This window comes from Bufo gargarizans, chromosome 3 (assembly GCF_014858855.1).
Source record: "Bufo gargarizans isolate SCDJY-AF-19 chromosome 3, ASM1485885v1, whole genome shotgun sequence".
Lineage (NCBI taxonomy): Eukaryota > Metazoa > Chordata > Amphibia > Anura > Bufonidae > Bufo > Bufo gargarizans.
In genome coordinates this window covers 347,140,752-347,212,840 of record NC_058082.1, presented here as the reverse complement: position 1 = coordinate 347,212,840, position 72,089 = coordinate 347,140,752, and the positions used below count along the sequence as shown (strand labels likewise).

The window sequence follows — 72,089 nt, the reverse complement described above, 5'->3', positions numbered from 1 at the left end:
ATCTCTAGTAGCTATAACCTGTAATATTATTACACTCCAGAAATACATCCAGGCCCCTCTTGAACTCCTCGTTTGTGTACAAACCTTCTTTCCTCCAGATGCAGAGGATGTCTCCTCAGCACAGTCACGGTCCTGTGGATTAATAGATGATGGGAGAGATCTCTCTACTGACCCTTGATATATTTATACAAAATTATTAGCTTGCCCCTTAGTCTTTTTCTAAAGTGAATAACCCTAAGGGTCCATTCACACGTCCGTTTTTTCTTTCCTGATCTGTTCTGTTTTTTGCAGAACAGATCAGGACCAGATCTGGACCCATTCATTTTCAATGGGTCCTGGAAAAAATCGGACAGCACAATGTGTGCTGTCCGTTTCCGTTGTTCCGTTCCGCATGTCCGTTTAAATATAAAACATGTCCTATTCTTTTCCGCAAAATTCGGATCCTGGTACAATACAAAGTCAATGGATCCGCAAAAAACGGAAGACATTCGGATGTCATTCCGTATGTCTTCCGTTTTTTGCGGAATCCGTTCCTGGAAACACATAGCAAATATATATATATTATTTTTTTTCTATTTTTTTTCAAAGAAATCCAAACAACTTTATTTGATTATTGAATGTATACATGTTTCCGTTTTTTGCGGATCCGCCAAAAACGGATGACATACGGATGACATACGGAAACATTTTCAGGAACAACGGATCCGCAAAAAACGGACCGAAATTCGGATTATAGAAAAATACTGACGTGTGAATGTAGCCTAATTTTGATAATCTTTCAGGGTGCTGTAGTCCACCCACTCCAGTTATTACTTTAGTTGCCCTCCTCTGGACCCTCTCCAGCTCTGCTCTGTCTGCCTTGTTTACAGGAACCCAGAACTGTACACAGTACTCCATGTGTGGTCTGACCAGTGATTTGTAAAGTGTCAGGACTATGTTCTCATCACGGCATCTATGCCCCTTTTGATGCAAACCATTTTCTTATTGGCCTTGGCAGCAGCTGCCTGACACTGGTTTCTACAGATTAGTTTGCTGTCCACTAAAATTTCTACATCCTTTTCCATGTCGGTGTTACCGAGTGTTTTACCATTTAGTATGTACTGGTGACTTGCATTATTCCTACCCCTGTGCATCACCTTACATTTGTCAGTGTTAAATCTTATCTGCCCAAGACTCCAATCTATCCAGATCCCTCTGTAGCAGTATACTGTCCTCTTCTGTGTTAATTACATTATACAGTTTAGTGTAATCCAAAATTATATTGTACCGTGCAAGCCTTCTACAAGATCATTAATAAATATATTGGAGAATAGGGCCCAATACTGACCCCTGAGGTACCCCACTAGTGACAGTGACCCAATCTGAGTATGTACCATTAATAACCACCCTCTGTTTTCTATCACTGAGCCAGTTACTTACCCACATACAGACATTTTCTCCCAGTCCAAGCCTTCTCATTTTATATACTAACCTTTTATGCAGTACAGTGTCAAATGCTTTGGAGAAGTCCAGATATACGACATCCATTGATTCACCACTGTCAAGTCTTGAACTTACCTCCTCATAGAAATTGATTAAATTAGTCTGACATGACCGATCCTCCATGAAGCCATGCCGATATGATGTTATTTGCTTGTTTTCATTGAGGTACTCCAAGATAGCAGCTCTTAGAAAACCTTCAGTTTACCCACAAAAGATGTTAATTGTACTGGCCTATAGTTTCCAGCCTCTTTTTTATCCTTCTTTGAATAGTGGCACCACATTTGCTATGTGCCAATCCTGTGGAACACTCCTCGTCAATATAGAGTCCTTAAATATCAGAAAAAAGGGTCTGGCTATGACATTACTTAATTCTCTTTGGATACGGGTGTGTATGCCATCTAATCCTGGCGATTTGTCTATTTTAATCTTTTTAAGATGCCGCTGTACTTCTTCCTGGGTCAGACAGGGCACTTTTAATGGGGAATTTAATTTTACATTCTGCATTTCATCAGAATTTATTTTCCTTAGTAAATACAGTGAAGAAAAAAAAAAAAATGTTTAATAGCTTGGCTTTAGCTTTCTCCTCAGCGCTCTCTGCAACTCCCCCCTCATCACTCTGTAAAGGGCCGACACCTTCAGATTTATACTTTTTGCCATTTATATTATTGAAGAGCATTTTATGGTTAGTTTTACTCTCTTTGGCAATTAATCTCTGTCACTAGCTTGGCTGCTTTTCTGTGTCTTTTACATAGTCTATTTTTTTCTTTTAGTTTTTCAATGCTTCATCCTTACCCTCCTGGTTTAGCGATTTAAATCCTTTCGTTTGGTCATTTATAGCTTTTATTTTACAATTTAATTTATCCATTTTTTTTTCTTGTTCCTTACCCTTTTATTTCCATAAGGTATTTACATCTCACAATTAGAGTTTAGGATGCCTTTATAAATATCCCATTTTGTGGCTGCATTTTTATTTTTGGGGACTTTGTTCCAGTTATTTATGCCAATGGCCTCTCTTAGTTGGCTTAGTTCAAGATCAATCTTCAGAAAATCGTCCAAAGCCATGATTCTTCAATTGTCCTTGATACATATAGAGAACATTGTGTGCTAGGAAACACAATACAGGGAGTGCAGAATTATTAGGCAAGTTGTATTTTTGAGGATTAATTTTATTATTGAACAACAACCATGTTCTCAATGAACCCCAAAAACTCATTAATATCAAAGCTGAATATTTTTGGAAGTAGTTTTTAGTTTGTTTTTAGTTTTAGCTATTTTAGGGGGATATCTGTGTGTGCAGGTGACTATTACTGTGCATAATTATTAGGCAACTTAACAAAAAACTAATATATACCCATTTCAATTATTTATTTTTACCAGTGAAACCAATATAACATCTCAACATTCACAAATATACATTTCTGACATTCAAAAACAAAACAAAAACAAATCAGTGACCAATATAGCCACCTTTCTTTGCAAGGACACTCAAAAGCCTGCCATCCATGGATTCTGTCAGTGTTTTGATCTGTTCACCATCAACATTGCGTGCAGCAGCAACCACAGCCTCCCAGACACTGTTCAGAGAGGTGTACTGTTTTCCCTCCTTGTAAATCTCACATTTGATGATGGACCACAGGTTCTCAATGGGGTTCAGATCAGGTGAACAAGGAGGCCAGGTCATTAGATTTTCTTCTTTTATACCCTTTCTTGCCAGCCACGCTGTGGAGTACTTGGACGCGTGTGATGGAGCATTGTCCTGCATGAAAATCATGTTTTTCTTGAAGGATGCAGACTTCTTCCTGTACCACTGCTTGAAGAAGGTGTCTTCCAGAAACTGGCAGTAGGACTGGGAGTTGAGCTTGACTCCATCCTCAACCCGAAAAGGCCCCACAAGCTCATCTTTGATGATACCAGCCCAAACCAGTACTCCACCTCCACCTTGCTGGCGTCTGAGTCGGACTGGAGCTCTCTGCCCTTTACCAATCCAGCCACGGGCCCATCCATCTGGCCCATCAAGACTCACTCTCATTTCATCAGTCCATAAAACCTTAGAAAAATCAGTCTTGAGATATTTCTTGGCCCAGTCTTGACGTTTCAGCTTGTGTATCTTGTTCAGTGGTGGTCGTCTTTTTATCCTTTCTTACCTTGGCCATGTCTCTGAGTACTGCACACCTTGTGCTTTTGGGCACTCCAGTGATGTTGCAGCTCTGAAATATGGCCAAACTGGTGGCAAGTGGCATCTTGGCAGCTGCACGCTTGACTTTTCTCAGTTCATGGGCAGTTATTTTGCGCCTTGGTTTTTCCACACGCTTCTTGCGACCCTGTTGACTATTTTTTTTTTTAAATCAAATCGTTTTTATTAAACCACTAAAGACAGAAGTTTACAAATCAATACAATGTCTTTTCTCACTTTATCCACATTACGGAGTCAGTGTACATCAGTATCATATCAGTACCAACACACTTACAAATCAAGTATCTGCATGTACTATATACTCATACGAAAACAATAGACACCAGGAATTATAAATGTCTAGACCCTCCCAAAACCCCTCCAACCCCCCACCCCCATCACCCCCATCCCAACACCCCCCCCCCACCCCCATCCCAACACCCCCCCCCCACCCCCATCCCAACACCCCCCCCCCCACCCCAACACCCCCCCCCCCCCCCGCCCTGTAAACTAGTCTTGTATCTATCTGAGCCTATATAACCACATGGGTATGAGATAACCAATCACTCCACAGTTTGTCAAACTTCTGAGGACACCCTCTCTTCACATACACCCCTTTTTCCAATATCAGCATGTCATGCACCTTCCTCTCAAACTCCTCCAATGTAGGCGGACTTCCCTGGATCCATCTCATAGCCACCAGCTTCCTGGCCACATACAACAACCTTCCCACTGCCACCTTGACAGAGTCATTCCCTCCAATCTCAGACACACAACCCAATACGCACACCTTAGGGTCATTTTGAATTTCCAACGTCATTTTACTATTAATCATATTCCGTACAGCATCCCAATATTTCCCAATTACCGGACAAGACCACAACATATGCAGCAAATCCGCACCATCTTCCATACATTTCGGACATCTGTCATCAGATCTTACTCCCACTTTTTTTTAGGAATACCGGTGTTTTGTATACTCTATGTATGATAAATAATTGGGACAATTTACCCTGTTCACTCAAGGACACCCTGGGGACACCTTCCAGTATATCCTCCCACTCATCCTTAGACATATCGCCCAAGTCAGCCTCCCATTTCTTCATTCTTGAGAGCGGAAACCCCTCTAAGAATTTACCAAGTAAAAGAGCGTATACCTGCGATATCAGCCCTCTCTCCCCCCCCCCCCCCCCTGTCAGAAGGAAAAGCTTGTGAACTACCTCCATTTGGGCTATCACACATCCTTTCCGCAGCGTGACCTCAAGAGCATGCCTCACCTGAAGATATTTATAAAATCATCCCTTAGGGATATTAAATTCCTGCTGCAGGGTCTGAAACGACTTACATATCTTGCCCTCACTTAATTGGCCAATTCTCATCACTCCCTGAGTTTCCCAACCTCCAAGTCCAGACATGTTAAAGAATTCAGGCAATAGGCGATTATTTCTAATAGGGGAGAGCTCACTGATTCCACCTACACCTCTCAGTTGCTTCACCCTTGCCCAAATCTTTTTCATGAGTTCGATAAGAGGAAGTTTTCCCTTCTCAGCATGCATACCTGATCCTTCCAGAATACCCATGAGGTCCCAACTACCCAACCAATGCTGCAAAATCTGTCCAGTCATATCCGGCACCTGGAAACTAATCCATCCCTTGAAATGCTGACACTGGGAAGCCAAAAAGTAAATCAATGCATTAGAAACAGCCAGGCCTCCTTCAGACTTGGCATACTGCAATGTTTCCAATTTAATCCTAGCCTGACCGTACTTCCAAATAAGATCCCTAAATATAGAGTGAATTTTCTTAAATCTATCTAGGGGGATCCATACGGGAGCATTATTCAATACGTAGAGCAGCTGAGGCATCATAACCATTTTTAACAGGTTCACTCTACCTACCACAGAGAGAAAGAGCCTACACCATGACCTCACCTTAAGCCTGAAAGTAGCCAGCAACGGGGACAGATTGAGGACCTCAAAATCCGAAATTCTAGGTGTTATAAACAGTCCCAAGTATTTAAATGTATCCACCCAGGGAACCAAACTATCAGCTTGTCTACTTGACAGGGCCTGCCCATCAATTGGCATCAAAGAGGATTTTTGCAAATTTATCCGAAGACCAGAAAAGCCACCAAACCAATTGATAAACGAATGTGTGCCGCGAGCGGCTCTATGGCAAGAGCAAATAAGGGCGACAAAGGGCATCCCTGTTTGGTGCCCCTGGTCAGGGCGAAACGGTCCGACAACCCTCCATTGGCTCTGATTCTCGCCTTGGGACTAGAATACAGGACCTTTACCCACTGAATGAACCGCTCTCCAAAGCCCATGATTCTCAAGACCCCCCACAGGTAACTCCACTCCACACTATCAAACGCCTTGGCGGCGTCGAGAGCAAGCAAAGCCCTATCTCCACTATTATCTGCCGGAATACTCAAACTAGTATATAACCTACGGAGATTAATAGCTGTCGATTTCCCAGGCATAAACCCCGTCTGGTCCGGATGCACAATAGTCAGGATCACCTTAGACAACCTGTTCGCCAACACCTTCGCCAGGAGCTTAACATCAGCCGTAAGAAGTGAGATTGGTCTGTAGGAATCCGGAATTTTAGGATCCTTCCCAGGTTTAGGTATAACCACAATTATAGCTTCCTGCATCGAATGTGGTAGCGAACCTGCCTCCAATGAGTGCTCAAGCACCTTAAGTAATTCAGGAAGTAGTATCCCCTGCAACTTTTTATATACCTCTACTGGGAGTCCATCGGATCCAGGCGCCTTACCGTTCGCCATATCCCCAAGCGCGGCTTCCAGTTCCTCAAGTGTAATTGGCTCCTCCAGCCTTTATCCTCCTCTGACAGCGCCGCCAGCTGTGCCTCCCCTAGAAAAGCATTCAGTGCCTCTTCAGAGCTAAAACCAGTGGAAGCATATAGAGATACATAAAAACTTTTTAGAATACCTAATATTCCTTCTGTGTCCTGCCTACTGTTCCCCAAGTTATCTTTCAATTCCTGAATACATGATGAGCCTCTCTGGGCCTGGGAAACCACCGACAACAGATGTCCCACCCTCTCACCCTCTTCAAAGGACCTCTGACGATAAAAACTCTTCTTTCTCTCTGCGGCCTGCACTAAATGACACCTCAGCTGCTCCTGGGCTACCGCCAGCGCCTCACTGTTAATCAGGGTGGGGGATCTACTAAACACTCTCTCAGCCTCCACCACTAGGACATGCGCCTTAACATCCGCCTCCCTAGACCTAGATTTGTGCTTGCTAATTTCTTTCATCAAGACTCCCCTCAGGAATGCTTTCATGGCGTCCCAGACCCCCGGTATTGAAGCCGTCCCTGTATTAATAGCAAAAAATTCTTTAATCTCCAGAGATCCCAGACAAATCGTCCAACACATTCAGCCAATGTGAATTACATTTCCACAGCCTTGGTCCCTGTCTGAGCACCCCCAGGCACAAGTCAATCTGCACCAGAGAGTGGTCAGACAGCGACCGAGGATGATAGACAACATCTTTAACCAGTGGCAGCATAGCATCATTAACAAGGGCCATATCAATACGCGATAACGAGTGGTGTGTGGCTGATCTACACGAGAATTCCAGCTTATCAGGGTTACGCAATCTCCATACATCATGTATCCCTATTTCACACATAAAATTTCTGAGAGCCCTGCTCCCCGGTAAACCACCTGCTCCTTCCACCCGACATCTATCCAGGGAGTCATTTAGCGTGCAATTGAAGTCCCCAACCAGTAGCCACGGCAACCCAGGGAAGTCCGCCACAAAGTCCATAACCTCTCTCATCAATGGGGAAGCAAATGGTGGGGGCACGTACACGGACACAAGCACCACTTGTATTCCATCCACCTTACACACACATACCTGCCATCAGCATCCACACAGTCCTGCAAGTGTTCATACCTAATGCTACTATGCACAATCATGCTTACACCTCTAGAGTGAGAGGAATGAGTTGAATGTAGCGCATGGATCACCCAATTTTTACTCATCCAGTGTAAATTATCTCCAGTCAGATGCGTTTCCTGAAGGCAACATATAGCCGGCTGAAACCGCCCTAAGTATTGAAAAACACACTGTCTCTTCTGTGCATCTGCCATCCCTCTCACATTCCAACTTAAAACTCTAATCACCTGTGACATGATAAAACTTCAGACCATACTTGAATCTCACAACCCACTCAGACTTCCTCTGCGCACAATTCAAGACCATAACCCTTTCCCCCAACTGCCCACCCACCCACCCATCCCCCTCCCTCTCATAACCAGTTTGCTGTAACTAGGGAACGCTATCCCTTTGGTATCATCCCCACACGTTAAAACTTTGCCCCTCAGCATATAACAATCAAAACAGATTATAACAGTTCCTCAGGTAGAGAATCCTCCCCACATCTGAGAAAGACATTTTCCTCCCTTATCTACCAACTCCCTCCACAGGATCTACCTAATGGTAGCATTACATAATACACTTCTTAACTGGTGCAACCTGTATAGCAACCTTAGAATGCTAATGCAAATTAAAAAAATCGAACATAAACTATATCTTGGCCTCCTTCAAGTATTCAGGGCCCCACTTCTCAGTTGTCGCTCGTGGACGTCCAGCCACTGCGCCGCCTCCTCTGGATCTTCAAAAAATCTGGTGGATCCCAAAGCTACCACACGCAATTTAGCAGGAAACAACATAGCATATTGAACGTGTAGATTTCTCAACCTTTTCTTTATGTCCATAAATCTGCTCCTCCTCCGTTGTACTTCATTGGAGTAGTCCGGAAATATGGATACTTTTACCCCATTCAGGACCATCTCCTCATTGTCCCTTGACTGCCGCAGGATAGTGTCCCGGTCTTTAAAATGCAGGATCTTTGCCAGTATAGGCCGAGGCGGTCTGCCTGGCGGAAGCGGCCTCATGGGGACTCTGTGCGCCCGCTCCACCGCATATAGGGAAGACAGACCTTTCTCATGAAATAGCTGATACAACCATTTCTCCACAAACTGTAGCATTATCTCCCTCCGTCTTTTCTGGCACTCCTACAATCCTCAGGTTGTTCCTTCTGGACCTGTTCTCCAGATCATCTGTTTTAGCATATAAAGCAGCTATGTCCTTAGCAGTTGTTTTAGCCGCCATTTGCAGAGGCCGAACATCCTCTTCTATAGTAGACACCCTCTTCTCCAATTCAGAGGTGCGCTCAGATATCTTATGGAGGTCGTGCCTAATTATAGAGACCTCTGACCTCAGGCTACCAACTTGAACAGAGAGCACCTTCAGGGTACTGTTACAGCTGGCCACAGCTGCCATAATGTCCTTTAACGTGGGCTCTTCACTAGCCGCATCTTTGAGGTCTACCACGCTTTGGGCTGGACGTGCAGGGTTCAGTGGAGGCCACTCCGCCGCATCCAGGGCCTCCCCCTCAAGGGATCCATCCTCTTGGTCAGAAGAATCATGCACATCTGCCGCCTCCTCCTCTGCCCAGTCTCCCACACCGCTTTCAGCACGTACAAACTTGCTTAACTTTGCGGCCGCACTCTGGCTCAGCTTGGACTGTAAGGCCGGCCCCTCTTCCTCCTCGGCGCCATGCTGGCTCACCTCCGGCCTGTCGCATCGCGGCCCCTTGCTGGATTTTCGCGGCATGTCGGAGCTCTCAAAATCACCCCCGCACTCTCCGGTCTCCTCTCCCCCACCAGGTAAGCAAAATCAATCGAAATGGACGTCGCTACCACAGTAATTATCAGGATGCCGGCAGGAGCTGTGAGCGGTGCGTCTTACTCCATGCGCTCTCAGGCCACGCCCCCCTGTTGACTATTTTGAATGAAACGCTTGATTGTTCGATGATCACGCTTCAGAAGCTTTGCAATTTTAAGAGTGCTGCATCCCTCTGCAAGATATCTCACTATTTTTGACTTTTCAGAGCCTGTCAAGTACTTCTTTTGACCCATTTTGCCAAAGGAAAGGAAGTTGCCTAATAATTATGCACACCTGATATAGGGTGTTGATGTAATTAGACCACACCCCTTCTCATTACAGAGATGCACATCACCTAATATGCTTAATTGGTAGTAGGCTTTCGAGCCTATACAGCTTGGAGTAAGACAACATGCATAAAGAGGATGATGTGGTCAAAATACTCATTTGCCTAATAATTCTGAACTCCCTGTATACAGCACAGACATTAACATAACATTGGTAACTTGACTTCCGTTATAATCCGTGGTAACGGAACCCATAACGCAATTTACCCTTTTACCACCAAACGAAGTGTGAACTAATTTCAAAAAGGAGATTTTTGTGAAACTCACCTGTAAAATCTTTTTCTCGTCTTTTCCATTGGGGGACACAGACCATGGGTATAGCTTAGAGGTATTAGTAGGAGGGACACTATGCAAATGAAAGAGCTCCTCCTCCTCGGGCTATACCCCCAGACTCCACCAGGAGGAACTCAGGCGTTGCACAAGCAGTAGGAGAAGGAGCAAGAAAAAATCATGGAAACCATCGGACCAAGCCATAAGGTCCAACCAGAAACAGAAAAAACTGAACTAAAGACCCCTCCTGCAACAGGAATAATGGGTGGGAGCTGTGTCCCCCAATGGAAAAGACGAGAAAAAGATTTTACAGGTGAGTTTCACAAAAATCTCCTTTTCTCGTGCTTTTTTCCATTGGGGGACACAGACCATGGGACGTCCAAAAGCAGTCCATGGGGTGGGAAAAAATATCAGCACCGCCAGGAGGAACGCCCCAACGGTCAAACAGGAACCACAGCCTGCAAAACCCTGCGGCCAAAGCCGCATCAGCCGAAGCCAGTGAATGCAACTGACAAAAATTTGCAAAGGTATGCAAGGACGACCAGGTGGCCGCCGTACACAGCTGAGACGCAGAGGCACGACTGCGTCTTGCCCAGGAAGCCCCCTCCGCCCCAATGGAGTGAGCGGCAATTCTAGCCGGGGGAACTCCACCACAAGCGTGACAAGCCGCGGAAATAGCCAAGCAGATCCAGAGCGCCAAGAGCGGCGGGCGGAAGCAGTAGCCGCGAGACACACCTTCAGGACCCGTACAACATCCAGGGAATGCAGAGTGCGTTCCTCGGGGTTAGCCGGAGAAGGACAAAAGGAAGGCAGGACAAGATCCTCATCAAGGCGGAAGGGAGAGACCACCCTGGGCAAAAAGAAGGGGACTGGACGGAGCACAACTTAATCCTGGAGGAAAACCATTAAGGCTCCTGACAGGAAAGAGCGGCCAGCTTCGACACCAGTCTGACCGCTCCATGACCTAATCAGAGCCGGAAATTCTCCTTCAGACTTGCGCTCCCTAAGGGAGGGGAGAGTCGCCCGAACGCGCCTCTAGACGAGGGGGGAGTGGGGGAGAGCCAGAGCCATCCGAGGAGGGATGCTGCTGCTCACGCTCCCTGTTAGTATTCGGGCGTCTTCTGTGGAAAACCACTTAGAGAGGTGGTTGGCGTCACAGGATTTGAAAATGCCCTATAGTCCAAAAAGGACGTGGCTCGTCCGAGCCGGATAATTCTCCTTCGGAGTACTCTCCCTAGGGAGGGGGAAGAGCAGTCCGCAAGCGCCACCGGCGAGGTGAGGGGGGTGGAGAGACAGAGACATCCGAGGTGGGATGCTGCCGCTCACGCTGCCTCTTCGTAGTCAGTCACCCACTGTGGGGACCACTGAGAGAGATGGAGTCGTTAGCGCCACAGGATTAAAGGACATGGTTGCCTTGGTGACTAAGACCAATTTAGCGGCCGCGCTGGACATGGCAGATGCCCAAGCGGGGACCGCAGGCCCCCAGGGACGTGGAGGAGGGGGGTAAGGCAGGGATGCAGGTAATACTTATCTGCTCCTGCAGAACTTCTCCCTCGACTCCAGGACCAGCAGGGATGCACCTCTTCAGGCGTCTGACTCCTTGTCCAGGAGTGCAGTGTTCTGGTGGAGGGTGGCAGCAGGAGACCCAGTAGCTGGTGGGATACCGGAGCTGCAGGTCGAGCCCGGATCCACTTGTCTTCTTTGGGGGGCAATGGAGGCAGCCAGGCAGCGTCCAAGGACGGCAGCGGGCATTCCACGGGGGACCAGGAAGGCGCCATGCCGACCTGTGTCCCCATCTAGAATAATATAAACAATTTTTGAAGGCTGAAAGGGGCTTTGAACTCAGAAAGCCTGGACATGGGGCAACAGCAGCAGTACCACTGAGCTACCAGCTTGCCTGGCACAAAACGGAGTAGAGTGATGAGGAGCTGCACGGCCATGAGCAAACAGAGTCTCCGGTGTAAGGAGAGTCAGAGCGGCATGCCGAGGCTCCGCCTCCCCTAACGCGTCATTATGGCGCAAAAAAAAAAGCGCGCGAAAATAAGCGCGCGCGCGAAAATATGGCGCGAGCGCGAAAATATGCGCGAAAATAAGCGCACCACGTGGAGGAGCGGCCTGCCGGCGGGCGCTGAGGGAGCGCAGCAGCCAAGGCCCGACGAGAGAAGCGCTGAAGCCCACAGTTTAAGGGGAAGAGATGCCAGTACTCCAGTGCCAAAATGAAGAAAGTGCCCCATCAGGATCCTTCTTCAAGCTCACCCAGGCAGCCACAGACAAATAGACACAGAGGGAGGGGGAGGGATTGTGCAACACTTATCTGCTCAGCATGCTCCCTCGATGTCCAGACCAGCAGGGATGCGCCTCTTCAGACTTCTGACTCCAATCCAGGAGAACAGTGCTCTGGAGGAGGGTAGGCAGCAGGCGTCCCAGCAGCTGGTGGGATGCCGGAGCTAACAGGTCGAGCCCGGATCCACTTATCTTCTTGGGGGGAAATGGAGGCAGCCAGGCAACGTCCCAAAGACGGCGGCGGGCACTCCACGGGGGACCAGGAAGGCGCCATGCCGACCTGTGTCCCCATCTAGAATAAAAATAACAAAAAGGAGTAGAATCAGAGAGTGTCAACCTCCTTCACCAGACACTAAGCAAAGACTGAGTTCCTCCTGGTGGAGTCTGGGGGTATAGCCCGAGGAGGAGGAGCTCTTTCATTTGCATAGTGTCCCTCCTACTAATACCTCTAAGCTATACCCATGGTCTGTGTCCCCCAATGGAAAAAAGCACGAGAAATATGAAATTGGCTCAGCTCTACTGAGAAGGTCGTGCACAAGTTGTCCCACGAAAAATATTCTAGTTTTCAAACCAGCACCTGGATCTGAATGTGTTTGTAATTGCAAGCAGATTTTGCCTAACCACCGAGTTATTCAATAATAGTATCTGTTGTCTATATTGCTAGACTATACGCCAGATACTTGGTGTATGTATACTGATAGGTCCATGATATTAAAAGTATTCGTATATGTTGTAGTACATTGCACTTAAAAGGGAACCGGTCATGTGGATATTTGATTATACTAATTATATACAATCATTAACTACTAAAAAGTACCTTAGATGTATTCACTTACTGGTGTGACAGATGGTTACCTCATAATATACACACAAAGATGCCACATGCTAATGAGCTGATTTGAGTCCAGCGTGATGTCAGTGAGTCCAGAGTTTATTTAATTCAGAGCTATAGCCACTCCCCTGCCCACCTGCTGCCGATTCATATGCAAAATAACTCAATCAGCAGCAGGTAGGCGGGGAGAGTCAGAAGCTCATAAATATTTATGACTCATCATTATCAGCTGGAGCTTTTCAATACAAGACGTTGGCAGATTGACTGGGTCAATTAAAGAAAGTGACCCAGCATTTTGCCAAGAGAATCAGTCACTTATTTATGTTGCCCTTAGGGTACTTTCACACTTGTGGCAGGACGGATCAGACAGGCTGTTCACCCTGTCGGATCCGTCCTTCCGCTGTTTCGCCGTGCCGCCGCTCCGTCCCCATTGACTATAATAGGGACGGGGGCGGCGCTCCGGCGCAGTATGCCAGTGCACTGCAAAAGGACGCCGGACTAAAAGTCCTGCATGTCTGACTTTAGTCCGGCGGACTCTCACCGCGAACTGTGCCAGAGCGCCGCCCCCGTCCCCATTATAGTCAGTGGGGACGGAGTGGCGGTCCGGCGAAACAGCGGAAGGACGGATCCGACAGGGTGAACAGCTTTAAGTAAAAGGTGTCTTATGTTATATCTGCAAGAGTTGTGTTTTATTTCTGGTGATGCCAAGGCAACATACTGCAGATGTAGTATAAACTGAACAATCCCACAAGCTAGGGGGAAAAGGGGAATATTGACCATTGTCATCTGATAACTGGTAATATTTCACCATTTTATACCAGTAACTTAAACTGGCTGACTTTATACATATGCTAATGTCAGCTAGAGCTAACAGTCTTTTCCCCTTCTTTCTATGTGCTTACTCCTAGAGCAGGGGTAGGCAAACTCCAGCACTCCAGCTGTTGTGAAACTACAACTCCCAGCATGCACGCTGGGAATTGTAGTTTTACAACAGCTGGAGTGCCGAAGGTTGCAGATCCCTGTCTTAGAGGTTCAGTTCTTCCTCCTCTGGCCCCATCCTCATGTTAATTGACAGGGCTAAGCAGTGTTCATATTGTGACATGCATCAGTATGTCCTACAGCTTGTTTGCCGTTTTTTTTTTTTTTTTTTACAAAATTCACCATTTCTACTAGAAAATATTGCATGCATATTTTCATAATAGGCAGCATATATGAGACCTATGAATGCTTCTAAGCAAGCTGAACTGCTCAGCACCTAATGGTAACCAGTCTCATTCCTGATTTCTGTGTAGTACCACCTATGCCTTTATTTGTAAAATCTTGATTAACAAGATGTCTTTAAAGGGTATTTTGAGTTTGGATGTGACATTTAAAAGAAGGCTGCAAGGTCATTACAGTAGCAGTACACTAACACCAATTCCTTTTTTGTTTGTTGCACAGTTGCTCCCTATGTGCTCCACCTCACTGCAGCGAGAGGAAATGGCCTCGGTAGCCCCTGTCGGTAGCAGACTTCCGTTCCCGTTATGTATTACTGACATCCATTCCGGGCTGTTCTCCTCCCCCTGTAATCTCCTGGCTGCTGAAGAGGAAATCTCCCCCTCTTCTCCTGTGCTTATTATATTTATTGGGCTCCCTCTGACACAGTAGTTTCAAATTACAGCCTCCTATAACTCCTAGTGCTGGAACTGAGCATGCTCGACCATCACACTGAACTACAGGTTGTGGTCATGGGCAGTGAAGGAAACTACTCCAAAGATTGAATTACTATATACTGAGGATTTTTACAATATGTATTTTAAATAGGAGTCACGTTTTGAATACCAGAATACCCCTTTAAGTAGGGGGTGCACTTTTGTTAAGATATGGCATTGTTCAAATAAAGCAAAGCAAATAAATTCAAAGGAATACTTTTTGTGTACCCATTTATCATTTATTCAGCATGCCCTTTTCCTACCCAAGGAAAAAAACTTTGAAAGTATTTCTAAAAAGAATACCACAGCTTTAGTATCTGGTATTACTATGGAAATCCTAAAACAGGTACAGATAATTAAAAAAAAAAAACGAAGAAAAAAACCCCAAACCATTCTGGAAGAGAAAAATAAAAAAAAATGCTTAGGGATGGCTGATTAAAGTCACGTACAAAGACAAGTTCATATTGTAGGATCATATCAAATACACAAGTATGGTGGATGGCAGCAGTATATCAATACCCAAGAAGATGGTAGTCCCTACACGTTTACAAATGGATTTAAGGGAAAAAAGGAATAATTATAGAAGCTGAAATATAAAATCAAAGATCTTTTAATAAAGAAAAGCTGTCCGTGGAAAGGGTGTCTTCATATCAGGACAAACCGCATCACAGAATGATAGGAAAGTGTCTCCCCTTAATTAGCAACTTAAATCAGTCTAATCCAGTGATAAGCTGCCTTTCTCATCTTTATTTTCTGCTCCACTCTCGTCTTCCTCAATTTCTCCCTCCTCCCCGCTGAACTTGTCGTGAGACCACTTTGGGCTGGCGCCCGGTTTTCGAAACAAGAACCTCCCCCTTCCACGAGTGAAATTGGCGCGGCCTCTCCCGCGATTCACCCATTTTTCCTCGTTTTCCCCTTCCCGGTCGTCGTGCTGCAGAGAGATGAGAATGGATCAGGTCGGGGGTCTGGATACTGAAAGTCACTGTAATGAACGGATGTCTCCACAAACTGACTGTCCTTTAGTCTACGGCCGCACCTGAAATTGAACATGTCGCTATAAAATGGTGACCATTCTTTAAACTGACTTTTCCTCCACATATTTAAAAGGGGTTGCCCAGTTTCATGACATTGATGGCCTATCCTCACGACAGGTCTTCAATATCAGATTGGTAGTGGTGGTGGCTGGGGGGCCCAACTCCCAGCACCCCCAACGATTAGCTGTGTTAGGGATGGTTACTCATGTGAGCGCCGAGTCCTCTTCAATGTTTACCTGCACACTGTCTATATTGTAGCAGCAGTGCAGTGCAATTACAGTTTCCTATACTAGTCAAATAAATGGGATGAACAGCTGTAGTTACTGGACCACCAATACAATATAGACTGTGCAGGTAAACACTGGAGAGGATGCAGTGCTCGCCATGAATCCAACAGCTGATTGGTAAGGATGCCTGAGCCCTACCGATCTGATGTTGATGACGTATCCTGAGGATAGGTCATCAGTATCATGAAACCCGGCAACCCCCTTTAAGGGCAATAAAACAGGAGCAACAAAAGACACATACATGCGCACACACACAAAGCATTCTGCGAGAACCCAACTCTTTTTAATTGACAAAAAAAATTAGTTGTGTGTCAACTAAATTGGTCTCCTCTGGCATTCATACATTGACAGGGTGGTGAATACGGAGAATTAGGTGCACTACCCTTGTACAAGTTGCTACAAAGACATAAAAGGGACAATGTTTCTTCCCTGCAAACACTTACAAGCAAGGAAACACACCACACAAAACACTCCTCTAGTGATACAAACGGAAAAATGAGCAATACATACCAAGTAATACTTCTTGCTTTTAGGGGTGTATTCTGGATCCCATTCTTCATCCCGGTTGCGTTTCTGAAAGTCATTGTTGTTGTTATTGTTGTTTCCTGAATAGGACCCCCTGCTGTTCCATGGCCGTGTACCTCTTGCTCTGTATTGCTGTTGAGACAGGTTACAAAATGTTAGCATTTTCTTTTACCATGCAGTGTTCCCAAGTCAAACTAGTAAGTGAAAATTACCAAAAATATTTCACATTCATTTTGTTTTATAAGATATATCAAACTCTAAACTTATGAAAAATAACTGGAATTTAAGAGCTTAAAGACATGGGCAATTTTAGTCCTTGTGTTTTTTCCTCACACCTTCAATACTAGAACACTAGTGCAGTCTATGGAATTTCAACTGGCTGCCTGTCAGGCCATGCCTCGGACACGCAGCTAAATAGGAAAGTGCTGGGAGCCTTCACAAGGCCCCAGGCTGTCAAGGCAAACTGATTGGAGTCCGGCAACTTCGCTGTGCGGGCTCCTAGCGGAAAACCGAGGCAGTTCCCTCCCTGTGTCGCTATTGACTGTGGCATCTGAGTGGTGAAATGACCAGGATTGGAGTTCTCTCTGAACCTGGTCACTGCCAGAGAGTGCCTGCTGTATTATACAGTCTGCACCCGCTATGTATGGAGCAAGGTCAGCATGAGCCCACCCCATTCAAACTCTTAATCCTCATGATGGACAGGTATGTCATGGCGAGTTAAGGGGTTACAGACTTGGACTTTTAAATAGGTTATTCACTTAATTCCAGTTAGAAGACAGCAATGTATTTCAGTATCTCTTAAGCTACTAACTATCTTACAGATTTACACAAAACTAGTATCTGCTCTCTGGGGGGACCCAGTGACATGTCACTACTGTGACTACTCACTGGCTGCTGTGGCCACGTGCTACATGTCAAGCTGGTTGTTGAAGTGGGGAGACTTGTGGTCCCCAAGGGGGAGCAATGGGCCAGAACAAAATGTTGAGGATCAAGTAAGCATGATTCCCACCGCGAGTCCAGCCATGCTGAGGGGTGTGCAGAAATGGTCCGCAGGGGTGAACAACCCCATTAACAGCAGCAGTTAAATTGTAAAGTACAAATTCACTGTGAAATCATGCAAATAACTCTCCCTCTGGTAAACCTAAAGAACTACTTGACATTTCAATTTATTGCTAATAAAAATTAAGACCCTTAAAGTGCTTGTCCGGGGTTTCCATATTGTACAGCGCTGTTCCCATTCACTTCATTCAGAGCAGCGCTGCAATTACTAGCTCTGTCCATGACACAATGGATAGAAGTGTGTAGTCCTGCTGCTAAGCTACTCTGCGATAGCTGATTGGTGGGGCTGCAGGAAGTCAGGCCCTGCCCAATTAGGCAGTTATAGCCTATTCTAAAGTTAGGCCAAATGAAAATCCTGGCAGTGCAGTTCAATGAGGATGGATGGTACTGTTCTTCATGAGCACAACCTACACATTGTAAATCTTTTTAAGCGCTCTCAATGATAATGTTTAAAAAATATATATTTTTCAGTTTTCAAGCAAAGCATCAATGTAAAAGTGGAATTTAATTTACAACTAGCACAGCTTAGTACGTTTGTTTCCCGGGAGACAGGAGTAGCTTACAAAGGTTCCTCGAGCTCGTCCTCGGTCACTAGTTCCTTGGTATTCCTTGTTTCCTAAACGTGCCTTTTCAAAGTTTGAGGAATTTTCATCCTTGTCTTCATTCTCAGTAGGGAATTCATCAGTACCCGCTGCCCGCACAGAATGGGAGGAATGTGAAGAGGAGGAGGAAGAGCGGGAACGCTCACGCACTTTCCTATGTTTCCTGTAGGACAGGGAAACAGTTTAAGACTTACATATACTTAACGATATCATATCAAGTTACATCCAGCTACTACCCAGTGCTGAGAAGTAGTTTTAAAGATACTTAGTTTTCCTTATAGCTCAAGTGTATAATATAAAAGTAAAAGTGAATTCCCATTTGGGACTTTTACAGCATATCTACAGGATAGGTCCCCACCTCTGAGACTAGCTCCTATTCCCATCAAGCCTGGATGGAAATTGAGAGGTATCAGCACTGCTCTCGTCATTGACCTGAATAGCATTACTGAAAACAGCACAATTTAGATGCTTAACACCATTTAACAAGCAGTGAACCAAACTGATGGGAGTCCGTTAGGTCCTTTTTGTGTATGAAGCCAATAATAGAGCTGGTTAGGGGAACACGTCATAACTTTTTGGCTGCAAATACATATTTCATTAAGGTGCATGCACAGTAGCCAGATTTCAATTAAAAAGACAGTGACACTGCAAAATAGAGACGTCAATCAAGGATATGGGGGCGCCATTGGGCAGGGCTTAAGGATGAGACCCAGAGAATATGTCAGGCATGTGCAACCTCATTTACATAATGCATCACAGTTCTTTTTCTCAGAAATAGTATCTGTGGCCATTAATATATTCTGGAGTCCCCTACCCTGCCCAGTTATCAGTTTAATACCAGAAAGGACCTGACAGACTCCCTTTGAAGTGCCTAGTGGGTGAAATAGGAAAATCTTGCAAACTACAATACACATACTTGTGTTTTTTGGATGACTTCTTGGGCTTCTCTGGTTTCTCAGATGACCTCTCCCTGGATCGGCTTGAATCTCTGGAATCCCCAGAGTCACGGGAATGGTCACGCTTGTCCTTATGTTTTTTGCGGCGTTCAATGTCCTGCCGCAGATCTGAGGGCTCCTCTTTGTATTTTCCCTCTCCCTAAAGTAACATAGGAAAAAGGTTACACTAGAGATCAGTCAAACTGAAGTACAAAATGTGATTTTTTTCTGTTAGTGACTTCTGTAGCATTAAGGAGGATGCATCTATTTAAATATTTTACTCATCACTTTATTAAATACGACACATTTGCTGTATTTACCTCGTCAGTTACTGAAAAATACAGAGGGCTGTAATCCTTTTGCAATAAACTAACATTTTCCAACACAACATGAACAGAAGTGTGGTTAGAATGCATTTATTTCCATTTACACGATAAACAATCTGGCCAAGTTACAAAGAGAAGTTTAAAAACATAAAAAAGCAGCGACACAATATGGCACTCAAAAAATACAATTCTGGGGGGAAAAACAATATACAATTCTGGAGCAGCTTTTAACGTTTCCCCAAAAATCAAGAGTGGGCTCATAAAATTCCTGCAATCCACGTTCAATAGAAAAACATGAAGTAACTATACGAAGAATAGTAGTGCGATTTTCACAAAGTATTTAAGAAAAGCAAGTGCAAGACTGTGGTCCCTGAGAAAACCTTCAATCTGAAGTAATCTTTACTGAGTTGCTGTAAATTTGTATTAATGATTTCCTTAATTCTGTCTTTGCAGAACAATTATCTGTAAATCGGTCTTCTAGCAGGTTTTCAGAAATGAGATTTATTGAAAAACACAAGCCGACAATACACTCAGAATAAAGTTGGTAAAACCTGCCAATTTCAGCAGATCCGGTGTCCTGGGGCCTCCCTATTCACTCCTGACAACAGACCTCAGAAAGGAGGGCAAGGGAGTGGGGAGGAATGAGATTTGTTGGATTCAACATGGCGATCCTTTGATCCTGTGGGAGATAAGGTGCGGCTAGCGGGATCTTCCCAATGAAATACATATACACTTTCTCTCACCAGTTTGTGTGTGGCCGGTCAGGGGAGAATAAAAATGGCTGTGATTCATCAAAAATCTCTGATGTTGTTAAAACTAATTGCATTTTACTTCGTACAATGTTTTAAAAAAAACAAAAAAAAAAAAAACACCAACTAGAACTAGCTACATAGCTTTCGGAAATAAAAATACTTTCTAGTATTTTTCAGTAGCAATTTCTAGTTTAACCATTTCCTTACCATTCCAATTTGGGGTCTAGCACTGTAAATAACTACTTTCTGAGCCAGCCTACATGTATCTTTCACAGGACACAGACCTTTCTTTTGTGCCATTAGGTGACAAAAAAAATATTTTTTTAAATTACAGAAAACGATACTTTTTTTCTGTTGCAATAAATTTCAAGAGAAAACATTTCTAAGACCATGGACACTATTCGTGCAATTTCTAAGACCATGGACACTAATTGTATTTATTTTGAGCAACTTTGGAAATTTTAAGCTTTTGGCCTTTATTTACTTTTTCTATTTTATACAAATCCACCCCCCCCCCATACTAAATATAGCTAAAATGTATACCTATATTTTTTTTTATGAAAGAAAAAGGGGAGGGGGTTAAGTCAGTGTACATGTTATACAGTCTGCTATACTAGTTTGCTAAAACTAGTAACTATAGCTACAACATTTGCAATTTTCTTTATTTCACTTTAAATTTTTAACTTTTTTTTATGGAAAAAAAGTTAATTAATCCCTTCCTGCTATAGTCTGGGCAGGAAGGGGATAATTCAGACTGCAGGCTTACATTTGTGGAGGAAGCGAAGGCAAGAAGTTGCTCCACTCCTGGTTTAGTGTGTGCAGTGTGGAACTAGCGCTTCCTACTTAGTGTACCACAGGCACTGCTGCCCTTCCTCAGACTGGGCACTTTAAGAGGTTGTTCCACAAAAACTATTCTATATTTTTAAGACTAGCGTCCGAATGTTATTACTTTTGTAATTGCACTTCATAAAAAATTAAGCCTAGCCACTGAATTATTCTATAAAATGTATATGAATAGCGTCATCTGCCGTTTTGTTATTTTCCTTATTTCTGCCCACCTCTGAGGTGGATGGCACATGCTTAGTTCCATCCTTTAACCGACACCAACCAACTCTACTGTTAGAAGCTGCAGCAGTTACAGGGAGAGAGCAAATTGCTGTCCCCAATGCACGGAACGGCCACACAACGGCGGTGCGCATGAGGCCTCAATGTGAAGTATAGTGCTGGTTCTAGCCATGTTAGTAAGATTGTCACCTACTCTTTGATGTCAGATTTCTATTTTTTATATTTATCATGGGATAATCCATTTAAAAGTGCAGCAGAAGGTCTGCCTAGAGCAGAATTCCTACTAAAAGCAGAGTGTGGTGTACAGCACTGGGCATCTCCTATGTCAGTCTCTATGACCATAAGAATAACCATGGCAATTGTCAGCCAGTGACGTCTGTCATAATACTTATCGGTGTTCATGCATTCCTGTGTAACTTAATCTTCTACCAGACAACTAGACAAAAAGGACATTTCTCCATTATCCTCACCTGTGGTACGAATGATTGTTTAAGGCTAGGTTCAAATATGCAGTAGTATAGGAACAAAAAAACAATTGCCAGATGCAGCATTTTTGGCCCCCCAGTGGTGCCCGAAAGATCCCACTGACTATAAATTAAATGTGGCTCATCGGGTTTCTGGTATGGATGCCAATAAAATCTAAGACAGACGTGAACCTAGCCTTAATATTCCAGAGACAAGGCCATCAAAATGGTTATAAATGAATTCACACTCTTGTAGTCATTTGGGCCTAATTTAGGCATATGATCTCCCTACCTGATAATGTAATTTTGTGCAATTATACAAACCCACCTCTTCTTCCCGATTGGTCAGTCAATATGCGATTCCTTCGCTTAACACCAACAGATGAACCCCACAACCCGAAGGAAACGATTGCTTAAGAGGCTCTGACTTGACCGTGAAGAAATATGTGAGACACAGCACAAGATAAAGGGTTGTCAGAGTTAAATAAAAACCCTGCCGGCAACAGTGAGTGTAAAAAAGTAATTGCCATTTTTCTCCTGTTTCTTCCTTGCTCTGTGCTCCTGTCCTCCCAACTAGGATTCAATTCTCTGGCTACAGCAGCAAAGGCCCATACACACCATGTCATCGCTGCCGCCAATCGCTGTCCTCAGTGTATACTGTTCTTAGCAGCATGGCGAGGGCTGGAGTGTACATGACCTCAGTTCTGAAAGACCGGAGCTGGATGCTGAAACCAACAGGGGGAGCAAAATGGTAATATAACATCTGTAGGTTTATCTCATTTCCTGATGCCAGTTTTTATTTTTTTTTACTTAACAAGGACAACCCTTTTAAATAATTGCCATTATAATATGTAAATTATATTTGTGCTTTTTTTGGCAACCAAAAATATATTTGGCTCAATATTTAGGAGCCCAAGGGCATTAAGTCTGTTTGTGTGGATTAGTGTATTGACTCTTGCACACGACCATATGGCTTTTTTAGTATTTTGCTGTCCACAAAAAAATACGGATGACGTCCATGTTTTTTGCAGAACGGAAAAGCTGGCCCCTGATGGAACAGTACTCTTCTTGTCAGTTATGTGGACAATAATAGGACATGTTCTATCAGAAAAATGGAAGGCATACTAAATTCCGTATTTTTTGGGGGGCGGATCCATTGAAATGAATGGTTCCTTATACGGTCCGTATACGGAACGCAAAGAGGCTTATAGCAAAATGTATTTTTACATGATTATTGTGGCAGCCATCTTGCTCAAGTGCCTATAGCACCAAGATAAGAAGACATGGTAGAAAGTCAGGTCATGCGCTGACAAATGCAAAGGTCACTGTGCAGGGAAGGCAAGTAGATAAGCTGGGACTATTGCTTACTGTGAAGGTGTTATCTTTCATTGTAATCCTACTAGGACGATGAAGAGATAATTTCTGAAAAGTGCTCTCTACAGAACAGGAAGTGAGAGCCAGTGTGAAACTGGCGATATTTCAATAGTTCTATATAGACATAAAAAATGTAATTATTATTCCTTTTATTTTGTGCCTGCAGCATAGATGTTAAACAGAAGATTCATACTTACCCTGCTCCAAGCCGCCACAGCTCTCTCATTCTTCCGGTCACAGAACTCTTTATATTTGGCTGGTTATGGGCATGGTCACATACCCTGCTGCAACCAATGATGTGCTGCTTGTGGCCACATCACCGATGAATGATGTATGTGACCATGCCCATAGGCAGTATATATATTTAGTTTCAGGGAGCAGGCTGTGGGTACTTGGTAAATAAAAAAAAAATATACAAATTTTCACCGGAAATCTCCTTTAAGAAAACTAAAACCAGATTATCACAGGATATGTCCAACCTTTCACTCTTCTCCCCCCCCCCCCCCCCCCCCAATAAGGTTGACATCATTGTACTGTTCCCATTAGTAATAAAACATTTAGGCTGAAGTAATCTACTGGAGACAGCACCATTTTGCCTATATGGTTTTAGGTCACACTTTACATCCTGAGCAGATGTAATGCAAGGTCACTGTCACAACAGTTCATTTAAAGGAAAGTCACCAGAATTCTACCAATTGGTGGGTGGAATTACCACTGATCAGGGCATGCAACCGGCTGTTATTAACAAAACGTGTCTGGTATACAATAGAGTGATATACTTACAAGCAGAACCCAAAAATACATTAGGGCCATTTGCTCATCACTGGAGATTTTGGTTCCAAAATTCCTCTGTCTTTCATTTCAACCACAATAGACCTTGGAGTGATTTCATTTTTACCATATCCTAAACCACTTCACAAAGGTTGTTGATATATAGATTTTGATTTATTAAACATTTAACAGTTTGCAGATCATTTTTTTAGACATATTTCACATCCTTAAAAGAAAAACACAAACTTAAGTAGAGAGCAAGACAGTAGCATTTCTTAAAGATAGAAAAGACCTAGTAGTTTGAAAGCTTTTAGGTGAAAGTCATAAAAATTTAGTCTTTACCTTGTGGCTTCCTTCTTTTGTTTGTTTGCCTTCCTCCTGCAAAATCCCATGTTTTCTAAAAGCACTAGGAGAAATGTCAATTCTCCTGTACAAAACGCAAGAAAAATAGATAGTAAGATAGAGAAGCAGAATTTACTGAAAGCAGAGCATCGTCGCAAGTGGTTTGTGTAACATGGGAAGCGGTATGGGTGGTACCTGTGAATTTCTGGACTCTTTCGGCTTTTTGACGGTTCCTGTTCTTTTACTTTCTTTGAATAAGAGGAGAAACGCTCACTCAGGGTCATTGTTGAGGGACCAAAATGGTGCTCTGTTGAATAATGGCAGAAAAAAAATGATTGTAGAACAAACTATCAAAAACACAAGAGCAATAATTTCCTATTTTCCATGTATGTGCAATTCTACACAACCATGTCAACTGCACTTGTGCTGGACAGGATTAATAAAAAGCTCTACTACAACTCCACCAGATAAGTATGGCTATGACAAGATTTCCACTACATGCTCAGGGCGCACCACAGCTTTACGAATAGTGCGTGGCCTGCAGGTCGGAAGTCACAATTCAACACATCTCCAATTTTGGGGGTTTAGTTTATGATGAATTCCCTTGTACCGCTTTGTGCCATTTCATGGTAACTTTCACTTCCGATTCAGGGTAGATCAGCAGAGTATGTGATGAATCAAATCCTGTATTCAAGGGCAGAAACCCTAAAGAACATTCCATAGTAAACATCTGGTTTACACACGAGTAAAGTTCTGCATTGTAATTGACTAGAAGAACAAAGTCACATAGAGCAGAATATATTTATCATATGATAATATAACGTTGAAGAAAACCACAGAAATAAGATGATAATGCACTTATTAAAGCAGATGCAAGCACTATATATGGACTAAGTCCTCACTCTGATATGACAATATCTGAGACACTTAGTCAATATATTTTGATCAAAACACATCTAAGCCCGCCTACCGAACGTCAAGGTGGTCTCAGGTCAGACGGGTCCTACGCTAAACCTACCTAAGCCGTTGGGCTTCTATGTTCAGGAGCGCAGACGCCGCACATATGGTGTGCTGCTCCTAGTAACCTCCATGTGCATCAAGCAACCAATGGGAGGAGGAGCAAGCACAGCCATATGTACCACCTAATTAAGGCGCTCATTGGATAGGGGAGGGGGGCAAAAGTGCAGAGGAATGCTACTCCCAAGATACTAGGTGCGCATTCACACTTGAAGGTGCCACTCCCTCAAGCAAACACTACATAAACAAAAAAAATCACAGAAAAAACTAAGATAAAAACATCCTGCACGATGATACAAATTTGCGGATGTCCCTGGCCATATTATTGAAGAAAACCACAGAAATAAGATAATAATGCACTTAGTCCATATATAGTGCTTGCATCTGCTTTAATAAGTGCATTATTATCTTATTTCTGTGGTTTTCTTCAATAATATGGCCAGGGACATCCGCAAATTTGTATCATATCGTGCAGGATGTTTTTATCTTAGTTTTTTCTGTGATTTTTTTGTTTAAGTAGTGTTTGCTTGAGGGAGTGGCACCTTCAAGTGTGAATGCACACCTAGTATCTTGGGAGTAGCATTCCTCTGCACTTTTGCCCCCCTCCCCTATCCAATGAGCGCCTTAATTAGGTGGTACATATGGCTGTGCTTGCTCCTCCTCCCATTGGTTGCTTGATGCACATGGAGGTTACTAGGAGCAGCACACCATATGTGCGGCGTCTGCGCTCCTGAACATAGAAGCCCAACGGCTTAGGTAGGTTTAGTGTAGGACCCGCCTGACCTGAGACCACCTTGACGTTCGGTAGGCGGGCTTAGATGTGTTTTGATCAAAATATATCGACTAAGTGTCTCAGACATTATCATATCAGAGTGAGGACTTAGTCCATATATAGTGCTTGCATCTGCTTTAATAAGTGCATTATTATCTTATTTCTGTGGTTTTCTTCAATAATATGGCCAGGGACATCGGCAAATTTGTATCATATCGTGCAGGATGTTTTTATCTTGGTTTTTTTCTGTGATTTTTTTGATAATATAACGTTCCAACAGAAAGACAAACCTGTCACCAAAACACTATCCTTCTCACACACACACACCCCAGAAGGAAAGAGCACCCACCCCCTGCCTCTACTACTCTCCAAGTTACAAGGAAGCTAAAACTTGCTCGAATTTTGCGGAACGGGTACAGACCCATTCATTCTCTATGGGGACGGCATGGATGCGGTGCTGTCCACATCCGCATTTCCAGAGTGCACCGCCGATCTTCAGGTCAGCGGCTCTGGAAAAAAAAAGAACACTTATTCTTGCCCGCAATTTTCTATGGGGGTGCCGGCCGGGTGTATTGCGGATCCGAAATACACTACGGAAATGTGAATGGACCCTTAACCTTCCATGTCAGGCTCTTCAACAAGATGTAGAAGACGACATTTCCAATCAAGCCCATTTGATGAGGCATTGGTAAATGTAGATATTTGCTAGGCACAGTACCTCAGCTGAATTTCCTGCAAGAACTAATTGGGATATTTAATCTATGACCAGCTTTAGAAATACTTGGCTTCTTTCTTCCAGAAATAGTACCACACCTGTCTACCGGTTGTGTCTGGTTTTACAGCTCAGCTCCATTGAGGGCCGCTGAAGCCCAATAACAGACAGGCAACCATGGCCGATATTCATACTTCGCATTAGTGTATCCTAGAAGGCACAGAACACCATTTATTTTCTGGAGCACACTATTCTGGTTAGAAATGTTATATAAACACATTAAAGAAAAAAAATTGTTAGACCTGTAAAAACTGTGCCTAGAACAGTACTGACAAAAGTGCAGCAATGTGTGTGAACCCAGCTTCAAAAGGGTTACCCACCTTCGGGGGCCTTTTGCCAGGCCTGCAGAGGAAAGCATAGTCACCTGCTCCCCGCCACAGGGTCCCAAATCCTTCTGTAACTCGCTGCTCCTGTTTGTCAATATGCAGTTTTATAGGTGTCGTGTGCAGCTGCAGTGGTGACATGTCCCTATGTGTTACGTCAATGAGTCACGGAGACAAGCAGCGCTGCAGCAGAACATGCACCTACCCTGTCAATGCAGATGTTTACAAGCAGGACTAAAGGAGCTGGAACCCCGCAGTGATGAGCGGGTAACTATGGTTCCTTCCGTAGATCCTGAAAGGTGTGAGGAAGGTTTAGCTAAAAGGCCCCCCGAAGGTGGATAATGTACTGCTAATGTACGCTATGCAAGCCTGCTCCCTTCTCCAACTGATGGTATATATACACATTTCACACAAATATTGCAGCTTTTTTTTAGGTAGTTTACCTTTAACATGATGCACAATGGTCACAATGTGTTGGGCAAACAACTCGGATGGGCTGCGTTGAGATTGCGCAGAATGGATGTGCTGGAATATTGACTTGAACTCCTGATCTTTCTTGTTGCTGTGAACAAGGTCTCGAGACAGTTTTCGCTCATGAGTCATTACTCCGCTCGGACTGCAGTTGTGAAAGGGGAAATGAAAACAGGAGTTTAAATTTACAAGAACATTCATGAGCATTTGTAGCTTTATAGTAAGAAGGATGATGTTATTTCACTTTATAAGGATACTGTAACACGTTTTTAACAAACCCTAAAGCATCTGTGTACAAATTAACAAACCAAGCAAAACTGGAAATTAAACCCTAACAGGGCTCCTAGGGGGGACAGGGAGTTGGCCACTTTTTGGTTACCATTGACCAATGTGTTGGAGATGATTTGATGACAATTACTAGTATAACCTTTGTTGAAATTCTGCACCATTTTCTATATTTCATAAGATATGCCCCAATGTTTGCCAAGACTTTAGTGCTGTCCACACAGAGGTCCTGTCCATAAGACGGCTGCCGATGGAAGGTCATGTGACCAGACAAATCACATCCATGTAATGTCTCCTCCATTCATATACACTGCACCTACCATCTGCACTTTTTCTGTTGGGAGTTTACTGCAGGTGCAGTGTGAGACATCACAAGGAGTTGATTTTCCTGGTCACATGACCCTCCATCAGCGGCCATTTTATGGACAGGACTTCTATGAGGACATAAAAAAAGACTTTGTAAATAAGGGGCATACTTTATGAATTATAGAAAATGGTGCAGAATTTCAATGGCGGCTATATTAGTGTCATGTAATCTTCTCACAAGCAGATTGGTCAGCAATAACCAAAAAGAGGACAACCCCTTTAACCCACCTACACAACATGGCTCACAGTTCTCCTTGAATAATGGCTGTTTCACATGAGCGAGTCCATTGCGGGAATTACACTCCGTGTGCGAGAGTGATCCTCCATTGTGGACTTGCAGGAGCGCATGGTATTATACCAATTTATAATGCTATGTGCCTCTGCTTGACCTTACTTACAGCTTTATGTCACCATAATTCTGTAGAAGGAAGACTACAGGGAGTGCAGAATTATTAGGCAAATGAGTATTTTGACCACATCATCCTCTTTATGCATGTTGTCTTACTCCAAGCTGTATAGGCTCGAAAGCCTACTACCAATTAAGCATATTAGGTGATGTGCATTTCTGTAATGAGAAGGGGTGTGGTCTAATGACATCAACACCCTATATCAGGTGTGCATAATTATTAGGCAACTTCCTTTCCTTTGGCAAAATGGGTCAAAAGAAGGACTTGACAGGCTCAGAAAAGTCAAAAATAGTGAGATATCTTGCAGAGGGATGCAGCACTCTTAAAATTGCAAAGCTTCTGAAGCGTGATCATCGAACAATCAAGCGTTTCATTCAAAATAGTCAACAGGGTCGCAAGAAGCGTGTGGAAAAACCAAGGCGCAAAATAACTGCCCATGAACTGAGAAAAGTCAAGCGTGCAGCTGCCAAGATGCCACTTGCCACCAGTTTGGCCATATTTCAGAGCTGCAACATCACTGGAGTGCCCAAAAGCACAAGGTGTGCAGTACTCAGAGACATGGCCAAGGTAAGAAAGGATAAAAAGACGACCACCACTGAACAAGATACACAAGCTGAAACGTCAAGACTGGGCCAAGAAATATCTCAAGACTGATTTTTCTAAGGTTTTATGGACTGATGAAATGAGAGTGAGTCTTGATGGGCCAGATGGATGGGCCCGTGGCTGGATTGGTAAAGGGCAGAGAGCTCCAGTCCGACTCAGACGCCAGCAAGGTGGAGGTGGAGTACTGGTTTGGGCTGGTATTATCAAAGATGAGCTTGTGGGGCCTTTTCGGGTTGAGGACGGAGTCATGCTCAACTCCCAGTCCTACTGCCAGTTTCTGGAAGACACCTTCTTCAAGCAGTGGTACAGGAAGAAGTCTGCATCCTTCAAGAAAAACATGATTTTCATGCAGGACAATGCTCCATCACACGCGTCCAAGTACTCCACAGCGTGGCTGGCAAGAAAGGGTATAAAAGAAGAAAATCTAATGACATGGCCTCCTTGTTCACCTGATCTGAACCCCATTGAGAACCTGTGGTCCATCATCAAATGTGAGATTTACAAGGAGGGAAAACAGTACACCTCTCTGAACAGTGTCTGGGAGGCTGTGGTTGCTGCTGCACGCAATGTTAATGGTGAACAGATCAAAACACTGACAGAATCCATGGATGGCAGGCTTTTGAGTGTCCTTGCAAAGAAAGGTGGCTATATTGGTCACTGATTTGTTTTTGAATGTCAGAAATGTATATTTGTGAATGTTGAGATGTTATATTGGTTTCACTGGTAAAAATAAATAATTGAAATGGGTATATATTTGTTTTTTGTTAAGTTGCCTAATAATTATGCACAGTAATAGTCACCTGCACACACCGATATCCCCCTAAAATAGCTAAAACTAAAAACAAACTAAAAACTACTTCCAAAAATATTCAGCTTTGATATTAATGAGTTTTTTGGATTCATTGAGAACATGATTGTTGTTCAATAATAAAATTAATCCTCAAAAATACAACTTGCCTAATAATTCTGCACTCCCTGTATGCAGAGGCACATAGCTTTAAAAATCAGGATAATGCCCTCCAGAACGGAGGGTCACGCTTACTCGCGTGATTCTCCGCTATGGACTCGCTCGCGTGTGGACAGGGTTATCAGAGACTCACTGATACAGATTTCTCAACTCCTGTTCCAAATGATAAAAACTTGTATATCACAGAGCTCAGCTTTGATATCTTCATCATATTCTGCCGATAGAGCAGCTGGAGTAATCTGCAGAAATCAGGTTAAACAAACCATGTTCTCCATAGCAACTAATCAGTATGCTACTATAACTTCTGTTAAAGTGAAAGCTGTACTGCGATTGGTTTAAATAATGAGACCAGTTATGAAAAAAAAAAAAATTTGAGCTCACCGTGCAAGATCCTCATCAAACGAATCTAAGCGGACACTAGGACCCGTTTCTCTGCTAACAGAGAAATTTGATTTAGAAAGAGACAGGTCTTCCTTGGATAACTGTTTCTCCCTGCTTTCTGAGGATTTCCTTGGTGGAGGAGATTCACTCCTTTCTTTTGATGCCTTGAAACTTGTAACCTTAAAATTTTTTTCAGGGAGAAACCCTTTATGAGCAAACTTTGAGGCCTTTTCCTCTTTCTTGGATTTTTCTGCATACAGCTCATCCTCCAGATCCTCTGACTTTTTGCGTTTTTCCTTAGTGCTTGGAATGAAAGACAACTCTTCCCATTTGGCTGGATCATATGGATCTTGACTCTTGGAATCACTATCAGAGTCTTTCCTTGCTCGGCTCTTTTTCTCATGTTCTGCCTCCTCTTTTGCATATCGCAATTCAGCCAATTTCAATTTCTCCAGCTCCTCGCGCATTTTATAGCGTTTAGGGGACATGCTCTTTTTATAAGCCCTCTCAAGCTCACTCATCGCAAAATCGGTAGGGCTGCTACGATCCTTCAGCTTTTCCTTTCCATTCTCTTTCTCCAGCTCCAATGCCTTATTTTTCTGTTCCTCCATGAATCTTTGGGATGGAGAAAAAAAAAACAAAAAAACACATGGATACCTTCTAAACAACATACTAAAACACAAGCTAATATACCCAATGCAGGTACAAGGATGATTATTTTTTAGGATGAAAGTCTCAAAACTAAAAACAAAACAAAAAAACAGGAACACAGCACCTAGTGTCCACCACGGTGCACAGATTTTGGGTGATATTTATGGCCCACCAGGATGATATCAAAATGACTAACATAGGCACATGGTTGGAAAACACAATTGTGGTGGTCCATCACAAAGCTACCGCTTAAAAGGCAACTCTGAAATAATTAAATAAAACTGGCTTGAAAGTAGTAGGCAGGAATGGAGCCAACAACCAAAAGCAGCAGTTCTACTTTTATATGAAATGTGCAAAGCAAGTCATTGGAGTATTATGTATAGCTCAGTTTAATAGATGTTTCAAACAAATTTTAGACAGATTAAAGACTTTACTGATTAATATAGCGTCATCAGGCTGCCAGAAGTTGAGTTGCACTTAATTTCTCTTCAGTATATGTATATGTGAAAATATAATTTTAAAAAAATAAATTTTTTTTTTTTTAAGCAAAACTGCTGCTTTAGGATTACATGAGAATGGAAATTGACATGAACCCTATCTCAATGCAATCAAAAACAGATACTTACCACTGCTTGTCCTAAACTTAGCTTTGGATCTTAAGACAGATTATGCTTTTTATCCAAACTACTGCAGTCACTGTACCAAGCTGAACTGAGTAGAGCGGCAGGCTTGTGTTTTTTATTTTATTTTTTATCTCATTAGGTTTTTTTGGTCTGAATTCTAAGACCGTGTGATATATATTTTGTTCCTCTGCTTCGGATCGTTTCTCTTAAAAAGAGCATAATATAATGCCTCAACCAGGCATAAAAAATAAAAATAATTGAATAATGATGAAAGCGGACTTAAAAATTGCCTGCACACTGTGAACAAAATAAAAAGAATATAGGTAGATATAAAAACAAGTGTATTAAAGAGGAGACACAAGGAATAGGGTAAAGCCTCAACAATCTACTGTGCTTTAGAACAGACCTTCCAAAATAAGAACTTTCTATAAGAATTAGAATATGAAATTCCTTTTGGAAATATATAACAAATGAACAGTATGCAATTTACAAATTAGGAAGCAAACAGAATGTTGGGGTATGCCCAGTGGGGGAATACAAGCCCTAGAAACTAATAAAGATAGTGTGACATAAGCATACAGTACCACAAGCCTTCTTCCCATTGGAACTCCACCAATGACAAGAGTGAGGCGTTGGAGTCCCCAGGATGAATGCGGCAGCAGTCACGAATGTGCGCTTCCGCCGAACAGCGGTTGAGTACAGCACTCAACTATCTGCAGCAGTCCGAGTTGAATGGAGCAGCAGTATGCATGCGTGACCACTGCTCCATTCAATCCAACACCTCATACTTGCGACCGTGGGGGTTTCAGCGGTCAGACCCCAGACAATCGGATACTCAATTATCCTTTGGGTAAGGGAAAAGATCTTATGTGACCTCATTTAAAGCCACAAAACTACATAAGATGCTAAGTGCAGTGGCAGAAATGTTTCTGGTATCTACAAAAAACAAAAAAGTAAAGACTGACAAAGTAGCTAGCCCTCAAGACAACTTGCACGCCAAAAAATAGTCTATATAATTAACAGGTATATCAGGTCTGTGGTCATACCATACCACACATATGGTCAAAAAAGCCAATTGTGGGGCATGTGAATATTAACTTCATTGAACTTATTATAATATGTACAATTCCTTAAACTGGATACAATGCGTCATACAAGTCTTGAGAGCCAGCTACTATATATTCCTGTATAAAACAAAAGGGGGGGGGAGCAGCATTGAAGGGAAATGTCAATGAGTAAGACTGAATGGAATTAAAATGGTTAGGCTTCCACAGAATATACCTTTTATATCCAGTTCCCACTGGTGCAGTCATCTCTCCAGATCTGCCCTCTTCCTTCTGGCTACTGCCGTAAAGCGAACTCATTGAGGGAGGGCTCTTTGTCAAAGGACTCTTCCTTGGTGGACTCAAGCTATGCTCAAATGGGCTTTGACGAGAAGATGCCCTGAAGGAACTGCTACTCTGTAAACCAGTTGGTGAAGGTGGACTAGGCTTCTGCCCAGGACTTGGTCTAGGAGAACAGCGTCGAACCACCACAGACTGTACAGAGCTTTTAAGTGTGGGTGCACGTTCTGAAGGACTGTGTTGAGTTGCAGGGCTTTCATCATAAGCTTCAATGTCCTGCCAGGATTTACTTCCCTCTTTGCTACCAGGATCTGCTCCGCCAGATGTTGACTGCTCCTTTGATTCGTCATCTGTTACCTGAGCAGAGGATCTTTGATCCTTTGAGTGACTCTTCTTATCCTTTTTTGATTTACGTCTAGTTTCCACTCTGCTGTGATTGGAGGACGACCTAGAAGATGAAGATCTCCGAGAACGATCAGATGAGGACTTGTCTGAATTTCTTGAATGGCTCCTGGACCGAGGGGACACGGATCTCCTCTTTGGAGAACGTGAACGAGATCGGGCCCTGCGAGGGCTATACGGTTGGCGGTTGTAATTTTGCCAGTTGGGGCGGTAGTTTATATACCCGCCACGATTATGCTGACCACGTGGATAGAAACCTCTACCACGCCCCCGGAAATAGTATGGTCTTCGATATCCTCTATTGTGACCACGAAAGTCACGATTTTGGTAAACTCGTGGATGGTTCCTATCTCTGTTATACCCAGGTGAGTAGGACCTTGAGCGTGATCGTGAACTATGGGGCAGACAAAAAAAAAAAAAAAACACCACATTAAGTCTGATAAATATATTGCATGCACACATAATATACAGTATATTTTGGCTTTTTGCAGTCTTTGTAAAAGTCTAATTTACAGAAAGCATAAAAATCTGCATCATGTTACACCGCTTGTTCTGTAACCCTTTTAGTAAGAAAGGTAGAAACGTATGCGTTCACAGCTAAAACACTTCATGGCACCTTTTTCATGCAGCCTGAAATATGAACCTTCCTTTTGACAGGTTTAAGCTTTTGTTTTTAATTCATATTTTGCTAAAGAAAATCACCTTGAAATACAGATTAGTACGGCAATCAAACAATTTTACCTTCTGTGAAGTGTTTAAAATTAGAAACATAAAACGCTAAATCCCACAATACCATGTGACTTAACCACTTCTTACAAGCATTCACAATCTGTGGATTTTCCCAGAAGTTTCCATGCGGGTGACTAATGCAGCACATGCAAAGGATTTAGCGACATTTGTACAGAAGTATCCCAAACCATGAAAAGCTGCATTAAGACATGGCTTCCAGATGTATGGAAAGTAGAAGCAAAAGCAAAGTACCACCAGAAACACTTCTGCAATGATCTTGACCAAACAGTTTTGCCTAAGCTCTGCTCGGGCTCTGAGAAAAGTACAGTACAGTTCAGATCAGGCTGCATCAAAGGGGTACTCCGGTAGGTACAAGTTCCACAGGATAGGGGATAACTATCAGATTAGTGGGAGTCCTACTGCTGGGACCCCCACCCACAAGAACAGAGGCCCCAAACCCCCTGCAGGCCCCTTGCTGCTCCCCTAAAATTACTGGAGTGGCCCAGGGCCCCAGTTCTTGAGGCAGTGTATCTGTACACATACACACTACCTGGCCAAAAAAGATCACCACCTAGATTTAAATAAGAAAAATGAGTAAGAGCCTCCCAGTTGGCCAGGTCTAGGTTCAGCAACATTAAGTGCCCAAAGAATAAGCTGACTACCTGAATATATTGACCAACCAGGTTATTCCATCAATGGATTTCTTCTTCCCTGATGACACTGGCATATTTCAAGATGACAATCCCAGGGCTCAAAAATGTGAGTGGTTCAGGAAGACACACGGATTGGCCACCACAGAGAACAGACCTGAGCACCATTGAAAATTTTTGAGATCTTGTTATTTATAGCACACATCCTAAAAATATTTCCCCCAAACACCTACAACTAGTCCCACAAAATTCAAGGTATCATAACTAAAGGCCTCTTTCACACAATCAGTATTTTTGCATCAGTATTTGTAAGCCAAAACCCGGAGTGGGTCCAAATCACAAAAGCACAAATATGATTTTACTATGTGAAACATGCCAAACTGAAAAACAAAAAAATTTAAACACTGGAGGGGGCCAAAATTGGTTATGTCCCTAAGGGGTAAAATATGCACTTGAGTCGTGCGCCAACTGTATTTACAATGAGTGACATTTTCAGGTAAATTTTTCTAATGTGACTTTTGGGGGTCAAAACACTACATCTAGGAGGCCAACACAAATTAAAGGGGTTATCCCATGACTAAGGTAAAAATAAAAATAAAATAAAAATTGACATCTTATAGGACATGACCATCTCTTTCTAAGAAAGCTAGAACTAGCCCTGTACCTCACTCACATGGATCCAGAGATCTACCCATTCATTGCTCCGCTAGATTTATATCATGCTGGCAGATCAAGGGGAGTGTCTTTTCTGCCGAGCTAAGGGGCGTGTCTCAGCTCTCCCCATCACATCTCAGAAGGCAGTTGAACAATGAAACTGAGCATTGCGGCCATCTCAGTGAGCAGGTCAAAGAGATAAGAAAAAAAAAAATGAAAAAAAAAAAAAAAACAAGTGCAGGTGGCGCTATACAGATACATTTATTGAATAGCTCATTGACCATGCTAAATTTTTTAATTACATGCAATTACAAAAGTATTTAGATCTAGGTGCTGGTTTGAAAACTTTAGAATATTTTTCAGGGGACAACCCCTTTAAATATTACATAAAGTTACACATGCCAAAGCCTGCTTTGTCCTGGCACAAATTTTTATTTTATTTTTTCACTTTTCAAATAGTCAGGTTGATAAATTTGGATTGAGACTAATTAAAATAGCTAACCATGTTTCAAAACTGGAGTTAGTGGTGGAAAATTATTTTTTATATAATTTGCACAGGTTAGCCTAAAAAGTAGCAAAGGCCATAATTTGTGACTTTTAGCTCCTGGATTCTGAAGTGCAGGGCGCAATGAATTCTCCCCAATTTGTAGTAAGCACTAGGATTTCTATGATGGATGCGTCTCACAGGTCCATAGTCAGCATTCAGCGATTGTGTTGGGTGCTCGACTAGTGTGTATCAGAGCAAAAAAAGCAATAAGGCAGCCAGACTTCCAAGTGCCAGTACACAGGCTTGTAATCTGCCGAAAAATACATGCAGCAATTTGTGGTAAAACATTTTACATTTGCCAGCATGACCCTTAGTTATTGCAGCGTAAATTGTAATGCAAGTAATGTCTTAGTAAACCATTACAAAATAAATAAAACTCCACATTTTTCCACCTTTTAATTCACATTTACATGCAAGTGATGCAGCTAAACGTTCAGGACTGTCTTTTGCTGCAATTTCCAATGCCTTTATTTTTACACTCAAATATTTTACTATAATTCTAAAAGATATGACGTAGCTTCCTTCATTGTGTGCTTGGTTACTTAAATGTACCGAGCAGCATCGCAATGATCATTCAACATACTGGACTTTATTTTTATTTTTTGTGCTGGTTTTGAAAGGTCCACATGTAAATGCATCTGAAGGCTAGGTTCATCATATTTGCTATTATAATTATTAATATAATAATTATAATAGCAAATATGATGAACCTAGCCTTCAGATGCATTTACATGTGGACCTTTCAAAACCAGCACAAAAAAATAATAATAAATAAATAAAGTCCAGTATGTTGAATGATCATTGCGACGCTGCTCGGTACATTTAAGTAACCAAGCACACAATGAAGGAAGCTACGGCATGTACTGCCAAAATCTCTGTGGTAGATCATCATTGACTAAAAGTGTATTTTTATTTTATTTTTTCATTTTTGGAGTCCTGACAATATTATGAAAGTTAAGCAAAAAAATAAAAAAAAAATCTGTAGGAACACAAGCTGAAAAACGCAACTCTACTGTACAAAGCTTTAATTCCATATACACTCTAGAGAATATTAGTCGCAGATGAAAAGCTACCACCTTGTGCACAGATAGCGGTTCTTTTCTCCAGTACCCAGACCCAAACTCACGCCACATCTGAATTACTGCAATCTCCAACGATACCTTGTGAAACCATTTCAACATTTTCAAATACAGAGGATTTTTCAGAAATTTGTAACATTTGAACTGCCTTATGACTTACATAATGAAGTGTAAAACAGTCTGGATTTTAACGTTAATGATATAAAGCTTATTCAGACTCTAGTTTCTAGAAACTAACCGCAAAATATGTAAGAACATGGTTAAATAAAAATACCAGCAAGCTAGTCCTAAACCGCCTTTACTAGCCCGCTGCTGAACACGACTTAATAATCCAAAAAGAAGCCAATACTGCAATAAACTGTGCCTCGCACTAAATGTATGCCACATGGATTACAAAGTCTACAAAGTGGAGTTACAAGGCGTTGAAGTGCTGGCATTTCTTTAAATAGGAGATAGCCTGAAACTATATGCACTGAATGCCTGTGAAAACAAGAAAATACAGAAACTACTAAAAATGTCTCAATGCATACATCTAGAGCGAGTAATACAAACTGCCGAGTCTAAGTCTACAGCCTGCAACATGCATAAACTGGACAGAAACATGATAGCCTCGCACATAAAAGTGAAAATAAATCAAAATCAATACACATTGGGGACGATCCATAACTTTCCCATGCCGTAGAGGACTAAGGGTCTGCGCAGAACTCTATAAAAAGACTCATATCCCTATACCCTTCTTATTGCTGCATGCAAGTAATCGGAGGACCAGGCTTAAAAGGCATTAGTTCAAATCCCAGTTCTTCTTACCGCTTCTTTGATTTCATTGGATTCAAGTTAGTGCTACCATCAGAGCAAGATCGTGTGCCGGTGAGCTGTGCCGCTTCTGGGGTCTACACTGAAACTGCAGGCTTCAACCTAGCGAGTGGAAAATACACCCTGGAGAGCATCGCTTACAATGCCCAGGAGGATTTCTGCTAGGAACAGCTGAAGATCAGGCAGTGGTAAAAGTCCAGCTGTACCCAGAAAAAGAGGGGAGAACTTCAGCAGTTTCCTGAGCCAAGACGATGCTGTAGCAGCTACTGGCAAACCAAGAAGAAAGCCTAACGCATGTCACGCACTACACAGATACGAGGAGGAGTTAACTGCCTAGAAACTCAAGCACCAAGTGCAGATACCACAAGGGACTGACACGAACAATTTAAAGCACTTGACATAAATGGCAGATTCAAGGGAGCTCAGCCTCCGCCCGCAAGATTCAATTAAATTACCACGTGTCTCCCAGGGAGTTTTCTCCTGTCCCTTGTGAAATGTAACCTGTAATGTGCTCCAACACAGAGTCATCTCGACAATACAGGGCCATTGGTACCCCTAAATATACAGTTATCATTTACATCGGGTGCCACTTAAAGTCCGGTGGTCCCCTGCCACACTCTGTTCACATACCAGATGACCACTCCAGCCAATGATTTTGCTCTGCAGACACGCTTCAAACGGTCCGGCAAGACCGCCAAAGCGGTCACATGCAGATTTGGCTCGTCATTGCTTCTAGGATGTAGCTAGATCGGCAGTACATTTAAAGGGGTTGTCCCATCTCTCCACTGACATAGCAAGATGGGACTAAGCACCGGCCCCAGGTGGTTCACAGAAACTGCCGAGTGGACCAGTAATTAAAACAGCCATGAATGGGATTTCCTGACCATACATTCCCCTTACAATTAAGTCAAAACATACACGACTTCACAATAGCTGCACTGTCATCCCCACACATCTTATAAGGGTACTCCGGCAGGCTATTCCGGCGGGTCAACAGCCTGTCTAATCTGTGCGGCCGCTAGTGCATGCGTGCCCCTGGACCACCGCTCCGGCCCCATTGACTGTTACATGCTGAGAGGCGGCCGGAATGTTGTTGCTTTATTCCGGTTGCTTCTCGGCATGTTTGCCGTGCTGCCGCTGGAACTCCGGCCCGCCCCCATTAAAGTCAATGGGGCCAGAGCGCTAGTTCAGGGGCACGCATGCACTAGCGGCAGCACAGATCCAACAGGCTGTTCACCAGCCGGACCAGCCTGCCGTGTTCCTTGCCGCTAGAGTGAAACTAGCCTTAGTATATTTTTTCACTTCACTCACTGTAAGGGCTCTGTGCTCGAGCTGTGGACCGCAAATAGTGGTCCACAATGCACAGGCACTCCATGGTACAGATGTGGACACACTGACTTGAAGGGGTCCGCGATCTGCAAGATGCAGCCAAAGATAAGACATGTCCTACATTTTGTGGTGCAGAGGCATGGACCCAAAAGCCCACTGAAGTGTTTTGTACAGGTTCCGTGGGCTTCCAATCTGTACGTCCACTCCGCAAAAAAGATAGGACATGTCCTATCTTTGGCCGTATCTTGAAGACCCATTCAAGGCAGTGGGTCCGCATCCACAGCACTTACAATAGCCTTTCTTGGAACAAGCTCAGACAGCTGAGATAAAACAGAGAAAATTTAAGACTTTTGTATAGACTACGACCAATGGTGAGGACCATGCATTGTTATGTTCTAGCTAGTGTGGCTCTGGAGACTGAAGTCCTGTATGTCACAGACCGAATGCAAAAATGTGACTTCAATTTTACATGGCGCTCACAACTTTTCTGCCTCCTATGACCTGGCAAATTTACCATAGAAATTAGTGTTAATTATAGCGCCAAACTATGCTAGCTCATAACTGTCACAGATTTGTCTTTCAAGAGAAGAGCTAGAGGTATGCCTAATATATTAGGTGGCTCTCACACGAGCAAACGGGGGTCAAGCATGGCGCAGGAAAGGCATGGTACACCATAAAACACCAACTACTTCTCTTTATTTCAAATAGCAATGCAGTTACATAAAAAAATACATAAAAAATACATAAAAAAATAAAGAAAACATTTACCTATGCCTCCGTTTGCGAGAGTGAGAGAGAGACCTGGAACGGGACCTAGACTTAGAGAATGAACGAGATCTTGAACGCGATACGGAGCGGGATGAACCCGACCTTGATTTTGACTTGTTTTTGGACATGTTTCAAATGCCAAGCAGTCCCTTTAGTGTGATCTAAAGAGAATTTTGAAAAACATAATACAGTAAGTCAATAATAAATACAATGTAAAAAAATTAAAGCTTTTTTATACACCAATTCATAAAGCATTGAGGTTATAGTGAATCAAAAAATAAACACATTAATACACATGGGATGTAACTTGCCCACATACGTTGCAGATTTTGCCGTGGTAAGAGATGCAGCATGAACGGATTTAAAATCTGCATGGTAGCTCAATTTACACTGTAGATTTTTTTTCTGTGTGTGGATAAGAGGTCTTAAAATCTCATTGGTTTTGCTGGTACTGTAATATGATGCGAATTTGCCAGATGTAAATCTGTGGTGGTAAATCCCCAGTCCCGTGTGGAGGCACCCTTTGACTTGTAGCTAAACTGTTACGGGGTGTAATTGGCATATTCAAAAACAACCTGAATGTACACGTGTCCCATATCAATCCTTATGTTTGATGAGCACTATTTCCAAGGTAATACATAAATGACATTGGCTACTAGTATAGGAATTCAAGAACATTACTACAGAGGCAAAAGGGGATGCAGTGTCTAAGACGCTTGGCAGCCTGCCATACTATAGTATATGGTTCTGTTCACACGTGCACTGTGGCTTCCTTTTATACTGGAGACTATCATACAAACACCAGTGGTGCCCAGCGGACCTCATTAACATCAGAAGTGACAGCAGAATGCAGCACTTGATTTCTCTCATGATGCAGATGTGACAGAGCCTCGGGTATATGCACACGGCAGTATATTTTGCAGTTTATAGCCTGTGTGTGCACTAAGATCTGTATGTGTTACTTGCTGTTTTTGTGGTCCCAGATTGGCCCAGATCTCACCCCATGTATTGCAAAGGTAGAAATCTGCACTGAAAACCCACACAAACTGACATACTGCATTTTTCAAAATCCGCACTGCAGGCCATTTTCTGCATTGTGCAAATAAGATAAAAAAAAAAAAAAAAAAAAAAAAAAAACACATCTACGTAGCTGGCAGTGTATTGACCCTTCTGATTTTATGCGCTTAATATACATTGTGTTCATATACCTTTAAAGGGGTATTCTCATCATAGACAATGGGGGCATATCACTAGGAAGTGCCCTCATTGTCTGATAGGTGCGGGTCCCAGCTCTGGGACCCGCATGTACAAGTGGACGAAGTGGGGAAATAAACAGAGGGCGTCTGCACATGGCTGGCTCAGCTATTTCTGTCTGCCCCATAGAAATGAATGGGAGCAGGGGGTCGCGTGTGTGGTGTGCTCCCATTCACTTCTATGGGAGCAGCGCTTGGTTGTGGACGGACCCTGGGAAATCCGGGGTCCTCCAGCCACAGTTCTACCCGGTCCGTTCTCCTTGTAGGTGCGGGGCCCAGAGGTGGGACCCGCACCTATCAGACAATGGTGGCATATCCTAGCGATATGCCCCCATTGTCTGTGATGGGAATACCCCTTTAAGGATGTATTAGGCAGGTAGATTTGATAACGATAATCGAATAGTCGTCATCATTCGTAGCTGGTCATTATTACTCCGGACAAGTAATAGTTATTGAGACACTCTAAAGTTGAGAATTGTTTGTGAATGCATCTATTACATACAAAGAATTTAGCACCTGGAGGTTCCCACTACGATGTCTTGACGTTGACATGTCGACGGACGATAATTTTTTAACAAGTTGAAAGATGTGGTTGAACGAGAATCGAAATGTTTTCACGATGACTAGTAACTATTACGCACTACAAAAACGATGTATAGGGAACGATTAGCGATCCGTCTAATGCCCCCTTTACAGACGAATACCCGTCCAGTCACTCGTCAAGCGGATTAGTTTGATGTTAAACAATTAGCAGCTGAAGCTGGTCCGGCTCCTATCAGGACATTTTACAAGCAGGGTTAGATGAAATATTTACTAACTATCACCTGTTTAACAGCTAATCTGCACTAATCCCGGGTTCCTTACGCTGCAAGTTATTCTAAGAGCACAGCTGCAGCAAAACAGATCTAGTAGTCAACGCACTGAGAGCATAAGCTTTCAGAGGTCACTAAAGTGATCCCAACATGGGACATATCCAACCACCTAGTGTGAAGACTGCTTTCCCCACACTTATTGTAGGGGTGATACAAGTAGTTTCAGAAAGATTACCTTTATATCAGATCAGCCCGACATGTGTACTATTCCAAGAGCCCATCTGCAGTTCTCTCCTTATTTACGGACTATTTGGAGACCCAAGCACTTGTAACCTTGTTTTAGAACCTTACCCCTCTACCTATAGTATATAGTCACCACAAGCTTTTCCTCTTCAAGGTGTCCTCTTTGAGAAATCAAATGGAGTAGGACCGCATAGTTGGCAGCAGTAAATATCTGAGATATAGCCGAATAGCCCAAGTACCAGAATAGACCAAGTAATCATCATTTGCCAGCTCTTATAAAATGTATTAAAGGTGTCATCAGGTATCAAATTTGGCCTTAAAGTTACAGATAGGGTTCCTGGACCAGGAGTGGCTGCAATGAGCTTCTGTCCCTCTGGATGAGCCCTACCATTCCTGCATTAGATAATGAGAACTATGCTAAACTTTTCCTATGGTGGCACTACAGAGGAATTTGGTTCCCCAGCAGTTTATAACCAATCACTAGAGGCCCCAGTAATACAAAACCCTGTGATCATCAATCAAAGGATTGGCTAAAGTGGAAGGCCCTTTCAAATAGGGCCAGTTATTTCTTTGGATATGTCACTTTTCGTCAACACTGGCGCATACTTTCTTAAATCTCCATTTTGCCATGTCTCAATTATTCCTCCTGGAAAAGTATGAACTGACAACTGTGTTGTGAATTTTGCCATTTCCTTAGTCAATGGGCATGTGCTCACCTCATATCTTATAATGCTGCAGTTCTCTGAAGTGATTAGTTGGGACCCCCATTGTGCAAGGAAAGATTTTACAGAGGATCAGAGAGCTGACGCAGTGATGTAGCCCTTTCCTTTCTCAGTATCAGTGGGGTTCCCATAGTCAGATACCCACCGAACAGAAAGTGCGAACGCATCCTATTGCAGTGGAAGTGTTGAAAACTCATTTAGGCTACCTACACAAGTGGCGGATTAAGAGTGTATTGTGCCGAAAAAAACTCAGCATAAGGCTACATGCACACGACCGTGGTGTGTTTTGCGGTCCCCACGTTCTGCAATTTGCGGAAAGGCACGGACAGCCTTTTTTGCCGGGCCATGGATCAGAGCAACAGATGTGAACAGCACAAGGAGTACTGTCTGCATCATTTGCAGCCCCATTGAAGTGAATGGCTCCGCATCCAAGCCGCCAAAACTGCGGCTCGGATGCGGACAAAAACAACGGCCGTGTGCATGAGGCCTAATACAGTATCAGCAAAAAGTATGAGAGACGTACACTTTGCATTTTTCTTTGATGCTGAAATTAACCTGTTGTGCGGATTTTGAAATTGCCTGACAGATCTTGCACTACTGGACAGGCCACATTAAACCGGCTGCAGCAGTGACTACATGTGCAGCCAATGTGACTTCAGCACTGCAGCCTGGTAAACACAGCACAGCCAGGAAAACCCGAGTGGCAGAGTAGGGTCTGTCAGGCAAGTTCCTTACTGCAGACAGACCCCAAGGACTATCCAGTTTTCTCCTGAAATTGGGCAACCCCTTTAACTCCAGGGTCACATGTACCAGACAGGTACTGGATGATTGATAATCAGGATTATTAGACATGAGCCATAGAAAAGAACCACACATTAAAATTCACTTCTAGATAAACTATGACTTGAAGCCCAAAAGAAATTAATACCCATTCTGTTGTAATTTTACTTCCCAAACACCTTCAATCTTCTGCTCCTGACACTGAGTTCCACATTGTAATGTCATTCTTTACAATATATTTGCCGTCCTTTTTTCCTTCACATTTAGGAGTCACAAATGTGTTAGAGCTGGCATTTCATCTGACTCCTCGTGCTAGTTACCGTGACATTGACAAGTAGTCCATAAGCGGAACAAAAAAAATTGTGGAAAAAAAGAAAAAAAAGTGCCCACTCAGTCAGGCTGTAAATATCTATTTGTGAGGCCTTTGCTCCCTGGAGACCAGCTGGCAAGTGTAAAAACAGCAGGTGAAAGAGAGACTGTTTATCAGCTGGAAACCCTAGAGACACTGGCACCCACCTGAGGACGGAGGGTGGAACCAGCAGGGGACAGAGGATTCCTGGGTCATATCCAACAAACAGATAAGCCACGTCATATTACAGCCAAGCATAGAACTAGCATTTCAGAACTGCGGCACCTAAGGGTTAACAGAACCCAGTAACAGCACAATGCTGCCTGTCCGGTTTGGATAAAACAACGCAGACGTTTCTAAATGATGGAAAGCCTCACGACTTTCTGCTCTGGTGCCTGCACATGAAGCGGATCACCGGCAAAGCATATCAGAGATACCACTAATCTCATGTACTCTGCGTTTTACTTGGGAGCAGAAATTAGCTGGATGCGCGGATTGTGAAATCTGCAACATGACCATTGTTTTCTTGTGCAGATTTCACCTTTTTAAATGGAAGGGTGAGATCTGTGGAAAATGTGCATCAAATCCACACCAAAAAGCAATAAATAGTGAGGATTTACGTGCATTTTTTGGTACAGAATTCATGCAGATTTTCTGCACATAAACCTGCACTGTGTGCAGCCACAGTATCAAACCTGGGGTATTTCAGGAGATATAGAATAAAATATATATATATATATATATATATATATATACACACACATACATACATATACATACATACATACATACACACACATACATAAGTATTAAAAGAAGAAAATAGTCTGTACAGTGAGAATGTGAAGTGCGCGGAGAAGGAACTGCTTCAGCCAGCACGGATGTAAGGCAATCATGTGCCTGTCATCTGTACAGACAGTGAAATAAAGCCAGTAGACACATTATACATGTCTGCAGGTACAAGTAACTAAAAAGGTAAGTAAAGTACAGGTTAAGTAACAATTCCCCATAGTTTTCTTACAGAATACACACAAAGTGCTGGTGGCCAGGGCTCCAGCCTTTCCAAACTTTGGAGTAAGACACAATGCTTTCAATGACTAAGAGAGGTGACCAACTTTACAAACATTTTATATAGTAGAATGAAAATTCCCAGGAAAAATGATTAGAAAAGGGAGATCAGCAACAGCAAGACAGCCCCAAACTTACAGTGAACCTAGAAGCAGGAATGATGCGAGATCCTCACTAGCAGAACCAGAAAGGTCAAATTTCCTTCCTGGTTTCGTCTAGAGAACAGTTTGGCAAATCTGCCGAGTTTTAACTCCACCCAGCATCCTATTAGAGGAGTAGCACAGCGTGGGGGCTATCACAACAAAGCAAAGATGCCATTCATCAGGGGGAAAATACAGGCATGGGGTTCTCCAGCTTTAACTCATTTTGGCTCCCCACTGGATGTGTGAAGGGAAGCACACTTACCTGCTCCTCCTCTCCACAACTGCATGCCCTGCGCTCCAGTAACCCCTCAAAGTCTCAGCCTGGAAGGGGGTTAGGTGTACCATTACACCGATGAATGGCCACAATGTCCCTCAAGTGGTACGTCACTAGGAGTATAGGGGAGCAGGCAAGTCCACTTCCCTTCACGGGTCCAGCAGGGGAAGCAAACATTTCTTAAAAAGCTGGATAACCCTTTAAAGGGAGTCTGTCACCACATTTTAGCATGTTAGACCGTTAAAATAGGGTTATGTGATCCAGCCAGAACATAAAAACGGTACCTTTGTGGTAGAAAACTGACTTTTCAATTTGCAGAAAACAAACTTATAAGATTATCTTCTGAGCCCTCTCAAGTGCCCAGGGCGGTCTCTCAATCCTCGGAGCCCCAGGCAGGCACCTCCTAAACGGCTGATAACTCCGCCCTCCGTGCGCCTCTGCCCGCCCGTTTACTCCCCCTCCCCTGTCCCTTTCCACTGCGGCTGTGCGGTACAAATCGTAGCGGGCGCATGCGCAATAGGTATTGCGATGCCCTGCCAGGAGCGGGCATCGCAATGCGCATGCGCCCGCTACGATTTGTACCGCACTGCCGCAGTGGAAAGGGACAGGGGAGGGGAGTAAACGCGCGGGCAGAGGCGCACGGAGGGCGGAGTTATCAGCCGTTTAGGAGGTGCTGCCTGGGGCTCCGAGGATTGAGAGACCGCCCTGGGCACTTGAGAGGGCTCAGAACATAATCTTATAAGTTTGTTTTCTGCAAATTGAAAAGTCAGTTTTCTACCACAAAGGTACCGTTTTTATGTTCTGGCTGGATCACATAACCCTATTTTAACGGTCTAACATGCTAAAATGTGGTGACAGACTCCCTTTAAGATTAACAAAATAATAATATTAATGTTTACCATGCAGTGAATGAGGAATCTGCAGATTTATCACAGACAGTGCACCCTTAGCTCCAAGCAATGAGGCGCAGTGCAGAACTACACGTCCACCAGGTTTTACACTGTAAACGTGACATGTGCCGTAATAATGTAGAAATGGTAGCTTCCAGCGCCATTTAGACCTCGGCAGTATGCGATTCTGCATTGCTCGTTTGTCTGAGGTTTTTGCTAGGAAAAACAAAGCTCAAACCCCCCCCCATAATTTTCTACTTTTTCTTCTCATTTGCATATTTCTAGGGATGGCGTGCAGGATAAATTGAAATGGCGCAGTTCTTGTTTTAATATTCTATTACTGTAGCCTGTATTATACTAGAGGGCAAGTTTATATACAGGGTGGCCTACGAAAAAAGTAGCCCGCCTCCAATATCTCTAAATCAAACTGCCTAATAGTAAATCGGTTGTCCATAGCAACTAAGACTGATTTACTATTAGGCAGTTTGATTTGAAGATATTGGAGGCGGGCAACTTTTTTCGTGGGCCACCCTGTATATAAACTTGCCCTCTAGTATAATACAGGCTACAGTAATAGAATATTAAAACCATTTGATAAAACAAGAACTGCGCCATTTCAACTTATCCTAGCTATGTTTTTCTTTTTCCTAGCAAAAACCTCAGACAAACGAGCAATGCAGAATCGCATACTGCCGAGGTCTAAATGGCGGTGGAAGCTACAATTTCTACATTATTACGGCACAGTGTAAAACCTGGTGGATGTGTAGTTCTGCACTGCGCCTCATTGCTTGGAGATAAGGGTGCACTGTCTTTGATAAATCTGCAGTGGTGGGGGACATTTCCAACCAAACTCTGCGCCCCAGATTTTTTTAACAGCGTGTGAATTCAGACAGGGTGCACATTTGAAAAGTTGTTACTCAACATTTTCTAACTTTTTATTTTAAACAGAATTTTTTTTATTATTTGTTTTTGTATGAAAACTTCAATTTCTGAAGAGGTGAAAAAACAGCAATTTTTTTTTTTTTTGACGTTTCAAATTTTACAGCATTTACCATGTGGTACAAATGGTTATCATTACTCTGAGCGTCAGTATAATTGATAATAGGGGTGTGCGATATGGCCTAAATAGAGGTTAAATTTACTTTTTATTTAATAACTATTAGCCTCCTTAGGGGCTAGAAGCCTTTTCCTATTAACCCTAATAGAGCTCCATCAGGGTGAATAGGATCTTACACTCTCCATAGTGCACACAGCAGCAGTGAGCCGACTATGGCAGCCAGGGCTTCAGTAGCGTCCTGGCTGCCATGGTTACCGATCGGAGCCCCGCGATTACACTGCTGGGGCTCCGATCAGAAGCTGCCACCAATGATTTAATCGTGTGGAGGGGGGGCACAATTAATATAATACTTAGAGGGGGAGTAGAAGGGAGGGGCTGTGGCCACTGCGCCACCAAGGAATATAGTTAATAGGCCTGAATACAAACGTAGCCTGCATGTGCCAGGCATATTAACTATATTTATTGGTGGCACAGTGGCCACAGTCCCTCCTCCTCCTACTCTGTTCTCATTGGTGGTCAGCGGCAGCCGCACACAGTGGGGAGGGAGGGACTCCCCCCTTCTCCACTGTGCCGGCTCAGGAGAACATGGTGCATGCCAAGAGCGGCGTATGCCATGTTCTAGACCACGATATGGCGATAAACAAAATCTCTATCATTAGCCAAATTCATACTGTTTATATCGCATATAGTCTATATCGCCCACCCTAATTGAAGGGATACCACATTTATATGTATTTTTAAAATGTTTTACTACTTTTGCCTCTCTATATTCTGACGCAGCGCTGCTCCCACTCAAGTGAAAGAATAGTTTTCACATCAAACAGGAAGGTAGGAAACCTCTTGAGAACTACGCTGGCCTCTCAAGATTCTGAAGAAGCCATTAGAAAGGTGTGAACTGACTGATCAATGTGGAGCATGCACAGTGACCTTAGTAATGGCACATAAACAGCTGTCTCCATACAGGAAGGATAAACTAATTGTAAAGAGTGAGAAAGCAGTGAATGTACTGGCATCACAAACATAGCGCACATCCTCTTCTCACTGCAGATTTGGGCAGTATTTTGCTTCTGGGACCCTCAGAATAAAAAATAATTTTTTTTTGGGTGACTTGTTTGAATTTGTCTTAAAAAAATAATAATGATGGGAGATAGAGATATAGATGTATATCAGCAGCACAGTGACAAATAGGTTTGGGTACAAATCCTATGGAAAGGTGGACAACTTTTCCTCAAGTATAATTTATCCAAAGAAAAGGCAGCACTCCAACTGTGATGAAAGGTGATGACCCGTTTATTCCCTGGCAACGTTTCAGCTCACACAATGGGGCCTTTGTCAAGCCTTTGTCACAATCCCTTTAGATCTAATAGGTCATGATTTCCTGTTCTGTACAGGTAAGGCTACTTTCACACTTGCGTTCAGAGCGGATCCATTTGGGGTCTGCACAGACGGATCCGCTCATATAATGCAGACGATGGATCCGTTCAGATGGATCCGTCTGCATTATATTTTAGAAAAAATTCTAAGTGTGAAAGTAGCTCAGACGGATCCGTCCAGACTTTACATTTAAAGTCAATGGGGGACGGATCCGTTTGAAAATTGAGCCATATTGTGTCAACTTCAAACGGATCCGTCCCCATTGACTTACATTATAAGTCTGAACGGTTCCGTTTGGATGCCAAACTGATGCATTCTGAGCGGATCCGCATCCACTCAGAATGCATTAGGGCAGTACGGATGCGTTTGGGGCCGCTTGTGAGAGCCTTCAAACGGAACTCAAAAGCGGAGCCTAAGGATGACCTATTTTTCAGTTCATCTGTTCAGTCAGAACCCCCAAAAAAAAAAAAAACTGATCCTGTGCTTGTTATGTACATCTGGCATCTATCTATTTCAGCTATTTCTAGCTGAGATACGTTTTTTAAAACAGGAAATTAAAAATAAATAAAAAATAATTAAAATGCACTGCATGCAAGACCCCCCCCCCCCCCAACCCCTTTAAGTCAATGGGCTTAACTCATCCACTGGGTCTATGGCCCCATGTAGAAGCTCTCAAGGGACAGAAAGTTACATTTTTAGGCTTAGTGGCCAGTGCAAAATAGCCGTTAAAAACAGATAGATGGACAGAAAATAAAATGCACACAGTGATGCAAAATGTCCATGAAAAACTAAGTGTATCCGGTTTTAATAACATAATTTTTTTCACTGTTGTGCGATTGTAGCTAAGGATAGGTCATGAGTATTTAGCTCCAAGAAAACCCCTTTAAAGGCTCATGCACATGGCCGTATTTTGGGTCCATATTTTTTGCAGAACGGATGCGGACCCACTTATTTCAATGCACACGTCAGTTCCGTGGCGCACCCCCCCCCCCCCCCAAAAGATAGAACATGTCCTACTCTTGCCTGTTTTGCGGACAAAGATAAGACATTCCTACAAAAAATAAACTAATCCACCGAGTCCTAATGCTCCATTAAAGAAATGTCACTTTATAGGATTAGAATAGAAAAGTTACCTTCAACCGAGTCAGAAAAAGAAACTTCTGAGCAGTTAACTCATGTAGAAGAGGGGTCTCAAACTGTGAAGAGAAAATAAATGAAGTCACTTGTCGAATGTACACCATGAGATATGCATAAAATAAATCGGGTCACATGTGGAGCACCAGAATCAGAAAACCGGTATTCAATTGTTAATGGGAGTATAAGGCCTCCTTCACACGACCGTATGGCTTTTTTGGTGTTTTGCGGTCTATTTTTCACGGATCCATTGTTCCATTTTTTGTTTCCGTTGTGTTTCAGTTTCTGTTCCTTTTCCGTATTGCATATACATTTTGCATAACATTTTTAATAGATGGTTCCGCAAAAAAGGAACAGATAAAGATATGGCATTTCCGTATGTGTTCTGTTTTTTTTTTTTGCGTTCCGTAAAAAAAAAGTAGTGTGAAAGAGGCCTAATACAGAGGTGCTCAGAATTCACTATTAAAAGGTAACCTTGGAAAACCCCTTTAAATAGAAGCAAAAAAAAAAAAAAAAAAATGCCCTAAATAATGCCGACAGTGTAACCGTCCACTCATGAGGCCGAGACTGGCAATACTTTCCGCTGTGGATTGACAGGCCTGCAAGCCGAGCCCTGAACCACAGCTGTCCAGCAAGCCGTTTAGACTGGTCAGAAGACAAGGCGAGATAGATATTCTTGAAAAGTACTAGTTGAATGCTAGAAGAACGCATGCTGGAAATGTAGGAGGTCACATTTACCGCTAACAACCTATGTACGCGTGATCCGTTTTACTAAAGCGCAGCCACGGAAAGCTAGGCTGTTGAGAACCATCCGTGAACCACCCACTTCCTACGTTTTTCTGAGACACTGTTGTAAATGGGATATTTCTAGAAGTGAGAGTCTGGATGTGGATTCACAGTACAATGGATGAGGTTTTCAATGAGCTCTTACCGCGTAGCCCTCACTACTTTCTTATAGGCCTCATGCACACCGCTGTTGGCAGTTTTGCTGTCCACAAAACACAGAAACCGGCCATGTGCGTCCCGCATTTTGAGGAACAGCCGGCCCCTAATAGAACAGTCCTATCCTTGTCTGTAATACAGACAATAGGACATGTTCTATCATTCTGCAGATGCGGTCAATGTCAGACATTGAAACAGAGCCCTAGTATTGGATAACCCTTATAATACAGGTCCTTCTAAAAAAAATAGCATATTGTGATAAAGTTCATTATTTTCTGTAATGTACTGATAAACATTAGACTTTCATATATTTTAGATTCATTACACACCAACTGAAGTAGTTCAAGCCTTTTATTGTTTTAATATTGATGATTTTGGCATACAGCTCATGGAAACCCAAAATTCCTATCTAAAAAAATTAGCATATCATGAAAAGGTTCTCTAAACGAGCTATTAACCTAATCATCTGAATCAACTAAGTAACTCTAAACACCTGCAAAAGATTCCTGAGGCTTTTAAAAACTCCCAGCCTGGTTCATTACTCAAAACCGCAATCATGGGTAAGACTGCCGACCTGACTGCTGTCCAGAAGGCCATCATTGACACCCTCAAGCAAGAGGGTAAGACACAGAAAGAAATTTCTGAGCGAATAGGCTGTTCCCAGAGTGCTGTATCAAGGCACCTCAGTGGGAAGTCTGTGGGAAGGAAAAAGTGTGGCAGAAAACGCTGCACAACGAGAAGAGGTGACCGGACCCTGAGGAAGATTGTGGAGAAGGACCGATTCCAGACCTTGGGGGACCTGCGGAAGCAGTGGACTGAGTCTGGAGTAGAAACATCCAGAGCCACCGTGTACAGGCGTGTGCAGGAAATGGGCTACAGGTGCCGCGTTCCCCAGGTCAAGCCACTTTTGAACCAGAAAAAGCGGCAGAAGCGCCTGACCTGGGCTACAGAGAAGCAGCACTGGACTGTTGCTCAGTGGTCCAAAGTACTTTTTTCGGATGAAAGCAAATTTTGCATGTCATTCGGAAATCAAGGTGCCAGAGTCTGGAGGAAGACTGGGGAGAGGGAAATGCCAAAATGCCTGAAGTCCAGTGTCAAGTACCCACAGTCAGTGATGGTCTGGGGTGCCATGTCAGCTGCTGGTGTTGGTCCACTGTGTTTTATCAAGGGCAGGGTCAATGCAGCTAGCTATCAGGAGACTTTGGAGCACTTCATGCTTCCATCTGCTGAAAAGCTTTATGGAGATGAAGATTTCATTTTTTAGCACGACCTGGCACCTGCTCACAGTGCCAAAACCACTGGTAAATGGTTTACTGACCATGGTATTACTGTGCTCAATTGGCCTGCCAACTCTCCTGACCTGAACCCCATAGAGAATCTGTGGGATATTGGGAAGAGAAAGTTGAGAGACGCAAGACCCAACACTCTGGATGAGCTTAAGGCCGCTATCGAAGCATCCTGGGCCTCCATAACACCTCAGCAGTGCCACAGGCTGATTGCCTCCATGCCACGCCGCATTGAAGCAGTTATTTCTGCAAAAGGATCCCCGACCAAGTATTGAGTGCATAACTGAACAGAATTATTTGAAGGTTGACTTTTTTTGTATTAAAAACACTTTTCTTTTATTGGTCGGATGAAATATGCTAATTTTTTTAGATAGGAATTTTGGGTTTTCATGAGCTGTATGCCAAAATCATCAATATTAAAACAATAAAAGGCTTGAACTACTTCAGTTGAGTGTAATGAATCTAAAATATATGAAAGTCTAATGTTTATCAGTACATTACAGAAAATAATGAACTTTATCACAATATGCTAATTTTTTTAGAAGGACCTGTATTTGATGAGGCACGCGAAGGGGATATCACATCAGTCTGTGAGGCCTTCATAACCATTCTGGTCTGACAACTTTTTGATAAAGGTAAGAATGCATGAAATTTCCTCACGTCTCGAGCACAGAGATTTGTTTTCTGTCACGTGTGCTTTAATGGCTTTTTTACCATTGTGTATGAACTGTGTTTATACTTTCAGGCTTACTTGTGTGAAGTCGGCACATATGCATTGTATATCTCTGTGCATTCAGACGACTAAGTGTTTTGTGGATCTGCAAAACACGGATACCGAAACGCACATGGCCGGCCTTATAATAGTACTGCCTATTCTTGGACAACAATAATACATCCTCTACATCAGGGATCAGCAACCTTCGGCACTCCAGGTGTTCTGAAACTACAACTCCCAGAATGCTCCATTCACTTCTATGGGAGTTGTGAGAACAGCTGAGCATGTTTTCATGCTGGGAGTTGTAGTTTCACAGCAGCTGGAGTGCCAAAGGTTGCTGATCCCTGCTCTAGATTTTTTGCGGAGCCGCAGAACTGAACTACGGATGCGGACAGCACACTGCATTGAAATGAATGGGTCCACACCCAAATTCCTGAACGGATACGGACCCAAACAGTCAAGTGAATGAGATCTATGGCAGGGGAACCTGGGCACTTGCGATGGCTCATTAGCATATCATAAAACGATTTGGAGGATCTGAATAACTAAACACAGGAACATCTGTGTCATGTCTGTGTCCCACTGAACTATGTGATCGGTTTTAAAACCGGTGGTGACAGACTCCCAAATAAAAATAAAAATCACGCCGATACTGAATAAGCCAAAAAGCCACAAAGCTGGCACATGTGCGTGTATGCAACCTACACAATACTATTGTGTTCTTCTTGGACATAACCTATACTTCTGTAATTTATGAAGCCCATGTCCGGTATTATCAGGGAAATACAGTACCAGGTACGTGGAGGAGATTTTCAAGCTCTCATGTACACGGTGCAGAAATTGACCTGCAGCCTGGCAATTGTTTTCACCCCTTGAAACACAAAGGGTAAAGGTCCCTTTACACGTGACAATATTACAGCAGACTGTCAGAAAGGCAGCGTTCATCCCGACAGCTAGCGGAGGAGACTGCTGCATTTACATGCACTGATCTCCACAGTATGGGGAAGAGCGATCACTAATGCCATCGCTTTTCCCCATAAGAAATTGTTGTTTCCTGGCAGTAGATCGTGTTTACACGGCACACTCTGATTACCTAATGAACGTAATCGGGGGTACGTTTACATTGCCCTCATTAGCGATAATCTGTGCGATTCTCTGACTGTGTAAGGGGGCCTTAAGATCTGGGGAAAATCCACAAGTAAAACAGCATAAACTACACTGCCGTGTGCTCATACAGTCCCACAAGATAAAGGCGAGTGACATTTCTATGGCAGAAGGAGGGGTCTCAAGTTTAATGGAAGGAAAGCAGATTATGATATCAGTTAGCATGAAGCAGGGACTGAGTTCCACAACGATAGCACAATGACTTCCATTTCTATCACACAGATCCCCCAACAGCTGCAGGGCATCTATACAAGCCACGCTCAGTTCTCAGCGCCAAGCAGCTGGGGGTCAAGATGGAAGATGTCAAATAATAAAAATGATGTCTCCTCCATGGCACCTAGAGTGCATTTACATCAGATTCTCTGGTTTCATTTTATGCACTGCTTAAAGGGCATCTGTCAGCAGAATTGTACCTGGCTGACCTGTTACTTGTGCGCTTGGCAGCTGGGTTGGTCCCATGTTCATATGTGCCCACATTGCTAAGGAAAATTACACTTTATTAAATGCAACTGAGCCTCGGAGCAACGGGGGCAATGTCATTACTCCTAGAGGCTCAGCGCTCTCTGCACTTTGACAGGACCAGGTATGATGACGTTTCCACTGTGTGGCGTTTGCACATGTAACAGGTCAGACTGTGTCATAGGTACAAATCAACTGACAGGTGCCCTTTAACCCCTTCATTTTTGCGTTTTTCACTCCCCAAAGTCCTTATTATTATCCTTTTATTTTTCCGTTCACATAGCCTTATGAGGGCTTATTTTTTGCGGGACAAGTTGTACTTTCTAATGGCACCATTTACGGTTGCATACCATGTAGCGGAAAAAAGTTCCAAATAGGATAGAATTGGCAAAAAAAAAGTTTTTTACTTATTTTTGGGTACATTATGTGGTAAAATTGACCTGTTCTCTTCATTCTCCAGGTCAATACAGTACCAACGATACCACACTTGCATAATTTTTTTCTATATTAAAACGCAAGAAAAATTAACACATTTGAGGGGGAAAAAAATTATAACCAAATTCTGACCCCTATAACCTTTTTGTATTTATGTGTACGGGGCTATGTGAGGGCTCATTTTTTTAGGGACAATCTGTTCTTTTCAGTGATACCAATTTGAAGAGTGCTCACTTTTTATTTAAAAAAAATTATTGGTTATATAGCCATCATTGAACACTTCATTTGCACTACCAATACAAAGCTGCCACCTAGTGGCCTGTATTGGTATATTCCTGAAATAGGCAGCGAATCCTACTTGAGGCTTTGGGCTATTTCAGTAATGTAACAGGTTCCCTGATCTCAGTCGGGGAACACTTACCAGAGCAGAAGCCAGAGACTTCCGCTTCTGGACTGCGAAAATGCCGTGGTCACATTTGACCATGGCATCTGAAGGGTAAAATGTATGCAATCAGCTTTAAGGCTGATTGCATACATGTGCCGCGGATCTCTGCCATTTAAAATAGAAACCGGGCGCCATGTTTAGGGGACAGACTTCTGCTCTATAAGTACAGAGGAGGTCCTTAAAAGGGTTGCCCGGGATCACCCTTTTCACCCAGGCAGCCCCCGAGGCCAACATCGGAGCTCCGATGCTCTCCTTTGCTCTGCGCTTAATTTAATCGCGCAGGGCACTTTTTTTTTTATCATAACACTGCTGGGCGGAAGCTTCAACCCAGCAGTGTGTTCGATGACGTCACCGGCTTTGATGGACGGGCTTTAGCGCTGCCCTAGCCATTTTAATGGCATGGGGGGCAGCGCTAAATCCCGCCCATCAGTGCCGGCGACGTCACCGGGCTTCCTGGCAGCCCCATGAAGAGCACGGTACGTCACCGGATCTCCAAAAAAATGCATTTGTCATGCGTGATTTAGCGCAGGGCAAAGGAGAGCATCGGAGCATGAACTGCTCCAATGCTCAAGTCAGGGGGGCGGCCTGGGTGAAAATGGAGGAATGTCTGTGACAACCCTTTTAAGTGGTTAAAATACCCAACATTCATGTATGATATAGGGTAGGACACATCACAGAAAGTGGAGGTCATTTATTAAGGGACTTGCACTATTTTAGCAAAAAAATAAAAATACAGACGTATATGTTTTAGAAAAGCTACGCCAGGCACACAGACTGCCATAGATTTGTATGCGTCTAGTGATAAATTAACCGAACCTTACGGCAGCACAGGGGGGAAATCTAAGACCAGCGTAAAAAGCCGGTCTTAAGCCTCATGCAGACATCCGTGAGATACCGGACTGGCATTGCAGGAGCGCACAGCGTCATTGGTTGCTATGACGCTGTGCGCTTTGTGCTGCCACCGCAGTACAGTAATACACTCGTACAGATGATACGAGTGTATTACTGTACAGCAGCGGCAGCACGAAGCGCACGGCGTCATAGCAACCAATGACGCTGTGCGCTCCTGCAATGCCAGTCCGGTATCTCACGGACTGTGTTCCACGGACGTCTGCATGAGGCTTTAGTAATTCACCCCCTATAACAATTGACTTATCTCTCTGACCTGTATGACATTATGGCACTGTCCTAATCTAAAAGAACTCTAGACTCTCTCTTAAAGGGGTTGGCCAGTACTCACTACTAGCTGCACACGCATAAGTAGACTTCAGATAATCGATCCAAACACTGTTTGAAATGCTGTTTCCATACAGCATTAAAATGTACTGGCTGCGACGAGGAAAACTTTGGTAAATAACTTCAGCATTCCGCTATGCTTATTTAAAAACATTCTAAAATAGGAATCTGAGGTGGGCTTTGTTATTACCGAGGTACCCACCGTACCAAAGCCAACCGGATTCCTATTTTAGAAAGTTTTTAAATAAGCAGTGCGGAATACCAAAGTTATTTCCGGAAGTCTGGCGCAACTTCGGGCGAGACAAAGTTTTCCTCCACGGAGCCCATAACTTTACGGAGCACAGCGCCAGTGTCCAGGAGAACAGACCTGCGTGTAAATAGGGTACGTTCTCATCAGTCTTTGAAATCCAGCAGCAAAACCGTCTCTGGGGTTCACCTTATCCAGCAACGCTAGAAACCGCCAGATCCTGGCATTGTCTGGCCATGTCGCTGATCCAGCCACTTTCCGGCATAAATGCCAGGTTTCTTCCGTACAAATACCACAGCGTTTTGTCCGTCCGACAGCATTTACGCCGGAACAAAGTGCCAGATCTCCTAATATTAGTATGAGCCTAGCATAAATAATACTAGTTTTACAAATCTATACATGGGCTGTACTAACAATATGGTGAAAAGCTGTTCCATGTAAAACACCCCCAAAAGACAAGGTCAGCGCTGACTGATTGACGCAGATAAATATATAACACTATAAAACTATGGGGTTAATGGCATCAGGTACATTCTGGGGCAACTTGCTGTTTATATGAGGCACATTGTTTTTATCAAATTGGACCTGCATGTGCCTCACATTAAAAGTAAATAACCTCATCATGTGTACCTCACATTAATGGTTAACCCAATGTTGCCCATTATTTGATGATGTGCTTGGGGGCCACTTATTTTTAATGTGAGGTACATGGGGTACTAATGTAACAGCACCATGTACCTCAGATTAATAACAGGTGACCACATCTCAAATCATGGCTACTGGCAACATTGCAGTTAACGAGTCACATTAACCCCAAATCTTGCTGGCTGCCTGATGCATGTTTTTTGCCTGCCTTTATTTTGAGGCCGGCTAATAATCTTGCAGTGTGTGGGCCGGGTACCTGCGCCGGCTGCTTTTCAGAGCACTAATGGCTGGGGACTGGAGAACAACAAACAGGAGCACACCAGCTGAGTCGGCGCAGCGGTAAACCCTCCCCCGTCCCTCCTACTACTTTAATAGTAGACATTCATTGGTGGCAGTGGTGCGGCGCCTCACAGCCCGCTCATTGTAATGGGCTCTGCGGCAGGGATTCCCTCCCTCCTTCTCCGACTATGGCCTGACGTGAACGTCGGGCGCGCATGCGTCTGACGTATGCACTTCTCTGCGGCCCGGAGGTTGGGGGGGACCTCTGGAATAGACTACCTCAGGACGTGGTCACTGCAGGAACAGTGGGCTTAGATAATTACCATTACTGATTGGGAAAATGTGGAGAAATCTGGTTCTCACTCTTTTCTAAAATTCACATACCCACCTGTCCCTTGGTTGAACATGATGGATTTATATCTTTTTTCAACCATTTTAACTATAATTATTCACATGCATTGTTCCAAACACATGGACAGCTAGTAAGATACTGGCCAGCCCCTTTAAGACCCAATTCATGTACATGGCTGTATTCGGAACCCTGGCCAGCCCCTTTAAGGGATCATTCATGTACATGGCTGTATTCGGAACCCTGGCCAGCCCCTTTAAGGGATCATTCATGTACATGGCTGTATTCGGAACCCTGGCCAGCCCCTTTAAGGGATCATTCAAGTACATGGCTGTATCAATGTGGGACAGATGCCCCATACTGCGCCTCAAATTTGGAACCTCCATGACTATTAAAACTGGGACCACCCCTCCCCCGGTCCTCCACACTGTACATGGGAGCGGTGATGGGGAAGCACGCACACTGCTGCTCCACTTACCATGAGATAAGCTACATTCACCCGACACTGAAAAAGCGGCCATACAAAACGGATGCACGTTTTTCATGGCCATGCTGCATCTGTTTGCGCATCAGTTTTCTGGCTGTTTTAAACTGCCGCTTTGCTTCCGTTTTTATCAGCTGTTAAACAGCCATTAACAGCAGATGTAGTTCATAGGCCTTTTTTCCCCCCACAACCCAACCCCTGCAATACCCAACTCCCTCCCATAGTGACCCCAGGACATCCAGCCCCCACACAGTGCCCCAGGACCTGAGGCTCCCCGCATCGTGATGTCACATCCTGTGACATCACAACGCTGGGAGCGTCCGGTCCTCCGCCTCCAGTGTGGCGCACACATTCCCTTGCGTTTAAGTGGAGGTGGTATCTTTTTAACCCCATGAAAGGCCCCATTGTACCTTTTTTTTTTTTTTAAACATCCATTAAAAACAGTTCCACTGATCTCAATAGAAGTTCAACAGGTTGTTAAAAAAAAAGCCAAGTGAACGGCCATAGACAAAGTTTTAGAATGGACGTGTAAAATGCAATAAAAAACACCTATCACACTGGCGTTTTTCCCGTTCTTGTGAAAGAGGCCTTAGGGCTCATGCATACACGTTAGAGGTCGGTTGGCAAGAATCAATGCTCCTCAGTCCTCACCATGAGGGGTTCAGTCCCTGTGATGGGGTGTCTCAAAAACCTAGAGAAAACCCCTTCATAAACTACTAAAAAGCAGACATCCCCTAACGTATGATCACACACATCATTGTCAGGAGGGGACAAGCACCCCCACTGGGAATCTTTTCCTGCAGACCATGTCTCCCCCCGAATCCATGAGGACACCCATAGGGCCCATGTCTGCCTAATAAAGCAGCACCCACTCCCCACAGGCGGCCTATGTATACAGTAGTGGCACATACACAGTACAGGCCACGGCTTACACTGACGGACGGCGGGAAGACATCCGGGCTGCAAAATGGCGTCTACCAGCAAACCCGGGGACACTACGAAGGCGGCGGGCGCTTCATACACACAACATGGCCTCACGGTTCTCTCTGCTTACCTGCTCGTTGCTTCCTCCTAGCACGGCGCAGACTCTGTGGAGAGCCGAGCGCTAACACGGCCACAAGACGCAAAGCGCGCACAGCATGCTGGGAATTGCCGTTTGCGACACCAAAGCAAGCTCTCGGCTGCAATCTGCACTTCCCGTAAAGTCCCGCGATATTGTGCGCGATTTCCCGGCAAGATGAAGAGGGGCGTGTTAGGGCATGGCCGCCTAGTCATGTGAGGCAGGAGTCTTGTTTACTCCAACACAACTAGTGTACAAACCGTGCTCTGTGCTGCAAGGGTTGAGGGGAGTGTTCACACACAGCATGCCGCTGCTGTACCCGAGCTCTGGCTCACCTGATTAAAACGCAGTTCTTTTGATGATCTGAGGCTCCTTTGCCGAGTTATGATACTTTTTCCTATTATGCAAATGAGGCCTTCGGTGCAATGGGGGTGTCATCTTTGTATTTGTTGCACCCAGGCTCTGCTTCTTTCTGTGGTCAGCCCCTGCCTGGCTGCTTTCATTGACAGATCCATGCAGTGGTAAAACAGGGAGGGAGAGGCTGGTCACAGAAAGGAGTGGAGCTTGGGTGTAATAGGGACAATGGTGACGCCCTCATTGCACCAAATGTCTAATTTGCATACTAAGAATAAGTATCATAACTGAAGAACTGAGCTTCAGATCAACAAATCAGAAACGGCGTTTTAACCCCTTCCTAACATCTGCCATACATGTACAGCAGATGTCAGGTTTTTGAAGAGAGACTCCGGAGTGGAGTGGGAGTCGTAGTCTGCTGTTTCACACAGCAGACCCCCCCGGGGTTAATGTCTGCGATTTATGAAAACGCTGATGGCAGACATTTAATCCCCTCAGATTTCGTGGTCAGTTGTAACAATGGCATCTGAGGTGGCTTTCCCTGGGAGCGCAGAGGCAGAACGCCTTCCTCTGGCTGAGATCGGTAAAGATGTTCCATAGTGGTGATAGGCCTGAGCCTGTAGGAGGCTACCAGGCCTATTACCGGTATATTCCAATGTGGGCCTGCAGGTGGCAGCACAGCAATGAAATATACACGGTCAGGTTACCTGGGGGGGGTTAAAACTTTTTATAATATTAACAAAATAAAAATTCTGATCACCCCCTTTCCCCATAATAAAAATAAATAAACAGTAAAAAAATAAAGTTTAAATGAATCGCTATGTCCCAAAATGCCCAAACTGTTAAGGTGAATGCCGTAATGGAAAAAATAAATAAAATCAGAATGGCCAATTTAAATTTTTTTGTTACTATTTTGGGGTGTATATGACTTTTTATTCAAATTTTTGGGGAGGTAAAGTATCACCAAAAACTACAGATTGCCCTGCAAAAAATGAGCCCTCACACATCTGTATAGACATAACTATGAAAAATACGAGTGTGAAAATATGGTAATGCAAAGAATTTTTTATTTTTTTCGAAAGTTATTTAAAGGGAACCTGTCACCGGGATTTTGTGTATAGAGGACATGGGTTGCTAGATGGCCGCTGGCACATCCGCAATACCCAGTCCCCATAGCTCTGTGTGCTTTTAGTGTGTGAAAAAAACGATTTGATCCATATGCACATTAACCTGGGATGAGTCCTGTATGTGAGATGAGTCAGGGACAGGACTCATCTCAGGTTAATTTGCATATGTATCAAATCAGTTTTTTTACACAATAAAAGCACACAGAGCTATGGGGACTGGATATTGCGGATGTGCTAGCGGCCTTCTAGCAACCCATGTCCTCAGCTCTATACCCAAAATCCTGGTGACAGGTTCCCTTTAAGTATTAAAATAGAAGAAAAACTATACAAATGTGGTATCCCTTTTTTGCTGTGAAACAAGCAACAGAAATCCAAGGCTGACACTTAGATGTCATCTTCCATGAAACCCTGTGTGGCAACCCACTGCGCCAAGAGGTGACGTATGTTTTTGGCACTGCGGAATTTACTTCTATGTGTTCGAATAAAACATGTCGTATGCACTAATGGTGCATTTTCCCACTGAAATCAATGGGAAGCGTATTGTAAGCATGTTTTGATGTGACAAAAACACCCCCCATAAAACTTAGTGTAGATGGCATGGCACAAACAATCTTTATATGCCCTCTTTTGTATGCCATGCCCCTTTTATAGACTACAGCCCCATTTATTAAAAGAATATGCACAGAGTTTACGTAAAACAGTGAACCCGGGTGCAGTTTATATACAAAACCCAGCCCCCACCTCTATTGTTGCCCGCCGAGAGCATATCACTCCCTCTCTTAATGCCTTGCACTGGCTACCCGTCCAACAACGGGTGATGTTCAAGATTGTATGCTTTATGCATAGGGTATTCCATGGTGTGGGGCCCTTGTACCTGCAACGTAAATTCACCAGGTACGCCCTGTTGAGGACATTGAGGTCTAGTAACTCTGCGGATTTTAACATCCCGCAAGTTAATAAGATCAGACGTGGAGGTAGATCCTTTTCGGCTCAAGGGGCCAGATTTTGGAACCACTTACCTCTGGCCCTGAAAATGATTCCCAGTCTTCTCTCATTCAGATGTGCACTGATAACCCTACTTTTCAAACAGGCGTTTGATCTTCCTATGTAACACTTATTTTTGGTTCATATCTTTTTGGGGGTTTTCCTAAATCTTAGTCTATAAATTCACGGTTGGTAATGTCCCTTCTATTTTAAAGAGGACCTTTCACCGATTATGACACTGTGAACTAAGTATACAGACATGGAGAGCGGCGCCCGGGGATCTCACTGCACTTACTATTATTCCTGGGCCCCGCTCCGTTCTCCCGCTATGCCCTCCGGTATCTCTGGTCACAAAGTTATAGTAGGCAGAGATTTCAGTCACTAAGTTATGGTAGGCGGAGTCTGCCCTTGTTGTGCTCTAGTGCTGGCCAATCGCAGCGCAGAGCTCACAGACTGGGAGGTTATTTTCTCATGCAATTGGCCAGCGCTATAGAAGAACAAGGGCAGACTCCGCCTACCATAACTTTGTGACCGGAGGGCATAGCGGGAGAACGGAGCTGCGCCCAGGGATAATAGTAAGTGCAGTGAGATCCCCGGGCGCCGCTCTCCATGTCTGTATACTTAGTTCACAATGTCAGGATCGGTGAAAGGTCCTCTTTAAAGATACCTTTTCCTCACGTTTATTAATTTTGTTCTCTTCACATTCTCTATATCTCGTCCGAACCCTTTGAACCTTGAGATCCCCATACCTTCCCTCCCTTTTTCTTGATTCTCCTATTGTTAAGTGCTAGGAAATTGGTCTCTGGAATAGGTGCCTTATCCTCTAGGGGCCTTTGCGGCCCATGGCAAAGTGTCATGCTTTCTTCTTTTGTTGAATCAGCCAGCTAAGCGCATTGAGATCCCAGACCAGTACCCCTCTCTGTATACAGACCCTGGACTAATCCCTCTGCCTATATACAGACCCCAGGCTACTAGCCTTAATTTATACAGACCCTAACCCAGGTTTTACTGTATATAGACCCCAGAGCAGTCCCTACTGTATACAGACTCCAGACCAGTCCCATCTGTATGCAGATCCCAGACCAGTACCCCCTCTCTGTATACAGACCCTGGACTAATCCCTCTGCCTGTATACAGACCCCAGGCTAGTAGCCTTCGTTTATACAGACCCTAACCCAGGTTTTACTGTATATAGACCCCAGAGCAGTCCCTACTGTATACAGACTCGAGACCAGTCCCATCTGTATACAGACCATGGACTAGTCCCATCCATGCATTGAGACCCCCATCTATACAGATCCCAGATCAGATCATCTCCGTTTAGTGACTCCAGTCCTAGGCTACAGTACATACGTGACACATATACACAAGATCTATATACAGTATAAAATATCTGTGTGTGCATTACAGCGTTTGTAATTCAATAGCAGATCCATGGAATGAGGGGGAGCGCTGCACCAGCTGCCTCGTTAACCTCTCATCATCATCATTTTCAAGTGTATAGAGGGCACAACACCAATTAGAACATCATGTGTCAGGAAGACTGTATCAGATTGGTTGTCATCAGAGAGGTGACAAGAGGGAGACATTACCAGCTCCTTCCATCGCTGAACGCATCTCCTTCACGACCCCTCCACTGCAGGAGGAGGAGATGAGCGTCAGTTCTGTTGACCTCTGGCTGCTGACCAGTTGCTTTGACTGGCACTTTCCAATATGACTCACATTAAAATACTCAACTCAGCTACTAGAAAACATAAATCTGAAGAGATGTAATCAGTGATTTACATCAACTTCCATTTTCTCTTAAAAAACTGTCTGTACAGTAGTGTAAAGATAAAGAATCACAGCACACTAATTACAGGTTTGGTGCCCTGTATAAAACGAATCAGCCTGCAGCCTCCTGCTATTATATTGGCCACAGAACAGTATAGTGCTGTCTTGGTTCAGAGCTGAACCCGGACATATCCCCTTTTTCATGCAGGCAGCCCCCCTGATTGGCATCAGAACATTTCATGCTCTGATGCTCTCATTTGCCCTGCATCTCACAAGGCAAAGGCCAATTTTGGAGATCCAGTGACGTACCGTGCTCTCCATAGGGAAAAGCTAGGCGAAGGCTTCCACCTAGCAGTGAGCCTGGTGAGTTCAGCGGCACTAATAGGAGGGCTTTAGCATTGCCCGAGCCCTTAAAACGGCTAGGGCAGCGCTAAAGCCCACCCATCAGTACCGGTGATGTCAACGGCAACACTGCTAGGCGTAAGCCTCTGCCTAGCTGTATAAAAATATAAACAAAAAAGCCCTTGCCCTGCGTGATTTCATGCTCCGATGCTTATATCAGGGGGGCCGGAGGAGTGAAAATGGGGATGTCTGGGTATTTGTCAACGTGAAGACATAGCTTGAAAAAGACTTTGTTGTCAAAACATTACTATTTTTTCCGGTGTTAATAAACACAGGATTGGACTCAAGACTAGTGCTGCGGTTTTTCATCTCTTTTTTTGGATATGTCTGGGTATCCCATCTAGCAATATTGTACTTCATTGTTTATTAGTTGTTGTAACTACACTTTATCATTGTCCCCACACCTGTTTTCTGGCATAAAAAGTCACAAATCTCATGTTTGCAACTTTTTACATACCATTGTGCCTAAATTTAGGTGCAATTGGTGTTTCTACACCTCCCTCCACATTTTCCCAAGAACGAGACATGGCGAGGGAGGGGACGAGGCCAATGGACCCTGAGAATTTATCTTCTTTTACTTTTCTGGCATAAAAGAAGGCTGCCAGAGGTTGCACCTAATATATGACAAAGCGTGCACCTCGCCATAAATTAGCCACAATCATAGACCAGCGTAAAATGCTGGTCTATTATAAATTCTGTCTTAATACATGACTGCCGTTCTGGTTTTGGTTCCAGTGCTGGGTCCCACAGCAATCAGATATTTATCTCCTATGTTGTGGATAAAGGTGATACATGTCCATTTATGGGACAATCCTTTAATATTTTGTAATTAAGGGGGATATAAAGTTCCTTATTTGTTATGCTGCAGGACCTCCCTTTGAAGAGGAATTTATAACTTCTTGTATTTTACAGATTTAGGGAACATTCACAAAACCATATATATTTTGCGGTTTGCAAAACGCAGATCCGCAAAGTACGGATGACGTCCACGTTGCATCCGTTTTTTGATGACCCATTGTCTTCATCGGGTCCGTGAACTGAATTTTGTGGCCATATATAGGACATGTTTTATCTTTTTGCAGAACGAACGTACAGATGCCAAAAGCACAAAGATGATCCATGTGCTTTCCGCATCTGTATGTCCATTCAGGTTTGAATAACCCCTTTAATTGGACTTTAAAACATTTTTATTTTAAATAATAATATCTGACATTTAGTCATCGTACACATTCCCTCTCTTAGGTCATTCCCTCTCTTTGGTCAAATGACAACATCCGTTGATTGGGGGTGCAAGTCAATAGCAGGCTGCGATGGTGACCTGCCCCCTTGCATCAAGTGTGACATCACATGTGACACAAGGGGGCAGGTCAGCGGCCCAGCCTGCTATTGGCCAACCTGCTCCACCCATCAACAGATATTGTGATCTACACGCTGGGGAGATGCAGCGACGGCCATGGAGGGATCCGGAAGGACACAGACATTGGGAACCAAGTAAGTATTCTCTGTATAAGGGTCTATTCACACGTCCGTATGTGTTTTGCGGATCCGGCAATGTGCGTTCCGCATTTTGCAGACAGCACATAACCGGCACTCCCATAAAAAAAATGCCATAGAAAAGAATAGGACATGTTCTATGCCGAACGGAAATGCGGATCCGCAAATGCGGATGCGGACAGCACATTCCGGCCGCATTGAAAATGAATGGGTCCACACCTGTTCCGCAAAATTAGGGGAACGGATGCACACCCATTTTGCGGACGTGTGAATGGACCTTAAAGGGCCAGGGCATTGCGGGTGGATTTTCCAGGTTTGGATAACCGCTGCATGCAGTCCATCTTTACTATTGGTACAAAACGAGGAACTACCCAGAGGCAACCAATAAAGGCCCTCTTATCTGTCCTGGCAACTATTGTTTACAGATTCCTCAATGGAAAACCCTGTTGATGTGTTTTATAATTGCATAATGCATCATTTATATATATCATGTGAGCTAAAGGGGTCCTTTACTATCAGATATACGCCAGTTTTCTGGATCATATCTGTCGTGCATTGCTACTTTTCCCTGCTCACACCAGGTCTAAAAAAGGGGAGTCACAGGGAGGGGGGTGGACCGGCAGGCCCGCCTCATTAATCATTTTCTACGCCTGTTTTAGGAGTAGAAAAGGGTCTAAATTGAAGCCCACTAGGAAGCGGTCTTACATCTAGACCGGTGGTGGATGCGCCAAAGTTATGTAGAGGCCGGTGCCTCTAAATCTTCATAACTTAGGCGGATCCAGCACAGGGGGTTATTAAGACAGGCGTCTAAAACGCTGGTCTTAATATATGACCCCCTAAATGCTTCCTCATTACACGACTGACACTAAATACCTGAATAACGGTAGCACCCAGTCGTAGTGTAGAAGATGTAAAAGGGGTCAAGCAGAAGAGACTCAACTGTAACATGGCATGATGCTATGCTGTAGGACAGGCGATGCAAGTATCCGTGAGACAGCTGCACTAGTGAGGAAGCAGTGTCCCCACCTGCTAGAGTTTAATCACCAATGCTAAAGATCAGTAGAGCCTGCCAGTTTCCATGGGCTATGATAACAAACTGAAAGATTACTTTCTTGACCTCTTACCAGCTTTATATCATGGAGATGGTTCATCAGCATCAGAAAAAGCACTTAAAATAGAGCTGAAAGATGTCATGAAAATGTCTGGGCAAAGTGACAGCTGGACACGGATGTGGACCTGACAGACGAGACAGGCTCATCGCGGTTCTCCGATGTCCATGAGGAGAAAATGAGAGTAGTGGCATGGCTGTCTTAGTACTTGGCTACAATCCATAAAGGTCTGCAGCCATCAGTAGCATGGAGACAGAACCTAAAATAAGATATACAAAATATAAATGCCTCAGTCGGGCAAAGGAAGGTAAAAATGATACTTTGACTGAGACATCATGGAAATATCTCTCATCACCTTTTACTACAAAATACCAGATGTGCAGGGGAACTGATGTAGAATCATAACTGAGCGGGGGAAACACAGTTTCAGTTGCGCTCTTGGCAACATGTGCACTATTATACAGCTACTTATAATTAATACTGCTAAAGAGAGTTTTGTACGATGACACATTTCATAATAAAGTGTGTACAATGAGGCTGGTAAGCTTGCCAAAAACAAACAAGCTGTCTTACATTTAGACCATTTTCTACGCCTAAAACAGGCGCAGAAATTGGTAAATGAGACGGGCCTGCCGGCTCGACCCCTTTCTTGCCCATACCATGGCCACTTTTTTAGACCTGGCGTAAGCGGGGAAAAGTCGCAGATTGCAGAGCAAATAACCTTTGTGTCAAAATCTGCGCCAGAAATACACCAAATATAGGCGTATTCCTGGATAGTAAATAACCCTCTTTGTCTTTCTACAAACTGTAAACCATTGATCCACCCAGCAAACATCTGTGGGTCTGGTGAAAGCTACATTCAGATCTTTTGTTCAGTGTTGTTCCTATAAACATAGGCACATGAAGAGGATCTGTGGGAACTTACTGTATATTTCTGTCTATGAGATGCACATTTTTGCAAGAAAAAAAATCTTGCTAAAAAGCCCCTGCATCTCGTAGTCAAAAGTTGGAGAGAGCAGCAGGCCCCCTGGCTGCTTCATTCATGGCTTTCTATCCCTGTACTGTTTTTTTTTTTCATGTTCTTATGTATATGCCACTCTTCATTAGGCCTCCTGCACACGACAGTATTTTTTAACGTCCCGCAAAACGTGGTTCCGTTGTACCGTGATCCGTGCCCGTTTTTTTTTCCGTGGGTCTTCCGTGATTTTTGGAGGATCCACGGATATGAAAAATGAAAAAAAAATCTAAGTCAAGTTTGCCATTGAAATGATAGGAAAAAACGGACACGGATCACGGACGCGGATGACAATCTTGTGTACATCCGTGATTTTTGACGGACCCATTGACTTGAATGGGTCCGTGAACCGTTGGCCGTGAAAAAAATAGGACAGGTCTTATTTTTTTCACGGCCAGGAAACACGGATCACGGATGCGGCTGCCAAACAGTGCAGTTTCCGATTTTTCCACGGACCCATTGAGTCAATGGGACCGCAGAAAAACACGTTAAACGGGAAAACGGCCACGGGTGCACACAACGGTCGTGTGCAGGAGGCCTTAAGGACATGAAAAGCAAACCAGTGAAGCTGCGCTGACTTCCTCTCTTGCACTGCAATCATTACCCGCTACAAGTATTGACCAAGCGGCAGGTAATGAGTCTGCTTAATCCTCCAAACCATGATGGGGCCACCAGAAGAAACAACATGAAGCAGCTGCAGAGGAGAAAGCAGAGGGAGAGTATCAGTGGCACAGAGAGGAGCATCAGATGAGACAAATCTACAGCACGTGTCACCTATAGGAGTTCCTCTTCTATAATAACCTGATTCCCACAATCCTCTTTTCAGCACACAAACAATTTCTAGTGAAATCCTCTCCTGCTGCTGGAGTGTGAGCCTGGAAACAACTTGATGCCTTTACCCCTAAGATGCTGTGGTCAATAGCAAGTGAGGCATCTAAGGAGTTTGACAGTTGTATTATCACCTCTATTAACCTTCTGCAATATGATAGCAGGGTGCTGATAGATTAGGATGGCAGCCTGGGACCTTACAATTAGAGATGAGCGAATTTCATATTTAGAAATAAGTTCACGCTTTGTTTGGTGGTAAAAGCAGAATTGCGTTATAGATTCCGTTACCACGGACCATAACGCAATTCTATGACGGAATGCATAACGGAATGCTTTTATTCATTCCGTCATAATAGAAGTCTATGGGTTGCAAAACGGATCCGTCCCGTTTCCGTTATGCAGGGGAGTCCTCTCCTGCATAACGGAAATGAGACGGATCCGTTATGTAGGCCATAGATTTCTATTATGACGGAATGAATAATGGAATACCTTTAAAGGCAGTCCGTTATGCATTCAGTCATAGAATTGCGTTATGGTCCGTGGTAATGGAATCCATAATGTAATTCTGCTTTTACCACCAAACGAAGCGTGAATGAATTTCATAACATGAAATTCGCTTATCTCTACAATGGTCTACAGGACTGCCATGCACGAAAGCCTGTTAGGTCCTTAGGGTCTAATAGGCTTATACTGATAATTAAAATACACTACAATAAAAAAAAAGTATTGTAGTATATTAAAAGACTGATAAATCCAATGTATGTTCAAGTTCTAGTGGGATCAAAAGATAAAGTTAAAAACAGAAAAACATAAAATATCCAGTTTTCTCCAGTAAAATGCTGCATTGAATGCAAAAAAAAAAGTTCACAGAATTGCTATCGCAGTATCTATAATGATCTGAACAATAAACTATAAAACTATCCTGTTATTTAGGCCGAATGCACACGGCCGTGTTCCGCGGCCGAGAGCGGTCAGTGGTATGCCGGGCTGGATTCCTGTTCAGAACAGGAGCGCACCGCGTCATTGGTTGCTATGACGCCGTGCGCTTCATGCCGCCGCTGCACTACAGTTATACACTCAGAGCAGGAGCGCACGGCGTCATTGGTTGCTATGACGCCGTGCACTTCATGCCGCCGCTGCACTACAGTAATACACTCGTATAGTGTATTACTGTAGTGCAGCGGCGGCATGAAACGTACGGCGTCATAGCAACCAATGACGCTGTGCGCTCCTGCTCTGAACAGGAATCCAGCCCGGCATACCACGGACCGCTCTCGGCCACGGAACACGGCTGTGTGCATTCGGCCTTAACCTGCATGTTGAATGCTGTAAAAAAAAAATGGAAACCGTTCCAGAATTGCTTGTTAGTTCAGCTAGCTACCCATAAAACAGAATAAAAAGCAATCAAAAAGTAGTATTTACTCTGAAATGGTACCCAGTAGTAAAGTAATATAAAAAACTGTATGTGTTTGCTATCACCATACTCATACTAACCTATAAAATAAAGGTAACATGCTGTTTGTGCTGAATTAGTTTGGGTTGTTCTTCTCTAAGTTTTTGCTGGCCAGATAAACCCGTTTCGTGCATTTGCTGTGTACTTTATTGGGTTCAAGACTGAACCTGACAATGTCTGTTGTGTGCGCATAGGGTGCATTTTTCTTGAATACAAAAAACTGCTTCCTGAAGAACTTTTTGTGTTCCTATGTTGATAGCAACAGCGCCGAACAAAAGATATGATTCTTCTAAATACAGTGCAGCAGTACAGCGTCACGGGGGAATTCCTGGGCCAGGGGAAAGGCCAAGGCCCTGAAATTCAGACCTTTACCTGTATTTGGTCATGTCCTTTGAGAAAAAAAGTGCTGGACCTTTAAGCCATACAAAACAGAATGTATTTTGACTTAGCATCCTTGCAGAAATAACAAGATCAATAGACCACTTCCCACCAGCTGTGACAGTTTGCAGAACATCTTAAAAAAGAAAAAGATCAATAAGAACCAAAACAGGGAGGGAAGGAGCTGCAGCTGAGACAAGCACACTACATGGCTCTAAACCTAACCTGTTAATGATGCTAAGGAAAGAAACACAAAACACCACATATACAGCATTGTTCTTAAATGGGTTGTCCCATAAAAAATATTCTACATTTTCCAAACCAGCATCTGGATCTGAATTATTTTGTAATTGCTTGTAATAAAAACAAATTGTATAGCCATTGAGTTATTCAATAAAATGCATCTGTATAGCATCACCCGCTCTTTGTTTTTTTTTCCGCTCCTTTGTCTGACTCACTGGGAAGGCCGCACATGCTCAGTTTCATCCTTCAACTGCCTCCTGAGTATGGACTGTCTTTGTAAAGGGAGCATGAATCGGAAGGAGACAAAAAAAAATAAGGTCCAGTGGGAAAACAAACATTGTGCTCAGGAACAGGACATGCACGCAAACGAATATCAAAGGGTTATTCCCATCTCTGTCATTCATTCTTGCACAAAGACTGGAGTTACAGAAACAGCCAAGTAGTTTCCAAAACGTTCTCATCTTAAGGAAACAGCCGAGGGGGTTTTGTTGCACTATTTCAATAGCTTCCATTCTCTTTTATGGGAATTACAGAATCAGTGGAACACAGCACAGCCTGCTTGGCTATTTCCACAAACTGGTTTTCTGAATGTATATTGCCAAGGGATGCCAAGAAGACTGCATCTATTTAAAACATCTTCCAGCTCCTGGATGTTGCATGGTGATAAAAGTATTTCAGGTTCTGTTACATAGTATTTTGTGTAAACCGTAGCTTGGATGCAGCCTTGTCCCTGGAAGTAGGGTTCCTACACCATTAAATGTAGCTCAAAATAACTCCAGTGACATAAGTAAATCTTCTTGAATAGTGATTTTTAATT

General features: G+C 43.6%; 1 protein-coding gene across 4 annotated transcripts; it reads right to left on the bottom strand.

Annotated features, from left to right (window-relative positions):
- Nucleotides 1-14,996: 14,996 nt before the first annotated feature.
- Nucleotides 14,997-60,512, bottom strand: THRAP3 (thyroid hormone receptor associated protein 3). 4 transcript variants are annotated; one of them, XM_044287698.1, is made up of 12 exons: nucleotides 60,448-60,512; nucleotides 50,366-50,428; nucleotides 40,268-40,428; nucleotides 33,235-34,092; nucleotides 30,680-31,294; nucleotides 27,643-27,815; nucleotides 24,511-24,622; nucleotides 24,316-24,400; nucleotides 19,203-19,381; nucleotides 18,248-18,449; nucleotides 16,611-16,757; nucleotides 14,997-15,710 (listed from the first exon to the last, which is right to left on the bottom strand). In XM_044287698.1, exons 3-12 carry the CDS (start codon nucleotides 40,393-40,395, stop codon nucleotides 15,495-15,497), a joined length of 2,715 nt encoding a protein of 904 aa, XP_044143633.1. In that variant the 5' UTR covers nucleotides 40,396-40,428; nucleotides 50,366-50,428; nucleotides 60,448-60,512; the 3' UTR covers nucleotides 14,997-15,494. The 4 variants fall into 4 exon arrangements, with proteins under 4 accessions (XP_044143633.1, XP_044143632.1, XP_044143634.1 ...); XM_044287697.1 differs by lacking the exon at nucleotides 60,448-60,512 and adding an exon at nucleotides 60,107-60,262; XM_044287700.1 differs by lacking the exon at nucleotides 60,448-60,512 and adding an exon at nucleotides 60,107-60,262 and having other exon boundaries at nucleotides 15,695-15,815.
- Nucleotides 60,513-72,089: the final 11,577 nt, after the last annotated feature.

Coding starts and splice junctions, on each gene's coding strand:
- THRAP3 (XM_044287698.1), bottom strand. CDS start 40,395: ATGTCCAAAAACAAGTCAAAATCAAGGTCGGGTTCATCCCGCTCCGTA. Junction 27,816..30,679: donor TTTGATGAGGATCTTGCACG/GTGAGCTCAAAT, acceptor TCACAACTGCAG/TCCGAGCGGAGTAATGACTC. Junction 15,711..16,610: donor AAAGCAAGAAGTATTACTTG/GTATGTATTGCT, acceptor ATCTCTCTGCAG/CACGACGACCGGGAAGGGGA.